Raw genomic sequence first — 72,089 nt, 5'->3', positions numbered from 1 at the left:
TACTCAACCAGTTCCACCAAAAACCCACACCTTCTCTGGACATTGCTTACATGGTGCAGAAGGGGAACTTTTAAATCACGTGTATTGTATACAGAATATAATTTAATGCAGAATATACTTTAATTACTTCCTGAAGTCTGTGATTTGGTAAAACATATCTCCAGTGGCATGCAAATCTGGATTTTATTATTATAACCTGAGGTGTGATTGAAACTGATTTGTAAATGAATTCATTTCTAAAAATATGAAGTCATACAAAATTGCCTACTATTAGTTCAAGTTTTTATCTGGCACAATAAATAAATCCCAGTTCTCAGTGAGGAATAAGGAGAAAAGTACTAAACTGTGGAAAACACCTTTTGAGCAAAAAATGTTCAGTAATTGTTCCTACCTGTACCTTCTTTGCTTTTAATTAACTTATAGAGAAAAGAACAAACAAAACTCTAACTAAAATATTCCTGAATTTATGTATTGCACATTTTTTAAAATATTCTTTTCTATATGGTGTTGTGAAAAAAAAAAAAAAAAAAAAGATAAAAAGATAAAATACTTTATACTTCCATACCCTCAGTTTGCATTCTATATTATTAGAAAAATGCTACAAACACAACTTTGCTTGTATTGCTCTGTATCTAGGGCTCAGAAAGAAGGTTGCTTCTGTCAGTGTTATTATTTCCCAGTGCTCTTTACAGGCCATATTTCTCTTCTATTTTCTGCTCATTCAAAGCTAAAAATGACAACCACTGACTTTCATTTTTCAGTGTCTTTCAGCCAAAATATTTTTCAGTCTCTTTTGTTATCAAATACCCATCAAACCTGTAAGCCCTTGGAGCAAGATTTGGAGACTGTCACATTCATGATTTCAAGGACTAAAGGCAATACCAAATTCACAACGATTCCAAATCGAGGCTTCTTGGCAAGGATCAAACTGCCAAACCCCACTCTGTTCCAAGGCAGAGCAGCTGACAGGGACCTGCAGGGACCCGTTCTGCTGGTGGGGACATCGGTCCAGGTGCTGGAGCCAGGCAGGAGGTGCGGAGGTGGCTGCAGCCACACAGCTGGACCAAGCAGTAGCTGCAGCGTGCTCTGTGCACCTCTGCGCACGGGCATGGAAAATTTTCCATGCATTGAAAACCTTTGTGATGTGCAGTAACTGGCAGTTCTTTGAAGGCCATGGCAGCTTCTTCTGGGGTCTCCCCACATATTCCTTACCTGGTGCCCAGTGCTGGGTATGCTCCTGGCTGGGCTGATGTGACAGGCCCTGGTTGTGAGGTCCTGTACTGGCAATAACCACCTGAGTCCTGGAAAGTTAATTAAATTTGAAATTGTGCCTCATAATTAGCTGAATGCTAAAAATTAGAATAGTATCAATTAAAATAGTGCAACTATTTCCACAATGCAAACTATTAGCAGTAACTGTACTTTTACTGCATAATGGTGCTCTACATCCAGAAACCTCATTAGTGGAGTATGGCCTACAAAATGTGTCGTGGGGGACAGCAGTGAGGATAGGAGATGTCGGTACAGTTCAAATAACATTGAATAACTACAAGAAACTTCTATATATATTTTAATAGGTAATATAAATAAATAAGTCCAGCTTAAGAAACAAAGAAATGACTGACTGCTCTGTTGTAATAAAATTATATATACAAAGCAGTTTCTTTATGGTTTTATTTTCTTTTTCCATTAGATCCGAGAGAATCACAGAGATTTCACTTCCATCATTATGCAATGGTTATGCAGTTTGTTGCCATCTTTGAGTGCAGTCACTGAAAAGACAGAGCTAAAATTAGGGAAAAAACAAGCTCTGTATAACCATCAGTTGTTGTCTATTCTCTGTCTCCTGTTAAATCTGCCCTGCAGGTGGTTAACACTCTTGCAAACTTATTTTCTTTTCTACTCATATTTCTAAAGACCAGAAGTATAATGCAGCATAATGCCATTTGATTTTTTTTTCTGAGATTTGTAACTATTTGGTTTGCATGTATTCTCCAAAAGGTCTTTATTGGTATGAAGTTTTCAGGAGACGCAGAACTCAGTTTTTCCCTTGGTAGCTCAATATTTTTCTAGGATAGCTTAAACTTTTGTCTCATCACTCTGCTGTTTTGGTCTAGTGCTAACTTGTATCCAAGACCTTGTTCTGCCTTTCTCTGTAAGGACAGAGTCCTTTCCTACTCATTATTTTCACCAAGTGAAATATCTTACACATTGATTAAATAGTTGCACAAACTTTCTTTTTTTTTCCTGATAAGCTACACAGATCAAGTTTTTTTTACATTTTCAGGTTTCTAATCATGCTAATGGCTCTATACAGTTTCTAAGTATTCCAGTACAGGGATGTAATGTCCCAGTATTACAAACAGTATGTTGAGAGGGGAAATCGTCTCCCTATATTGACTTTGTATACATTAACTTCTTTTTTCATAGTATCACACTGAAAGCTAACCTTCAGCTGTGTGTCCACTATGAATCCTAAATCCTCACGTGGTTTCAAGCAGCAGACAAACTAATGCTGTATTGTTTTACAATACGATGGCATATAGCACCCTGAAAGATAAATAAGAATTTAAGTATTACAATGAAGATAAGGCACCAGAAAATGTGAGTCTATCCCAGCACATGTATAAAATATCATCACACCGCTATCACCATAATTCCTGAGTACTTGCCAGCAGCACATTAAGCAATGGGATTGCTATCTGTTTTGGGTGTTTCATTCACTCCTTCACCTGCTTCCTGAGGGTGGAGAGCTGACTGTGCACTACTGGGTTTTCCTTTTGCTGGGTTTCTCATTCAGATGTATTTTTCATAAATGCTTCATCTGCTGTACATCTACTCAGGGAGAACAAAGCTGGGCGACAAGCCTCCTGCATATGGTGTGGAAAGCACTGAAGCTCGGGATGCTCATTATTCCCGTAGGAGTCAGATCCACCGTCTCCAACTGGCTGCCCAGAAACCTCTGGCTATACTACAAGGCCAAAGTTTGTCTGTAGAGCTGTCTGAAGACTACTGCTAGCTGGCTGTTTGCTGGATGCTAGCATCTGTTTAAGAATATTGAGCAACATTGTGCAACAGTTGGGGTGAAAATGTCAAGTTACATTAATAGACACTTCAAGACGAGTGCAAAATGTTAAGTACTCTAATTGCAATGTGGGAAAAAGACTAATATTCTTCTGATTCACATGAAAAACACCTTTCATAACCACCTGAGGTTCAGTGTTTTAGTTCCATATCATGTCTAAAACAGGATCCCTCTTTTAGCAAAGTGGACACAATGCTGAATCACAAGAACTCCAATTGCTGAATCAAAACTACCGCTCAAAAACTTGTTTGCTCCAAATATCATGTAACTGAATGTAGAACCTGGGAAAATGATTACAGATGAGAAATAAATAAATAAAATAAAAAATAAATAAATAAAATAAAAAATAAAAATAAATAAAATAAAAAATAAATAAATAAATAAATAAAACACAGATGAACTAAAGTTGCTTCTCATTGCTCGCTGGTTTCCAGGGAAAATTCAAGTATTACCTACTGCAAGAGACATCGCTACTCCCATAAATACACAGGTAGAGCTTTTTTAGCTGATGGCTATAAATGGCACCCCCATTCTCTGTCTGTCTTTCTCCAGCAGTCTCCCTTTCTGTTCACTATTCCAGTCTGTGGAAGTCCCAATGGACTAATATAAAGTAGACAATTTTTAAAAGCCCCAAGTCCCCTTTAAATAAAACACTTTCCCTAGCTGAAGAGTAACACCAGAAACTTTTATTTTACCCCAGGTCTCACTCCATATGACACCTATAAACAATAAAACAAAGCACCAGCATCAGCCTTTTAACCTCCACCACTACTCATTTCTGGCTAATTAAAAAGGCTTTTTTAACTTTCTTGGATAAATATGAAATGGCCGAATATGATGGGCTGGTATAGGCTGCATTTGGTATCATTGTAAAATGAAGTTCATAAGGTTAATCAAGTCACCAGCATTTTAGAAGTTGGGAAACTTTCTGTCCCAGATGGCTTAACAGGTGACTCCTATAAATTACACAGTACATTACAGCGGCATCCGCTAGCCTTGTTAGGATAAGGAGTCAGTCAGCATTTCCATTATAAACCCCTATTTTCAAAGTTTATTAGATAGCCATAAAAAACATTCTCCAACCTGAATCTTGGCACAGTGGGTTTTCACCTTATGAACAAACCTTCTGTGTTACAGAAAGCAAGATAATCATCTTCAAGTCACATTTCAAATTAGATAAAAATTTTCAAAGTTAATTAAAAACAAAACCCCTGAAATTTTTAGAACCCTTCTTACCATTTCTGTGTTGTTACTGAGGATATTAAGTTTAACAAGGTTTTGTTCCTTTATGGCCTATAATTTCTTGCTAACTGATCCTGAAGGCAGGTTATTGAACTTGCAACATGATAATTCTTTTCACAGCAACACACCAGAACATCATAAAGGGAATCTTATACTAACTTCTAACAGAATGACATCTTGGGCTTTGGTGGAAAAAAAAAAAAAACAATGTAAATGAAAAAATAATCTGTGAAAAACTCTTTAAGTTTGTTTGATTCCCTGTGGCTAGGTGCAATAAGCGCTTCTAGCAAATATCCTGTGAACAGATGGATGAGTTTCACCCAAGGCTGGGTAAATTCCTAGAAAAAGATCACACAGTAAGACGGTGGCAAAATTTAGGCAATGGTTTGATGCTCAGAAAATGTGTGGAATTCAATATTAACCAAAAACAAAGGGGAGACAACTTCAAATACACCAAAAACATTATTTAGCATACTTAAGATGCCATAAGTAGAGATGAACTAGTTATAAGTAAAAGAGATGAGAGATGTGCCTCTCACTGTGCATGCTAGGAAAAACCATGGCCACATCTTCCTATAGTGCATCGTGTCCTGTTCTACATGACTAACACCCTGAGGTTCCCGTTTCAGCTCAGTCCTTCAAACACAGACTTTCTCTGAACAAATAAAAGGTCTCCCTGATTTCTAAAAGACAGTCCACATGCAGACAGGCTGGCTCAGGTACAAGTGTTGGCAAGGTCAGGGTTCTTTCCACGCTGTCAGTCAGGCTGCACATATCCTATTTCTTCCTCTCACCCAACTGCACAGTCAGCTGAAGCCTCTCTGGCCTTTGGGGGCCCTTTGCTTTATGCCTTTGGTTCACCTCACTCTTATGCAAGGAGGTGTGGGGATTCACGACTTTGCGTCCACTTCTAGCTGCTATAATTGCTTACAGGAGTACAAAGCAGTTTTAGCTGGTCACACATTAACACCACAAATTATTCCAGTCAATATGATGCATTTATTTATTATAAGATGAATAACAAAATAATAAATTTGAAGTTTGAATGAGAATTGTCTTGTTCATAGCCTCCCTGGCAGGCTTCCACATACAAGACAAGAGAAACTCATTTAACTCACTCACTGCTTCTTCAGCTCCCCCCCTGCCCATGCTCAGCCACTCTTTTTACTGGGCTTTTGCTTCCAAATTGCAACTTTATTAACACTAATTTACTGTGTTTAAGTGTCCTTGGAAGAATGTAAGTCAAACTAGTTTCTGTTTACATTTTGGCTTCTTCTCTGAGAAATCCTACCTCAGTGGTGTCTTCTCGTCTTCATTATGGCCTTCCTCGTGCCTTTGCTTTGTGTTGCCTGACACCTACTAGCGTGCAGCATCTCACACACAGATTGAATTTATATCTCTCCACAGTAACAACAGAGGGATAAGAAAGAAAAAGAGAATGTGGTACACGACCATCCAAGTTCCTGTATAACAACGAAATTGCTATCTTCTTACAAGTGGCCTGGGAGCGACATAGTCCAGGTCTAGTTTAACCAAGGAAATGTTTTAAGTTCTTGCTGGCCCAGAAAGCTTTCCTCTGTCAAAAAGATCCACAGACAAAAGAAACTCTTTCACATGTAACTTCCAAGCTTTTGTTTGCCTTTTTTTTCTTCACATAAGTACAGAAACAGGAGATTGTACTCAAACTTTACAGTGAGAAGAGCTTTGACAGTCTCAGCAGACAGAAGGAAGCTTGTTCAATATCTGCCACATTTAGAGAGAGCTATTTTCCTCTTGAGATTATACCTTTGCTTTGGTTTTATCTCAGAGATGTGAGAAGGGTAATTAAAAGGACATACTTGTCTGCAGCAACTCCCTAAACCCTAGCTACTACATCTATACTTGTCTCTCTTGATCCACGCTATTTTTCACTGTTACTTTTGTTGACACTATCTAGGCGATTTTAAGTCCTCTAGCTTTACTGATTTCCTGCAGAAGACAACATACTGGTTTAAACAGCCTGATGCAGTTTGGATTTCCTGTTCTGCAGCCTTTTTCATAGCTATTGTAGGGATACATACTTTGGTTGTTGCATTAACTGCACCCCATTCTTTCCAGCTACCAAATCCTTCTGATTCCTAAGTTTTCCCATCTCAGTTTCCAGAAGAGGTAGAACAACATTATAATTGGCTTTTTTTTTTTCATATTAAATGATTTGTTTCCATCTTTTCGCAATAGACTTGGGAAAAAAAAAAAAAAACGAAAAAGAAAAAAAAAAAACTAGTTCCAATTATGCACTTGTAAGCACAGTGTGTATGGGACTCGGTCCATTCAGTGCTCACCCCATTGTCCCTGCAATAGGTCAACGTTCCCCAAGGGCCGCAGAAAAGAAACGGTACATTTATTACAGACATGATGTGGTTTTGCACCCTAAGATATGTGGGTTAGTTTTGAAGGGAAATTTTGCCCTTGGTTATTTTGGAGCAGCAAGCCACTCATCCTCAGATCATTTCAGCTGTCTTTTGGGAAGAAGAGGGGAGCATAAAGATTCCTGAACTTGATCAGGTTTCCTCGTTTTGCAGAATTTCATCAGTGGAGTGTTCTCTGTTTAAGAGGAATGTAACCCTGATCTTAAAATGCAACCCAGGTCTGTGATTCTGTGAAAAACTTCATGAACTAAAAATAAAATGGCAAAGAGAAGGACCTTTAAAGAACCGTAATTACCAACAGTCAAATGGCTGTTACACTGCTCACCTAGAATAAAATCTAAGTCCAATTTTTTTTTCCTTGTTTCTGAGATGTTTTCCACACAAGTAACACCTCAGCAATTAATAAAGCTTAAAACAGACTCATTAAAAGAAGGAATTTGCCAGGTTGTGGACATCAGACAGGAATGTGATTCAGTAGACAGTAATAAAACTCCAACCTAACTGCATCCTACTCTGATTTTAAGAGGTCCCAAAAAATAGTTGTGGTGGAGGGATATTCAGATTAATTTTTTTGCCATCATGAATTTTTTGGCTTCTTAAAAAGAAGCCTTAAACCTGTAAGAGCTTAGCATTATTTTCTTGATGGCAGTACCTTATTGCACGTTTGTTTATTCACAGTTTCCATCCAGAATTGAAGAAATTCCTGTTTATCAATTAGAAAATTAGAAATCTTCTTTTTTTTTTTTTTTTTTTGTGAGGTGAAATGAGACGAAGTGAAGAGAGGAACCAAACAGATGCCTCTTTTTTTTCCTAAATATAAGTGGTAATTTCTGGGGTCTCTTGTGGTGTAGGGTCTTATTTAAAACACTGGTTGACCCCAAAAGTTATGAACCATAACAGTCTGGAGCCACTGGGAAGCAACATGGATGGTTCTGTTACTGAGGTCTTGAATCCATAAAGAGGTCTCCTTATCTACCTGGTCCTTCATGCAGTGATTGTTTAGCAAACTGCAGTCCTCCCAATAGACTTTAAAAAAATAATGATTGCATATGTATTTATTTTTTACATAAGCGAGTAACACAGAACATGAGGTGCCTCCAAGCTTTGGCAGAAGCTCACAAGTACAGAGCAGGTAATGATCGAGGCAGGACATCTCGAGCCTCTGAGCTATGAGTTGTCTCTATCAGAAGATCAAGCTCTTGATAAATGCAAATGGCTTGGCTTCACTCCATGAAAGAAGCCACCTGCATGCCCTTTTATCTTCTGCTTGTCCCACAGTACGTGAAAACAGTGGCACCTTTGGATACCTTTGTGTATCTGAGCACATATGTATAAATACATACAGATATGCATGGGGTAAGTGGATGTAACTTGTTTGTACAAGCAAAATACTTAAAATACCAAATAAATAGAGGATATCTAACTCCTGTTGCAAAGACAAAGTTGCATAAAGTCAGTTAAAGGATAACACAGAAACAAAATAATTCAACGTCTTGCAAATATTTCCCTCATTATTCACTTGTTTATCGTGATTCTTATCCTAATTTTCCACAACTGTGCTTACCCTGTCTGTCCTATCCATCAGCTTATCCTAATTGTATTTGGCAGACAGTAGACAACTTAGAGGATATTCACACATATTTGCTGAAAATCAGAAATGTCTGATGGAAACTGCAAAGCGGACTCAGCTGTTGTTCAATCTGTTTGGCAGCAGCTGGCCAGTCCACAGGCGTGTGCTCTCTAGAAAATGCATACATATGTATCTCTGCGCTAGATATTGTGCACGGTGCCCAACAGCACAAACCTGCAGGAGCTTAGAGCACTGTGGAAGGGGAATAGGACCAGAGGGAGAACAGATTGTGCTGTCGTAGGGGAGGCTGGCAGCGTGGGTAGTGTTCAGGAATAGAGGTTACTGCATTGCGCTAAGGAATGTAAGACACGGGACAACAAACCTAGAGGAAATCACTAGCTCTGCTGCTCAGGGAACTTCTATTTCAGCAGAAAACACTAAATCCCTTCCCCCAGACCAGGCTTCCTCCAGTGCTCAAACCCCTCATCCTCTCACCATGGAAGGCCACAGCTTCCACACCTGCTTCCCCAGGAAAAATATTTTGTTTGAGAGCTGCCAGAAGTCTAGGATGCTGCTTGCACCAGGAGAGAGAGCACTTGGCAGGCTCTCGCTCGGCTCAGATATCTCAGACTGAGATATGTCTGGGTTACACCAGCTCCTGGGACTAAATCCGCGAAGTCACTCCCACACTTGAGCTCCTTCCACGGCAGTGGAGTGCATCGCCTCCAAGCCACTTGCCCGGCCCCTCCAAAATATCCCTTCGTTTAATTGGGCTTGGCTAAGGAAGGAGTGCAAATAAATCCATTGATATTGCAACTTAATGCACAGCATCTTCCTTAACGCACTGAATCGTAATATGACCAAGCTTAAATGCTCAGGGATACAATGTAAAGCTAGTCAGCATACATAAATCCAGTGCTTGTAATGAAAACAATGTAGTAGAGAAAGACTTTTAACCACATACAGGATAGCTGAAATTAATTCATGCTGTCTGTCCAACTACCTGCCAGAGAGGTTGTAATTCAGCTGACAGTGTTCTCAACAGATGTTGTCTGACTGTCAAAAAAATAAAATGTCTGGGTTCACTTCCAATATAGAAATGGAATGGAAATAAATATGAAATATTTTGCCATCTGTTACATTGCTGAGTCACTGGAGAATATCATCCCCAAATGTGCATACTTGTAGATTAATTGGTCTATAGCTGTCTGGCAGCTAGAATAAAAAAAAAAAAATCCTCCAAGGCACTGATCTGACCACATTACAGAAGATGTATGGAGACTGTTGTAAGGAGGAACATTAAACCCGAGCACTAGGAGAAGGTTACAAGAAAGCCTTTTAGACATTGAACAATCTCATCACATGTTAATTAATAACCAGATCCTTCTAATGATCCTCCCAAGAGCCTGTGGGTATTGTGCCTTCCAGCAAGTCACTTATAGCCATGCTTGGAGGGTGCTCCACATGATGCACGGGGGGGTGGGCTCAGGAGTGGAGAAAGAAGGAGGGATTTCTCCCCAAGGAGACAGGGATTTCCTGGGGGTGATTTTCCTTTGCATTTATGTGTTGTTTGAATGCAAACCTATCGTGGAAACAGCATGAGGCTTCAAGCGGTGTGATGTGCCCAGCAGCAATAGGTTGTGCCAAGATAATACATCTAATTTAAGTGGCTGTGAGGGTACCAAGAAGAGCACTGAGCCTCCTTACCTTTGTGTCTTTTTGTTCCAGGATGTTAGCACACCTTGTCTCACCTGGACATAGGTCCCCGGCCTCTAAACAGAGTTGACTGGTAGAACCCATGGCCAGAGGCCAAGCAGGATTACTGCAGACCATGGCAAGTGGCAGGAGGTGCCTATGTTTAGGCAACTGAACCCTTCCTACAACACCTCTCAGTTCACCAGAGCATCATCTCATGGTTCAAAAATGGCTTTATTTACCAGCAGCACCAGGTTATGTAAAGTCAATTCTATTCATTTTTCTGTCTTTGAGGTTGAACCATGGGCTTGAGCACAAAGCTGAATTCATAGATATGACAGCTATCTGGTGCCATAGAGAGGTCCCTTCTGGGGACCAATCCAGGCTCACTGGGTGGATTTCAGTCCCACCCATTCCTGTCCCCCAGCACCATGAGAGTTAACGTGAAATCCCTCTGCACGGAGTATGCTTATGAGTGGTACCATGGGACTGTTTTCAGGGTACAACTGGGAGGATTGTAAAAGGGAAAAGGGATTCTCCCTTTTCACTTGCTCTAAAGTCAGATCCAAAAAAATATTAAAAATGACAACTCACTGGAAGAATCCCCCCCAGCAGAGTCCAAGGAAATACCAGGACCAGCACCTCAGCATAAGCCAAGTCAATGCTGACATTCAAAAGCAGAAAGAGGATATGCAGCAAGATTTAAGGATGCTACCAGGTGGTGTGTTTAAACCTACCTCAGCTTCTCCCTCTACACTGAATAGGTGATGAAAGAGAAGAAGGCAGAAAAGCTGAAGAACAAAGTCTCCTAGTTCAGCAGAAAACACTAGAAATTGTCTTCACATTCTACATGGAGGGGAAGAGACACAGGTCACCTCAGCAGAAAAGGGTGATCTTAGCAGGAATTTGGTTTTATTTTTCACCAAATATCAGGGTGGCTTACAAATTATTTCTTTCACAGCATCCTACCCACCTCAGGGAGAAAAGGTCCTGACGAACAATGTGTTTTATAGAACATCTTGCCAAGACTGGCTTTTCTGCCTCCATCCCTGAGCCACCTCCCAGTGAGCTCACCCCCAGCAAGGCTCCCTGCCATCCCCTACAGATCTTCACCAATGTGAGCAAGATGGGCTGGTGAAGCAGTGCTGGTAGCACAAAATGCAGCAAGCATGGCAGCCTGTAGGCAGCACCTGACCACAGCAGTTCAGCCCATCAAGTTTTCTCCATGATGAGGAGCTTGCTAACAGCGACACCACTGGCAGCACGAGTGGAGGGTTCTAAATTCCTCAGCTTTCCCTTACTCCTGACTCAGTATGTTTTTGGTACAGAAAAGCCCACTGGAGGAATTTGGTGATGGCAATGCCACTTTTGCATGAGCTGTGCTACCAGCCCTGCGGAGCAGTGGCTCTGGCAGCCCAGGATGGCCAGCCAGGCTCTGCCATGTGCCCTCCCATCCTGGTGCAAGGCTGGAGGCAGCCCCACTACCTCCTCATTTGCTGATGATTCCCTCTCACTGGGGAAGGATTTGCCTTCCAGTCATTTGCGGCCAGAGTATCTAGCTTCTGGAGTACTTGGGTGACACTTAGGATTCAGCTGCTCAAGGGTTAATTCACCTTCTCAGAGCATGGCAAAGCTCTCTTAATTGTTTCAGGAGAGATAATGGATGCTTTTAGACACTGGCTTAACATGAAAGAAACCGCAGCACCAAGAGATCGGTTCCTTTGCAACTCACGTGAGACCGGTCATGAAGTACTTGGCCATACTCTACTCCAGTACATGGGGGCACTTCTTTCAAATCTGTGGCTTTAGGCCAAGGTTACAGCTGTGCTGCTGAGATTGAAATCAATTCCTTCAGTCAAGTAGATCTCAGAGCATGTCCACTATTTACCTACGCATGCTTTACCCCATTCAAACAAAGAAGTGTGTAGGACAGAAAAGCAACCTGGGTGCAGAAGAACAGACCCTCTAGAAACCCTGTCTCCTGCTTCATAATATTTTTATAGGATTATTTTTTGATTGCTGTCTAATTGTTAAGTATGGTACCCATCATCTACCAAAGGAGAAGCCAGAGAGACCAAGTGAGCTGGGACTACAAACTCACACCTGGACAGCATCAGGGGTGAGAGAAAATAAACCCAAGTGGGAAAGGGACACATTCCCAACCAAACCCACCAAAGAAATAATGCATTCCTATCCCTGGAAGAGCAATTAATTATCTGCCAGGATGAACCAGAAATGTAATGCAAGAAGTCACTCCTCCCAGACTTTGAGCAACTTTGGTGCACTTTGAAATCAAAGGGAAATGTGATGGCCAAATGAGCCTCTCATCTGAGCTCATACCTGTATTTTAGATAACGTCTGTAAAGACTCTATGCTTATGGAGTCAATAAGTTAAAAACTTTTCTGAATTCTGTAGGATGGTTGAGGACTTAAAATAATTCCAACCCATCTTACACAATTTGTGAAGCAATGTTAGATTTAAAGTCATAAAACCCAAAATTGAGAAACGGCCATTTCAGAGTGATGCTATTTCATTAGTTGTATTTGGATTAGGTGAACTCACTAAAAGAAACAATAATTGTTTTGTAGACTGAGATTGTTCAGTTCTAATTGACATTGGAGAATAATTAAAAATGCCCTTACAGTTTGCTTTGTAAATGAGGCAGATATAGGCACCCGCTCAGTTACCAGAATCCTGAATTATTGAGGATGGTGAGAGAGTCCTGAGACCAGGCAATGGAAGAAGCAAAGACAGGCAGAACTTGGTCTATTCTGTTTGCTTGAAGCACATAATCCCACTGAATTCAACAGAAAGAGCAGAAAAAAGCCAGAAGACAAGAAAGATATGGCCAAAAACAAGCCATGCAGATTGCAGCAGGAATTTAAACCATTAAACAGCAGAAAAGGATCACATTAGGCCAAGGGAGAAGAGGTGAGACAGGGAAGAACAACAAATCTTCAGGAACAAACTCAGGAAATCAGACCAACTCCCCGGAAAGTAATGAGAGCTCACAAAAATTTTCTAAGGTATCTGTAGACAAATCCAAAAACAAATAAGAAATCAAAGGCTGTAGACACAAGAGCATGGAATAAAGGGGGAGGGGGGGGAGGAAGAAGAAAAGAAAAAGAAAAAGAAAAAGAAAAAAAGAAAAAGAAAAAGAAAAAGAAAAAGAAAAAGAAAAAGAAAAAGAAAAAGAAAAAGAAAAAGAAAAAGAAAAAGAAAAAGAAAAAGAAAAAGAAAAAGAAAAAGAAAAAGAAAAAGAAAAAGAAAAAGAAAAAGAAAAAGAAAAAGAAAAAGAAAAAGAAAAAGAAAAAGAAAAAGAAAAAGAAAAAGAAAAAGAAAAAGAAAAAGAAAAAGAAAAAGAAAAAGAAAAAGAAAAAGAAAAAGAAAAAGAAAAAGAAAAAGAAAAAGGGGAAGGGGAAGCTACAACAGAAAAGCAAAGAGCTCTGTAAAGACTAAATAGGAAGGATGGTGTTAGAGAACAGCCTGAATTCACTGGGGATTTGCAAGAGAACTCAGTTTAAGTCAGGTATCCCATGTGAGTCTTATTTTCCTGATTTGTGATTTGTATGTTTGATACCTCTTGGAACCGAAGTGAACCTTTATTTCCCCAGGTCATGAGTATAATATTCAGCAGCACGAACTCCACTCATCACATCTGTCTGATCTAGCAGACCAGGTTTGCTTTTTGGCATAGACTTAAAATTGTAGCCTTCTCATGCCATCATTTCCTTGCATTTTAAGCCAAAATAGATCAAGATTATCAGTTTCATAAGGGTGAACATGATTGCCATTTCTGCTTAATATCTTCAAATAGAAGGTTTCATCATATTATCTCATCTTACTCTAAAGAGAACTTCTTCAAGGATCTAGTCGGAGTTCCTGCCTCCTCTCCCCCATGAAGGTCCTGAGCTCCATTTTTGTGTTCCATGTGGTCATCACATCGTCCAAGACATCTGATCTCTTTTGGACCCTCATGGCTGCTACCTCTTTCAGCACTTTCTGTCAAGACAAGGTTGCGTTTAGATGACCGTGTCCCCCCAAATTTTACCCACTTTATTATGAGGGAGATATCTAAGAGGGTAATTTTCATATTTTCCCCCTTAAGATGCAGATGTCCAAGGCAAGATCTATGTTCCTGAGTAGCAGACAGGTATTGTCTTTTCCTACAAACCAACTCTCCAGGACATACTAGGGATGCTCCCTGGCAAGGTGACCTATGGAAACCTTCACATCTCTGTGTCCACAGCTGAGAGGTCCAGAAGAAGCCACCCACACAGAGATTCTCATTGGGTAACTCATTGAATAGGTGAGAGCTCAGGAACTGTTTTTTTGTTTGGTTGGTTTTGCTTTGGCTTTGTTTTTAGACAATAAAATTCATGATTATGATAGCTCTCTTCTCCTTTCCTTTTTTTTTTTCTTATTTTCCAGACCTTTCCTTTATGAAACTTCATTTGTGGCACCCATACAATTTATTTGTCTTGAGAGTAGTCTGAAGTACTTCTGTTTGTGTTATTGGTAATGAGTGATTTTCCCCTATTTTGCAGAAAGGGAAGCATATGAATTCCTTTTCTAACCCCAGCAACTCTATGTATACCCTCTTCTTCTACTCTCCCCAAAACATTCACTGCAGCCATTGATGGATGCTGTCCCTGTGGTCAAATCCAGTGTGGTTTTTGTGTTCCTGCCTCCTCCTACCAAATGTTCTTCTAAGAGTGGATGCAGAAGCTTTCCAAATGTTTCCAGCCAGGTGCCCATGCGCTGTTTCTGCCAGTTAGAAAGGGTCAGCTTGACTCATATTGGCCTGAATACGTACAAACCAAAAATATTAAGCAGAATGAGACCTTAAAAAATTGCAGTGACATTTTATTCACCAAGAGGGAGACGCAGCACTGTAACAGATACCTAGCAATGGACTGTAATTAGAGGGTTTCTGATCAGGTCTACCCTGATCTAGGTGGTGACAGACCTCCTTTCGTCAGGCAGCTTCCACCGATGTCCAGCTCAGCGGTGCTCCCATGATTTCAAACAGGACGTTTAAAGAAGGACAGCCCTAATGTGGATGGGTCAGAACAGCTGCATAAACATGTAAACCAGGTAAAATGGTTAAAAGCAAAATAAGGCTGCAAGCTTCATCTCCTTTTTAAATGTGTTCCCCTAGGAAAGTCAGTATTCATTGTAATTCAGAATGATTGTTTAACATTGGATTATTTTTTTTCCAAGAATAGTGAATGTTTTTACTAGTGGAGCAAGCAAAAGTGCACTTGGTAACAGGCTAAGTGAGAACAAGACTTACCTACTTATGCCACAATGATGGTCTTCTGCTCTTAGAAAAGTGGATGATATCTCTATATGACTGATTTCCAGGCCTTCTTTTGCAAATACGTCCAGAAGGAAAGAGGGAGAGAAAAAAAAGGCAGTGAAAAAAAAAAAAAAAAAAAAGAGTAAATCTGTGCAGCTTGTTTTACTTCCCTGGTGAAATAACCATTTGCTTCCAAATAGACCCATAGCTCCCAATAGCCCTGACTGGCTATTACTCCACTGTTCTGGCAAGTTGCTAATGGCTTTGCATTTTCTCTTATTGTCAGCAAGAGCGGCTGGAATTCATTAAGAATTATATGAATAGCCTCAGTGCTTTCATACTAGATTTGGGAATACACTTAGAAGTGATCAGTGATTTCAGACTTCTGTTAATTCTATGGTAGCCCATCATAATTACTGAAGGATTGAATAAAAAAAATAATAAACTTGGTAAATGGAGAAAAGCTGTATGGATGTCTAATAAAGTGGTATGTAAGTGTAACAGAGAACATCAATTACTTTAGAGAAGTTGTTATTAAGTAACCATAGCATTGCATTTAAAAGTTCTAGCAAGAGTTAAAAATGAAAACAAAAATAACATTTGCAATGGCTATAAATTAAAAAAAAAAAAAGGTTCCCTGAAATTTAAATCAAATACTTGCACAAATTTACATACTTTTAACTGACCATAAAGAACTAATTGTGGCAACATTCACTTGCAACAGCTTATCAGGGAACAGCAGAGCCACCAGGCCCAATATTTTTTTTAAAGTACAAAGAATGCGTGCTGAAAACCCAGAGGACAATTCGGGGGGCTGCTTGGAGAGAGATTAGATGCAACATGAACACATTACACTGACTCACATATAGGGACAAAAGTAGAAAATATGGCCATTTATTTTTTATCTTCTATTATTTCTCAGTGTGAAATATGTTTTTAAAGAGACAGGAATGTGAGGAAACATTTATTTTAGACTCTCATGGAAATTAAAGTCTTCGCATGCAACAATCTTGATACCTTCCTTTCATTTTTCCTTATCTTTGAGTATTATTTACAACGAGACATTGAAGTAAATACTCCTACCCCACACACATGAAATGCTGACTGAAATGAGACTGTCTCAGTTAGGACTATTAAACTATGAAATAATCTCCCAAAGGAAATGATGCAGGGTAAAGTGCTTCAAAAACTGAAAACTAGACCAGACAAGATACTACGAAATATAACAAAGAAAAAAAAAAGAAAAAAAAAAACAGCAGAGAGAGCCTCTGGCCAGCCTGAGAGGGTCCTGTAATTGCTTTTGTGGCATTATGTACTTTGTAAACCTTAGTGATACACAGGAAAGCACCTGAAAATTTTAGACCTGCTCACCTGGTCAAACACACAGCATGGGCAGAGTTACTGACAGGTGCTGGTCTTCTATGGATGATGCAATTCACTTAATTGACTTTTCTGCCACCTGGCAGAGAACAGCATGTACATCACAGCAGTAAAGTGTTAGCCAACAAAAGTCAACACTGCAGAAAAAGAAAACAGGCATTGAACTCAGGGTGGTGCAATGCTTCTCCCGCTATCCCTTCATCCAGCTCCCCCTCGCCCTGCTTAACCAACCCCCCTCCTCACCATCACACCCCTTGGTGGTGCCACCACCTCCACTGCTGCTGCAGAGGATGGAGAGAGAAGACCACAGCCCACTGCTCCAGGAGAAATTTTCCCTGGAGTTTACTAGAGGAGAAAACAATGCTCTCAAAACACTGGGGATTTCTATTTGCAGTAGAAACTGGAGCCCAAGGGGACTGGGACCCAACAGACAAACCTTAGGGAAAACACTTGTTGAACTGAACACGACCAGACGACACCGGAGGCTTAACCTGTGGCTGGCTGACCTGAACACAGCCTGGGAGGCGAGGACATGGCCATTACTACAATAAGTCTACACGTTTTGATCTATACTATAAGGATGAGCATTATCAGCAGCGGTGATCAGGGCACACGCATTCCCCTGGAGATTAATCACTGTTTGGAAAGAGCTGATGGACAGAGGGCCTTAGGGCATTAACCCCAAATGGCCATTAATCCCCAAAAACACCATCTACTGAGGCATTTACCACTATTAAAAGATAAAAAACACAGAAAGGGAGGGGAACAGAAGGACTGCATGAAAACCAGCATTTTCTTCTTCTTTTCTGCGGTATGGTTCAGATCTGTATAATGATTCACATCAATCAACTGTTCTGAGTTACTCTTCTTGACTGGGACAGAAACAATTCTCCTTTTTCCTCCTTCTCTCTCGATTAAGAATAAAAATAAATACGGTGCCTAAAAGAAAATGAGGAGGGGAAAGGGAGGGAGGCAAGGAAGATACAGTGCTGCACTTTAAGCTGATGTGTTTTATTAGCTGAAAGGCCACGTCTAGCTGAATGCCGTGATCAGTTGTGGAAATTCAAAACAGAAAAAATGATCTTCGTACTAAGTGCAACTGACTCCCAAGATATCCGTATACACATAAAGTGAAATAATTAGACCTTGGATGAAAAATCTTGACAGTACAAAGAAAGACCATGATCTAATATCAGAACAAAGTTAACAGATGTCATTAAGTGAGACGATTAGCCGATGACGGAAGGTCGCACCCAGTTTACTTTTCACAGTTGACAGATCAAAGTTATTTGTTCAGTTTGAGCAAAGACTGAATACAGTTACCCTAGGAAAATCCTTTCACATAACATTAAGTCCCTCTGTGTCTTGTGTTTCTTAGACGTGAATTGTCAGGAAAAATACCGATGAAATAGTACAGAGCAAGGGCAACCAGCTCGTATAGTCCTGAATGGAAATTCCCTTAGTGGTAGGTAAAAATAAATGTGTAATTGTATCCAGTGGCCCTTACACTTGTGTGAATCACATGCCTGAGATGTTACGAACTAGACCCCACTGCGAGTGACACAGCTGTGAGCCAGGAGAAGCCACTACACCACGTCCCACACCAGGACACGATAGTGTCCAGCAGGCACTGGATCCAGCCCTGCCACCTCCCTTCAATGCCAACCCTCACAGGCCACTGCACATCTCCCATTGCCCACATCCCACTCCTGTGCCAGCCCCAGCAATGAATGAAAGGGGATTATGGAACTGGGGGTGTTGTGTGATGCCTGGGAGGAATGCCCAGGGTCCATCCCTGCCCCTGAGTCTCCATGGTGCCCTGGAGTTGGTCTGGATCAGCATCAGCAGAGCCATGCAGCATCACCATCGTGTCCCTCTTGTCCAGGTGGGCATCCAGCCCGGCAAGTGCATGTCACAAATAGCAAGCAGGGCCATTGCAATTCCTTTTTTACTATTGAATTTTTACATAGTGTCCACCCGGGTTTGGGATAGCTGTTGTTAGTGCTGGGTTTTGCTCTTGTTTTTTCTTGTTTGCTCTCCTGAGTTGGAATGAAGGAGAATATTTAAAACTCAGATTTTAATCCTTACTTCCTTCATACCTTTTCTACAACAAAAATGCTATTCATTTTATATTGGATTTTATTTAGAAGGACACTGGAAGTATTCATTTGTAATCTTGAAACCTACAGTGAAAAACATACAGGAGAAATTCTCAACTCCAGTAAGTTCACTTTACTCCAAACATGCATCCAACACTTGTCCATTTACTTAGTTACACCATCAAATAATATCTCTTAGAGAACTGCATTTCATTTATTCTCCAGAGACTGAATAAGGTTGATTTTAAAAACTCTGAGCCTTTACCTCAACGTTGCCCATTTTGTACCAAGAAAAAAATGAAGCTGCAGCCTCCAAATAATCCACAGAGCAAGTATTAAAAATATGTTTGTACCATAATAAAATAAAGGAAAAATAACACATTTATACTGTAATAAAAATATTCACAAATGCAGTGGAGTAGAGTTTCAACAGGCTGCAGTTCAAATATTCTACAAAACTCTGTGTCAGCTAAAGTTACCATTTGAATGCAGAGAGCCTAACATTAAAGAATGTTTTAAAATGCAGAAAGATTATGCTGGCCACTGCCCTTTGCAAGCTGGGGAATTTGTTCCCTGCCAAACCTGCTGCGGGATGAGAATCAAGACATTCAGACCCTGCCGGGGAAGAATGATTGCTTCATTGTGTGAAGGTATTTCTGTTACATGCAGCACAATAGCGGGGTTCTTCATCAGGGAAGCGCACAGTGGATTATAAAAACTCTTAACTCTGTGGTCATCAGGAATTTTAGCAGTATCAAAGTAAGAGGACCAAAGAAAGTGGCGACTAACAGAGAAAAGAAAGGGAGGGCTTAACCTTTGTCCTGAGGGTGATAAAATAGCATCACATGGCTGAAAATCAGTCTAACTTCAGCCATGTGATGCAGTTGACACAGTCACTTTTGTGAAAGTTACAGGATGGCATCAGTAGTCAAAAGGTCATATTTGAAAGGACTTTCTAATTATGCCATCACAATACTGGCTGCAAGACTGTGAGGTTTTATTCCATAGCTACAACTCTGGGTATGTGCTTTTCCTTGCATTAAAGGCCAGAGCAACAGGCAGACCACAGGACCTACGGCATGCAGTTGACGCGTTTATTTGTGGGTAGGGGTAACACACCAAATCTCACATCTCATTGCGCAGAGCCCATCTCCACTTGTCTCAGCTTTTTCACAGCAACAATTACAGTGGTATTTGGGAGGGATTATAAGTGGACTTAATTGGCAGAAGACAATTTCTGAAGGGATCATTGAAGACACGGACTGAATGCTCTGCCCTACTTGTTGATGTGGTTGAGAGTGCAAAAATGTGTTTCTGTGTTTCAATTTTCTTTTGAGAGAAGACAAATTCCTTAAAGCAGCAGGAGCTTATTGTTCTCCACTGCTGGTGAGCTTTCAAACAGACCTTCTTCGACTGCCTTTAACTGCAGACTCAAGAACAGTTCCTTATTTTCTCTTCCCAGGTCTGTTCTGCTCTCATTCACGAAGTTGATCAGAGGGATGAAGCACCTCCCCTATGAAGACAGGCTGAGGGAGTTGTGCATGGCCAGTGGGACCCCATTACTTAAACGGGGCTTGTAAAAAAGATGGAGAGCAACTTTTTGATTGGGCAGATAATGATAGGACATGGGGGAATGGTTTTAAACTAAAAGAGGGTAGGTTTAGATTAGGTGTTAGGAGGACATTCTTTACTCAGAGGGTGGTGAGGCCCTGGCACAGGCTGCCCAGAGAAGCTGTGGATGCCCCATCCCTTGAGGTGCTCAGGGCCAGGTTGGATGGGGCTTTGAGCAAACTTGATCTAGTGGGTGGCGTCCCTGCCCATGGCAGGGGGGTTGGAACTAGATGGGAACTTCCAACCCAAGCCATTCTACGATTTTATGATTCTAGGAAAATTGTCCACTGTGCAATGTCCTCCTTCTGCAAGTTTCATGAGCATTCCTTCTCAATCTCCTACCCAAATAATGAACCCAACCATGGCTTTCTTGGAAAACCCAGCTCCACACCACTTGCCTGTGTGTGATTACAAAGGTCCTCTGCTATGCCTTTTCTTGCAGTAACTTCACCCACTTGTAGGCAATATGGCCTTTTCTCTGTCCTGATAACTTTGTCTCTCCAGACTGCTTGTCTCCCACTACGTAATCCCCTGAACCCCTCTAGCTCTGACATTTCAGCCTGCTTAGCCTTCTGTTGTAATCAGTGTGACCAGAACTTAATTCGTGAACATTTTTTTTGAAATTTTCCTGCTCTACCACCCCCACTGGCAACACCGAGAGGTTCTTCGTGATATACCGCACACCTTTAGAGACACTGACTCTTCAGAAATAGATGATAAACCTGTCTTTCACCTCTTTCAAATAAACATTGAGTTTCATTTTAAAACTGACTTCTCATATTTATTGCAGTTACTTGGACAGATCTGAAATTTTCTCTATGGTTTTGTGATCATATTCCTCCACACTGAGTGATGTAACATCAGATGAGAGTTCAAGATCCTAGAGCATAAACTGCCATAAAAATCTGTAAACCAACACAACATAAATTTCTCACACATCTCTTAGATGATTTCCCCAAAGGCCCCTAAATGGGAACAGGCAGACATCCCAAGTTGAACAGCCTTAAGCACAGATCTTGCAAAAGAGCAGTTTGCCAGCCTGTGAAGAGTACTGATCTTCAGCATCATCCTTATCCCACTGTAACTTTCTGGAAGGCAGATGAGTGATTCCAGTAAATCTTTCCCCAATTTGCCTATAAAAGTAAGAAGAAAAGACTGAAAGACAGGTCCAAATCGGTTTATTCCAAAAAATAACTTGAAAAAGTACAGAAATATACAGAGGAAAGGAAGTCCCCTGTATTGTTTTGCAATTATCCTTTGGTTCCCCAGAAATCTCAGGTTTAATCAGTCACCTTATTAAGAACGAAAGAAGCCAAATTTGCCTGCTTAAACGTGAGGCACAACCTTCCCACGCCTGTGACCAGACCTGGGGAGAGGACCCCATCTGCAGCTAGCAGCACAGCCCTGCTGGCTGCTGCTCTGTGGTGGCTGTTCAGCAATTCCAGTGATGACAACCAGCTCCTGAGCTACAGATGCTTCTCCCAAATTGCTGCTTGCTGGGGAGCAACTGTCAGCTATTAAACTGCTGTGGCACAGGCCACCCAGGCCTTGCTGGGTGGCATTTACCTTCTGTCATCGCTCTTTTTCCTAGATGAGGCAGACAAAGTCAGAGGCTTTGCCCAGGTGATGCCTCCCAAGAGCACTCGCATCCCTGTCCAGGGCACTGGTGTCAGTGCCTGCCACAGCTCTCACCACCAGAGCATGTGTCCTCATTTTTCAGAAGATAGGCAAGGAAATTGCTAGATGTTTCAAGCACCTGGGCCATCCCATCCAACCTCTGAAGCCATCGTGTCTTACCAAGTCAATGTGCCTTCAGCCTATTTACAAAGCACGTGCACGTAACATCACTTAATGTTGTTTCCAGCAAGCAGCACAAGCCAGGTTGTCACCACTGCTGGCGGACTTTCTGACAAACCTGCTTCATCTGCCTTTACCTGCAGAGACAATAATGGGTCTTTATTTGCTCATCCCAAAACCAATCTGCTCATCACAAGATTTTATAATACAGTCAGCTAACCCCAAATTGTTTTCTCCAAAAAAAATCATCTCTCTCCAGTTTTAACATGAAGCCTGCGTTTTCCAGTTTTACTTTTTAAGAGGAAGAGCACGCAATGCATCACAGAACACATCACTGTGTTTGAAAGACAGAGAGGGAGTTATGAACCACAGCAGTGATTCAAAACTAATAAACACATCGTTGTGCCCAACATTTACAGAAAGACTTCCTGTTTGAGGGAAAATCAATGACCAGTTTAACACACAGTATTCTTTTTCTATTTTTCTTTTTTTTTCTTTTTAAGGAAAAATTATATTCTCTTGGGTATCAAAAATTGCTGTTTATAGCCAGGTTCTAAATTCCTGAAACCTAAGATGTATTATGGGAACTTTTAATATTAACTATATTTAGTGGGCATTTTATTGTCCATACAGGCAATGCTATAAAAAATATTTCTTTCATAACCTATATATATATGTGTATGTGCATTTGTGCTCTTGAAGAAATTCATATGGTCAGCAAAAAGGCTTTGGGTTTTATTTTTAAATGAATAGAAAGTCTCACTAGATCTTAAACTAAATGCAAAGGAAACCAGAAATGGACAAAGCATTTGTGAGTACAAGCAGCCAAAACAGTTTGCAATCTGAGTATCAGCAGAATCAGTCATATATGTTATAACAAAGTTATTGTTAGTTTTTGCCCACACACCAAGAAAATGTTTCAAAGGCCTGTGTCTCTTCAGACTTCCAGCTCAGGAAATAGTTAGTGTTTCTTTTTTCTTTTTTTTTTTTTTTTTTTTTCCATACAAAAGAGCAAGCAGATATATTCATATTTTAAATGAGGGGAACAAAAGTAGGGGAAAAGCAATGTTTCTGCGTGAACACGTGTTTCCCTCTGTGACAGTCTGCACCGAGCAAAATAACAGCCTGTGTCTGCGGGCACCAGGGGATTGGGAAATGTAAGAGTGCAGCACGCAGAAAGCAGAGATGACAGCTGCCCAGAAAAGCTGCACACAAGAAGGTGAATGAGGTGTCTCCAGCCGCCTCCTCCGGCAGACACTGAATCCGCAGCTGAAGTGCTAGGAGGTGCTGTGCCCTCCTTCTTCCCTCTGCTACCCATGACCTGGGAGGTTAGCCACACTAGAGCAGCTCTCCCATAGCCATCTCATGTTCAGCAACACGTGTTCAATGGCAGTGAGAAGGGAATGTTGGAGGAACAAGCCCACCTTATGCTACAACCCCTTCAGCCATCCTTGCTGCAGAAGTGGTCGCTGGCTGAGGGGAGGCCTCATGGCGGCCTGCAGCTCCCTCACGAGGGGAGCGGAGGGGCAGGCGCTGAGCTCTGCTCTCTGGGGACAGCGACAGGACCCGAGGGAACGGCATGGAGCTGGGACAGGGGAGGGTCAGGCTGGGGGTTAGGGAATGGTTCTGCACCCAGAGGGTGGTCGGGCACTGGGACAGGCTCCCCAGGGCAGTGGTCACTGCACTGAGCCTGCGGGGGTTCAAAAAGTGTTTGGACAATGCTATCGGACACATGGGCTGGTTTTTTGGTGGTGCTGTGTGGAGCCAGGAGTTGGACTCAATGATCCTTGTGGACCCCTTCCAGCTTGGGTATTCTGTGGTTCTATATGATATGCCGTGGGTTCATCCCACTTAGGCTATACTGAGCAAAGAAATGTTTGCCAGTAACTACTGCTTTTAACTGGTAGGCGTCCGAGTACAGAGAGATGTCTTGAGATTTAAGGACTGCAGAACTGGCGGTATGCTCAACCCCAAAAGAGAATCCAAATATTGAGTCTCGAAATGAAACTCTTGGTGCGATCGCATTGACCTGACTCCTTACAGGGGTTCCAGCAAAGCTCAGAACTGAAAGGACAGAAAACTGTGCCTGGTATTGCACCATGGTATAAGCCCACTTGGGTTGCTCTGGTGAGCGCTTCTCATCTGATCAGCCAGCCACACAACCCAGTGCCCAACACGTTGTACTGCTCAGGAGGAGAAGCTGCTGCTGAGCTCAGTGGCTTTGATGCAGTTTTTAGGGTCCATCAGAGGTGCAGCCCTTCCTACAGGCTTCGTGTTCTTTGACTCACCAGCTCAGCTTAGAAGTCCTCTCTCTTCTGCTAGGGACAAACAGACCAGCGCTGCTCAGCACTGGTTGCCGTTTTTCTGTAGAAAACTAAAGAAAATCTGTATTTTTTCTTCTCCTTGGTACAATACCCTTTCTCGCCTGTCCACGCACAGGTATACACCCTAAGACCAGGCTGCTGCAGCTCTTCTGCCATGGGCATTCAAACTGCTGAGTCCTGCAGTTGCCATAGTCCTGGGAGAGAACGCTGCCTTGCAGCTAACATGAATGGAAGGCTCAAGTTAAATCTGTCTTTCATAACAAGATTTAATCCAATTTATAGCTGGACTTAATGTGAAACTGAAGATGTGTTATGGCTTAGAAGGAATATCAGCAGCATCTCAGACAGAACAGGCCTTGACTATAAAGGTAAGTCTCCTGAGAGCGAGGTGTTTGATTCAGATGGACAAGCAGAGCCGGGTTTATTATCCAAACTTCTCGAGCTTGCAACACTGTGCTGGAAATCTCATGAAAACATGATTTATTGGAAGATTTCTAATACTTCCTGCTTCTGCCTGGGCTGGAAGTACCACAAGAACTACATTTCTGTGGTATTTTGGTATTTCCAGTTGCGGTCCCAGCTGGAACTGAAAAGGGAAAAGGCACACACACTTGGAAATGATCATTTTTTGGTCATCTGCATTTTTTTTTTAATCTTGGGAAAGATTTCTGCTAGGTCCACTTTAAGGCAACATGTTTTGGGGAGGCATTCTCATTCTAAATGCTACATAAAGTCATGACTTTTCAGTTACATAAAATTTGCACTTTAGTTTGGAATTTTATGAAAAATGCCTCTCTGGCTTACTGTTTTATATTAACTCTACATAGTTTTGTAACATAAGAATTTCACGATGTCAGTCATGCATAATAATAATATAACAATCTAAAATAATAATGTAATAAATCCACTCACTAGTCATCATGGGCCAAACTCTGGCAACCCTTTGTGAAAATGTGCTGCAAACACATGTACAAAAAGTCTCTTAGCTCAGTCCTGGATGGCTTCAAGCCAAGAAGTTATCTAACTGCAAATCAACAGACAAGTGTCACCAAAAATGTCTAATAGCTATGCAGTTCTGCTGTGAGCATAAGTTATTCCATTTTAGATGTGGAAAGGTTTAATTGGGTTCGATGCAATTAACAAACCTTAATTATGAGTAATTTGTTAGTCATGCTTACTTTTGGCTAAGCTTTGCTTTTTTCCTTCTCTCAACTTTCCCTCTTGAAACACCTGCAAGTAGATTTGCAGGGGGAGCTAGGCAAGAGGGTAGGGGGGGGATCTGGCTTGAATTCTGATAAAATGTCTCGTTGGTACAGTTTTTTATCGTTTTTTATGAAAACAGCTGCTCTCCTTAGAGAATGTGCCCATGGGCAAAGCCGTTTTCACTTCTAACAAGGGTCTGAGGAGCAGCACTGGCAAAAATCACCTGCTGGAAAGAGTGAATCAGTGTGTCTGCAATCCAACGCAGGGCTGCTCCCTGTCTCATTAACCTGGTCACCCTGTGTCTGTGCCAGGCAGGTCTTGGTCATTTCTGGTGCAGAAACAGCCCGGACTGGTCCCCGTTTGGACGTAATAAGAGCCGGGGGCAGCATCCAAGGGGGGCAGATGCCTTTGAATCACCTGATGGAGTCTGCCTCCATGCTGTGCTAAATACCTCGCTTCCGCTGGGAGTGTAACTTGTGCTCTCCCTCCAGCTCTCCTGTTACATGGTGCATATCTTGAACCATCATTTAGGTCCTCAAACTTGAACCGTATCAGCTTTCTAAATACAGGCTGGTCTCATATTACCGCTCAACTGAGGTCTTTGGAATCAACAAAGAGGATGAATTTTACCCATCTGTTTCAATCTTTATATGAAGATAATTAGAAAGAAACAAAGCAATTTTGACTATGAAGAAAGAAGCCTGAGATTGAAACACGGGTTTACTGGAGAAAAGGTCTTAAGGATGCTGATTGTGCTCCTGGTGGGACAAAGAAACAGCAGTTCCTCCCAGAACAAGCTCAAATTATTCATTCTCCACAGCCAACTGTCCTGGAGACTATGCACACTCGTGTTCCACTTCACTGCTGTTTTGCAAAGTGGTGTGCTTTCAATAGAGGGAAATTTTACTCTGTCTACCCCATTCAGCAGAGCATGGCTCAAAGACTCCCAAGCGAATGGGAAAAAATGTTAGTCCAGAGGTGGAAGCAGTATAGTATGACAAAAGGTAATCCTCTTTAGCGTTGGCGTGGAGGCAGGCTAACACAGCGATATTATTTTCAGGGCCACCCCAAGACGCCTGCACGTATCAGTGCTGATGGGCACTGACTCGGCTGTCTCCACTCTACCCTGCTCTGCTCAGCACTGCTGGACAGACGCTGTGCCACTGCAGTCCTCAGCCTCTTACCTTGCCTGAGGGATCTTGGTTAAGGCAAACACAAGGTCTAGTGGTACAGAAACATAACCATGGGAATGCCATATAGCTATCTAAAATGTAAAAATCTATGGTTTGTCTTCTTTGGGCTTGTCTGCGATTTTCAGCTATATATAACTCTTCCATCAGCTTTTGACTACATGTTCCTTATGGTGGTAGCATCTTCTTTAAGTCCCGTAGGTGCCTAGGACACCACTGAGAGCAGGTTCTCATCACCACAGTAATGATAAACAACAGGCTCCACCATAACCCAAAAGTTCACTTTTTGCAAACTCTCCAGGCTCAGACAAACGCCGTGGAAACCTGCAGCCCTTTTCCTCGAGGACATGAAAGAGAGGGGCAGATAGCCTAAAAAGCCAAAGTCTTATCAGGTTTTATATCAAAGCTAACTTAACCTTTAACGGCAAAACCTCTGATGATTTTGTGCTTGATAGACCAGATGCTTTCTAATCAAAAAGGAACTTTGTGGCAAAAATATACAGTTACCAAGGCCCCTCAGAAATATTTAAAGCTCTCATGAACATAACCAGAGAGTAATTAAGCTTTGGAAAAGAAATCTCTGTGGCAGCAGTGGTTATGTGCTATGTGTTCATTCACGAGGGTGGAAGCTAAAACCTAACAAGACAAGTTGCAGATTTAACATAAAATAACAGCAAGGGAATATAAATAAAATGTAATATAGCAAATGGGGAATAATTATTTTGTGGATTTATGACACCTGCTTCCCCATTCCATATTCAGAAGTGGTAAGGGAAAAGAAAAAGGTAAGCACTGAGGTGAAAAGTTCTCCTAATTTTTTGTTATTATTATTTTTCAATTAATTTCTAAGTACATAGTACAATATTGTGAAGAAAAAAGAGGTTAGCCCATAAATAGTATTTCCACTCATGGGAGTTTCTCTAAACTGCAGATTTTTTGCTGTTGTCAGAAATGGGAAAACCCAGAAAAGATGCAGGTTTTAGATTTGACCTTCACGTGACATTTTCAGGTTCTTGCTTTTATTAGAGCCTTTTGAAATACTGATAGTGGTCTTGAAAAAAAAAAAAAAAGTTTTCACATTTATTCTCTATTTGCAGTAGATTCAGGTGCATAAGGTTTCATACCAATTACTGTGCACTTGTTAAAGGGATTAGCAGCTTCTGCCTTACTGTCCCTTCCCTCAAAGTGTTTTCCAAAGTGTTTTCTCATATCGCAGCAAGCCAAATATTGTTATGACCACCCCACCTCCACAGCCAGGCGAGGCTACCAGCAGCAACGCCTCCAGCAGCACATTCAGCACCAGTTCAGCTGGTGATGGGTGAGCTCCCGGGCAGCAGCAATAAACCCCTGGGACCTTTCCCTGCCTCCCGAGGAATGCGGCGGGGTCACGGCTTGAGTGGCCTCAGATACTACAGTGACGGGCACCCTGGAAGGGCTTATCAATAAATAAAGCCGTGACTTTCGGTCCTTCATTAAACCTGAGGGGCAAAATCCTCCCACCGCTAACAAGCAGGGGAAAGGGATAAGCACTTCGTTTGTGAATGCGGGAAAAATACTGTATTGATAAAAGGGTCTGCAGGTCTGGCACAACGATTGTGACTTTTTCCATGTTTTTGAGATCCTGTACTATTTTTTATGCACCATGAAGTCTTTGCAGAAGTACAAAGATTTTCAGAATAGGTGCCAGGGTGTGGACAGACAGCAGGACTGAGGGCTGTAGCCTGTATTTGCTGCCCAAATACTTGCCCCTGAACTCCCAGCAGTCAAGAAACTTTGCGAATGACTTTAACCTTTGCTTCTCACAAAATGCACTTTACTTTGATCCTTGAACCATGATCAATAGAAGGTGCAGAATGGCAGGGAAGAATTTTTCTGCTCAGGGGGAAACAATGTAGTTCAAAATGCTCAAATAGCCTTAAAAATCTCCGACTAGAATGTGTCTGGAGATTGCAGACCAGTTATTTACTTCTTCCTGCTGGTTTCAAATAATATCATGAAGTCAACTCCCTGTCTTCATTCTGCAGGAGGAGAACAAGGCCTGTGTGTGACATGGACATTTTCCTGCAGCAACAAAATTGCTTGCTTGCACCGAGGCTGAATTTGATCCCCTGTCCTGCAGTTATAATAAAGTGGATGCAGGTGCCATAGAGCTACATTGCTTATTGCACTACGCCAGAAGTTCCTACACACGAGGAAAGGACGTTCAGCAAACAGCTACATCAGCTGAGCAGCGCTTCCAAGATGAGTTGGTCTGCCACAGGAAAAATGTACTTTTTTGCAGCAGAAATAGCAGCATTTCACAGTCACCCAGGGAGCTTGTTTCCAAGAATAAGAGCCACAGGCATGTGTACAAATTAACTGGCAATAAACATTCTAACTTTGGTTACAGAAACTGGTCCAAATTTTGTTTGACAGTATATCTGAACCATCTTCAGAGCGGTTTGCTGTAACAGGATGCTGTGATCCTGAAAATTACAGGCTAGACCCACAGGTGGTTTGAACAGATGCAGTTCATTCTAGTCTAATGTCAGAAGCATGCTGCTGTCATGGGTTAGAGAACGAGTTCCTCTATTTTTCTCCATGAAAACACCAGGGTAGCCACACTGCCACCAAACATTGGCTTGACCCCACTAAAAGGCCCTCAGGTTGCAGCCGCTGGAAGTCACTCTTCAGAAGAGCCACAGCTCCCGAGACATTCACTGCGCTTAAGGTTGAGCCCAGTGCTCGTCACCTCACTGCTGCCCGGTGGTCAGAGGATGTCGGAGATGCTGCTACAGTTCAGCAGGAGTGACAATACTGGGTGGTGTCCCCTACATGCACATTATCAAGTTTACAAGCTATCGGTTCTGCTGAGGGGCATGCCAAAAGTTAAGACCTTGCAGCAGGTGCTTGGACTTCTGCACCTTTCCTCCCTATCTAATACACCAGCCAGTTCTGGAGGAAATGAAGAGCTCTGGTATTTACCACAAATCAAGCAACAAAGACTTGAAAGGAATTGTTGTGCCTCCAGTTAGAGCCTTGTGATGAGCAGCAGAGTCCATCTGAAGGACTGTGACGGTGAATTGTGCCTGTGGCCCAGGTGAACATACTGGCTCACTTCTTCTGTAACCCATCAGTGGACAGTCCTCCCAAATATGAAAAACAGGAACTCAAACACACCTGTGGTGTTTATGTGTGCAAGTGCCAGATCCATGAGCGAGGCTCGTGCTGTGCCAGTTCTCACTGTTTTGGGATGGTGTGAGAATGACCCAACAGCACAGGGAGGAGGCAGTCAATGAAACCAAGAGTTAACTACTTCAGGGCAGGAGGGGTGGCACAGAGCTGCACTTCTGCTCTGCACAAATATCGAGGAAAAGGACAGCATTAAAACAATTAAGAAGCAGTCCTCACAGCCTGCTACTCACTGTTCAGCTTCTACAAGTGATAAATGTAAAGCAAAGCTTATCAGATGAGTATCTCATTGCAATTCCCAGCTTTATCAGCCCACGTCTTTCAAGGGTAAGAAATGCAGAAGAGTTTTATGTCACCATGCCTCTGCTGAGCTACAATAGCTGCTGAAGTTTAAGCTAACTTTTTTCTCTTCTGTTTGACCAGCCTGTAGGCATGCATGGGGACAGTACCCACAGCTCACCTAAGCTGTAATATGGGTGCTCCAGACCCAGGTGGTGTCCAAATCTTATGCCATGTTGAATGACAGCAGGACATATCTGGTGTTGAAAAGCAGGTATTTCAGAGATTTTGAATCGGAGTGTTCTATTTGCCTACTTTTACGTACAATCAGGGAATGATGAAGATGATAAAAAAAAATACAAGCAATGATTTTATGCAGAGTCCAAGAACTCATGAAACCTAAAAAAGGTTAAAGAATATCCCGCTGAGGATATGTCAGGATGCAGGTTTTCTTTTCACAGCCCAAAGGTGGAACAAAGCATTTCTCTTCCCTGTATTGCAATCAGACCTACGATTTTTTTGCATCATACACAATAATTATGCATCTCACAAGATTATTGTGAAATTATTACTCTGTCTTTGCATAACTGGACACCACCAGAATGTCATTTCAATTTCATTCTTTCAATGGACATTAGAAGATGGCTCTCTCTGATCTGATCTGGTGTTCATAATAGCCCAGCTCCAAGAGAAGGTTGGACTCAATGACTGCCAGTGGTCCCTTACAGAAAATATTTATGCAGTTCTGTGACTTGGGTGTTGCATTGAACCGTTCAGAAATGAAGAAGAGATATGTACCCAGATGAATTCCATTATGTTGCTGTTTAGTAGTGCTTACAAACATATGAAATATTTTTGATTCTATGATTTTCTTCAAGTCTTAAGACAGTGCAAACACATTGCCATTTTTGCAACTACAGTGGAGCCATTTTTCAGAGTTAAATTTTTGCTATCACAGATATTAAATGGTTGATATCAAATATAAATATTATAGATATTAAAAAATCATTGACTCACTAGATTATTCAGCAGAGTGGTACACCTGTTCTTCCCAAATGAAAATGCGTGGAAGGAGTTATTTTAATTTTATTTTGTCCCAAAGCTAAGATACAGCTGCAACTTGGGAAAAAAATGACTACTTGCACACTTCCACAAAGGATGTAGAATCAACAAATCCCTAAGCTAAACCAAGCAGGTGTTTTCAGACAAGAGCTTTCTAGTAACCGGTTTTATTAGACAGATTTAAACTAGATGTGGTTTTACGTTGTTATGTTTAAAGATTTCACACACTACTTGGTTTAAAAAGTAACACCTACTCTGCTGCTTCCTGCTTAGCTCTTTCTAATTGTCTTTACTCTTTGTATCTCTTATGCAAAAAATAAACAGATTCTCCCTTCTGTGTCCTGAAAACTGTAGCAAAAAAAAAAAAAAAAAAAAAGGAAAGAAAAAAAAAGGAGTGCTACATCCCAGCTGAGATTAGAGGCTCCGCTGCTAGCTGGCTTTTCTGGTAGAAGTCGACATGCCAGAAAGTTTGAAGGTAGAGCTAAATAGAAAAGGTCTGGTTTGGCTGGCATGACTAGAAAGCTCGCCAAGTCATTGAGGTGACTGTATACATATAGAAAAATAAATACAGAAAATGATATATAGGGTCACTTTGACCACGGGGAAGTCATGCCAAAATATTGTCACTGTCTTGGCTCTGCCATTTTAATGGGTTTTGTAGCCCAGCCAAAACCTGGCACTCCATTAGCAGCTGCGTTGCTTGCTCTTCTCTGCACAGGCAAAAGGAGTAATATTTATTGACTATTGTAGCTAGACTGTATGAGTGTACAATGTGCTTACTAATAAGGATGAGTCAAACATTTGTACTGTGGATAAAGGTAGCTAATACAAGGAAGTCACAGGAGGAATCAGTGACCACGCACATGAAAAAATAGTGGTAATTCATGATCTGAAACACTCTTCACAAAGTCTGCTTCCAGTTCTTAATCACTTTTGACATTTTTAGACATAATCAGTTATTTGTAGCTTTGAAAATTAAAATAGTTCTTCATTCTATTCAAGGGATCATTTTGGAAAACCATTTCATAGCTGAAAATAATTATGATTATCAAAAGGCCAGTGAAACCACTAATTCCCTGCTGAGAACATTAAGACAAAATGAGAGAAATGCCAGGCTTCGCTCACAGGGCTCGCTTTCCACCAGCGAGGATGCTAATTTACTATCCCTATGCTTACACGAACCATGTGGATTTTTTAAGCACAGCAGTAATTGCTACAGTTTTCTGTGTCTTTATCTTGTATTTAGTGGGGCAACAAGAGGTGTGGTTTTGGTTTTACTAAACCTCACTGTGTGGGTTTGGATTTGAAATCCCTAACCAGCAGTGGTTTGCATCTAGGTCCCATTCATCTGAATCATAAGAGCCAGGGGGAAGGAAATAAAGCTGTCTGGTTTCATACAAAAATAACCAAAATTACAGTTGGTTTTGGTTTGAGCAAAGTAAAATCAGGGTAGTTCAGATCAGAGTTTTATCTTGTATTTACATCCTAAAACAGATGGTTAACAAAATCGCGTTTAAGATTTATCCACAGCCAGCAACAAAATGAGCAAAATCTTCTGGTCACTAACCAGACCTAACCCAGCTGCCAAATCTGCTGGGGCAGTGTCACTGCAAACCACATGCATGCCACACAACCACACTGATTCACGGCAAACCCCATCCCCGCACACCGCAGCACCCTCAGCAGAGCCCTGCCCCATCCCACAGCCACCGTGGGACTCGGAGGGGGACACCAAGCAGGGCAATGCCACCCCATTTAATATTGCACCTATTAAATGTGTAAGAATGTCTCTGCAAACTGTAGGAAGTGACTTCTGTAGCTGATTAAATACTTCCTGATGAACTCAGAATCCCATCATGAGCACAGAGCTGCCCACTGCTACATCTACAGTCAAAAGCCCTGTCCTCCTCAACAACCTTAACGAAGAGGGAAGGCTTTGGAGAGCGCCCGCAGGAAAGGCAGAATAGCTTTCTTCACTGTGTTTGCAGTGAGCAGGAGAGCAAAACACACTTCAAAATCAGTTTCCACCCCTTCTTACTCATCCCCACTAAGATGTGGTCTCCAGATATTTGCAAGGTGGCGCTTATTTATTCTCTTTTCCCAAATATTCCCTACTACCAGGATTATTCCCTATTCCTTGTGACATGACATGTCTCACGGGCCTAGGCACAATCTCTTCAGCAAGGCTACATCTTATGAGCTTTTGCTACGTCCATCAACAATAATAGCTCAGCCTTTACTACAATATTTATTATTTGTGTTACTATTACAGTACAGCAGCAGTAGCTTCATTGGCATAGCAGACGTGTTCGCGCATATGGCTGCATTTCTCTCTGAGAACACATACTTGGTACCCCATTGCCACAGTTTCTAAACACCTTATGCTCTTTCTAATTCCTCATTTTACTATTGCAAAGTAATGAATCTTTCTTCCTAACCTGCATCTTGAAGAAGCATATTTGAGTTGACACCTGAAGCTGTGGGCTAATGGTATAGTTTCTACATTTCCAGGTGAGTGATAGACCCTGTTAACAGCTCAGAAACAAAACTGAATCTAAGGATATGAATTTAAGAGTTCATAAACTCTTAAATTGTTTGTAGCAAAAATATAGGAAAGTTAAGAAAAAATAAATATCTTGTTGTTTGATTAACAGGGACAAAAACTAAACTAAACTAGACCATAGCTCTAATTAACATTTGAACATATCGACTGTGTAGTCCATAAGTATGTCTGTTACTGCAAGCAGATTTTCTTTCATGCTATAGAAAAAAAAAAATAAAAATCAAGAAATCTTTTCTTAAGAGATCAGCCAGAAAAAGTTGTCTACTGGGGATACCTACAAAGGGATCCGCTTTGACTAGAAACTCAACATCCAGTCTACAAGCAATGGAGAGTAATGGTTACCTTCTGAGGGCATCTTATCCTAATGTCTAAGACAGTTCTAACAAATCAGCCCGGAGGTACCCATTTGTCTCTGCTGAGGCCAAGCAACAAGATGAGATGCCTGACTTCAAGGTGTCAATAACCAGGTGGCATGAGTCCCTCCCCAGAGCCTACGAAGCCGCTACACTGAGTGAATATCATTATCAGGGCATTCACACAGAGTACATGAAGGACATGGAGAGCCCAAACTTCTTGCTGAGAGTTGCTGGAAAATCAATAGAGGGACCTGCAGCACACCCTACACAGTAACCCTCCAGGGCAAGATGCTGCTACTGCACTTCTACCCTCAGAGCTAGCTATAAGGCCTCCTCAAACCTGCTTCTATAAACTATTGGAAAAATAAAGGGAAAACCGGAAAAATAAAGGACTGGAAAAATAAAGGACTTTAAGAGAGAGCAAACCAGCCCTCCACTTTTCCTGAGAGCCAGGGAAAGGCTATGGAAATAATACCCAATGAACTCTGGAGCTGGGTTCAGCAATCCCTAAACCAACCTCAGGCCAACAAAGCCCTTCGAGGCTCTGCAGCAGGGTGGAGAGCTGACTACCCCTCAGCTCCCTTCACTTCCTCAGAGAATCGGAAAGCTCACTGTATTGAGCCTGCAGTCAGATGTATACAGACTTGGGATATTCGGACAATCAGCTTACTTTTGGCAGGCTATTCTTGTCTAATATCCCTTCAAGGATTGTGATGGAAACACGTATGAGCTGTGCAAGATCGGTGTGGGGCTTGGTAAGTGTCTTCATTCGTGGCTTGTGAACAGAAGGAAATGATTCTCATGAAGATCTGCTAAGTCTTGTTTGGCTGCCAGAATAGGGAACTATGCTGACAGTCCTGAAACACTTCATGACAGGGTGACGCTTCTCCATGGGGAAGAGGCTTCTCACATTGAAGACACATCACAGAAAGTCTAACAGCTGCAATGGCTGCTTGGAACAGGTTAACAGATCCCAGATCCCTTGATTCCTCACACTTAGGTTGGGAGGAGTAAGATGGATAGATGTGTAAAAGGAAAAAAAAAAAAAAAAAAGATACTGAGCTTTTATAAGGCAGACAGATGGGAAAGGAACAACAGCAGTCCTCCAGGGTCCTCAAAGAAAGGAGCTCAGAGCATGAAGACCGAGATTTGTTAGTCAGAAGGTTGTGCTGGAGACCTTTAGGAGACATATATCCTCAGGGCTCACGTACAGAGCAACCCAGAGGGACCAAGACCAGCAGAAATGGACTCTTAAGTTCAGCTAAACTCCAAAAGCCACTTCAATGGGAAAAATAAAAACAAATAAATAAATGAAAACAATAGCAACAACAACAAAAACACTTCATAATTCCTAATAAAGCCTTTTTGAGAAGAAATGATCATTAAGACAAAGTTCAGTAAATTTTACTCTCTTTTTTTTTTTTGCCTAAGACCTCTGGAGGTTTGATAAGAAAATCTAGACCCCTGAAGTGCAAAATGAAATCTTCCTCTGCACCAAGATGTTCTGCGCTGCATGACACAGGAGGCCCAACAGACTGCATGAAGCTGTTTTCTTCCCATCACGTGAGGGCTGACACAGGCTCTGCTGAAGGCAGTCTGTCCTGTTTACCTCACTGTCCACCTAAAACTTTCAATTTTCAAGTAATTACACAGCAGAAGCATTCTCTTGAGTAGTGGTTGGCCCCTGTGGGAGCTTCCTTCACCACCATGATGTGCAATTTATATAGGGAGATATCACAGCTTCCACTCTGTGGGAGAACAACGAGGTCTGAGAACCTTAACAGCATGTTCGACATTTTTAACTCATGACCTCTATCGCTTGTTTGTTTTTTTATTCCAAATTGAAAGTACTTGACAGTTATTCTGATCTCAGGCTACTGATAATGTGCCTGCGGCTGAAATGTCACCCATTTTAAGGGAAAGGGTAGGGGGTTAGATATCAAAAGCAAAACAGTCACTTCTCTCTTTGACTTGATCTCTGGGGCATCCGACCCAGATTTAGCATCATCTGAAGTACTCGGCGAGTGCTTCCACAGATGTGCAGCTCCTTTTGAAGAACTGTCTCAAGCATCGTTTTAAGCCTTGGGTATAAAATAAACTTCAAATCTGTTACAGCTTGAACAAAAAGCAAAGCTGGCAGCCATTCTTTCCTGTAAAGACCTCTGTTTACTGTAGAGAGTTTTAGCCATGTTTGAATTTCAGAATTCTTAAATATGTATTTTCTGAGAAATAAACATAGATGACTTAACTGTAAATTAAACCTGAGTCCCCTGGCTGATAGCCCAGGCATCTACCAAGGAGGCCAACCCTCTGGCAAGTTCATCTGCATCTCCCTGGCTGCCCTATAGCCAGGACAAGCTCTGTTTATGTTCCCCTTATAATGCATATACTCGCTGGTACAGGAATCAGCAAACCAGAGCTTACTCTGTTATACTTTCTGCTCCCAAGGAGTTGCATATGGCTGCTGGCCGGCGTGGTTATGCCCATGCAGGTACAGTATAGAAAAACACTTCCATCAGTATGGAAAAACACACACTTCAGCACTGACGCTCAATACTGCCACTGCTCTTTCAACAGAGGCTGGTAATTAGGTGCTGTGTAGTTGCTTATGTTCTGGAGAGGCAAAAGAAGAGCACAAAGTGAAATTAGCTGGTAAAGCTGCAGCAGTGGCTGGAGAGGGAGTGAGATGGGCAAAACTGGAAGCTGGTCATGGACAGCAGAGGGAGCAGCCCAAACACTGCGAGTAAGGTAGGAGGTGAAAGAGGAAACAGGAACCAGCTCTCAGAAGCATCCTGGCTGGCTGCAGGTATGGCCATGCATGGCACGGGCTGGTCACTCCTGGGGATACACTCCTAAGCTCCACACTGCTAGTTTCCAGTCACTGCACGGACTGTCAATGGTGCAGATATCTCTGGTGACTCAGGCATGGGTCAATACCTGAAGCTGGTCTCTGCATTGGATGGGGTATCGATATCTGGAAAATAAATCCGAGCTAAAAAAATCAAATTTATGTGTAGGTAGCCAAGCACAGGAATTAGGTTCTGCAGGCAACTCAGTAGCCATTGCAAATAAAATCATTGGGATACCATAGACACTGTAGACAACTGGCTTTATCTGTATTCTGTGTCTGTCTCCTGATATAAAACAATCAGCCACAATACCGCATACTGCACCACACAATGTGTTTGCTACTGCTTCTACACTTACTGTTTTACGCTCCCCTAGGCCCAAGACCTTGTGCAGAGAATAACTATTTAACCTAGTATGATACAAAGACAAAATATATACATATATATATATGTACATATATGCTTGCCACTGTGGTAAGAGAGACCTGTAGCAGAAGAGATTAAGAAAATGAGCTTGAAACAGTGGTGCTGAGATATTCAAAAGCTGTCTGTACATGGTCCTGGGCAACTCCAGGTGACCAAATAACCTCCAGAGGTCTACGATTCTGTGACCAGATGCAGTACTGAAATGGGTTTCACCAATAATCATAGGAAAAAACAAGGCTGAAAATATTGATCTCTGCATGACCTTAAGGAGGCCAGAGGAAGCCATGGTGACAGATATCCAGTAACCTCATCACTGCTGAACAGGTATTTGCTCTGATGGACAAAGATGTTTTATATTTCTGCTGTACAGAGCGTCTCACCAACTAAAGCTGCAGGCAGAGACCACATGGCATGTGTTACACACAACAATTTCCCATTTTAAATATTTGCCCTAAAGCATTCATATCAGCAGCCACATGGTTTTTCAGAAAATGTTGCTCATGACTTTCAGTAAGAAGCCTAGCTGTCCAATATGATCTGGATGATGCTCTATAAGACTTCTGAACCACGCTGAAAAGGCTTCTGCAATGCATCAACACAACAGGACTGAAAACGAACTTTAACAAATACCAATTTCTGTGCACAGAGTCAGCTTTTATCAGGCAAGTACCTCTGCCAATTGAAATGAAATTTGACCCAGTTTTTACAAAAGTCTCATCTCTGAAAAAAATGCAAACATTATGTTTGTTTTTTCAGAAATAAATGACGGTATGCAAAGCTTATCCCTATCTTTGCCTCAGCTGTAAAACTATTACAAATATTATTTTGAGGAACCCCAAATTTGCCCCAGATGGATGCTGCAGAAATGTCTGAAATGATGAGGAGGTCCCTGATCATGAACAGCCCAGGACTTACACTGGTTGATCCTGGATTATCTACAATTTACTGATGATGGACCGGAACTGGATGGGCTCAGTTTCATCAGGACAGCGTGGAGAAAGACAATGCATTCATTCAAGAATTCTCAGAGAAGAAAAGAGTGAGCAGTCTCTTGTAGAAAAAGAAGCTCGTCCTTAGGTCTCAGAAAGCCACGGAGCCGTGGATTCCTGCTGCACACAGACCACAGCCCTCTGACCACACTGTGAACAATGAACAGGTCCATTGCGTGCAGATATGAATTGGCCTACAGTCAATGATGAATATGTTTATATATGACACCGATCCAGAAGAGATGTAAAAGCTGGCTGCTTGTCTCGCCTGCTCATGTTCTTTGACACCTACTCTGATGGATGATGACAGTGCACTTATTGCACAAACATACAGACTGACTGCAGCTGCAGGAAAGCAATATAAGGAGCTTTGCTTAGCATGTCTGATTCAATAAAAACAATGTGGTTTTCTGACACCAAAATGGCTTAACAGTTCCAAGCCCTGAGCCAGCTCCACTGTCGCACTTCTGTAAATTCCAGAGTAAATTGTCCCTACAGGACAAATGTGTGATAGAAGCTATTTATCAACTTCTTATTTAGGGGAGCATATTGGAGAGCATGCCTACATGGCTCATGATGATTTCAAGGGGCCATCAGTACAAAAAAAAATGTTTATCCAATCTGTGCTGCTGCTCAGGACTAGATTCTCAACTAAAAGCTCCTATGAAAGCTTGTGTTACTTGCCAGCCCCACGACAGGGCAGTAGCTGTTCATGTATCTTTTCAATCACTGGAAGAGGCTCCCCAGGGCAGTGGTCACGGCACCGAGCCTGCTGGAGTTCAAGAAGCATTTGGACAACGCTGTCAGACACATGGTCTGCTTTTTGGGTGGTCCTGTGTGGCGCCAGGAGATGAACACGATGATCCTTGTGGGTGTCTTCCAGTTCAGGATATTCTACGATACTGTGATTCAATCTTCTGTTCATCTAGAGGTATCTGTATGGGGAAAAAAAAAAAAAAAAAAAGAAAAAAACACTATTAACTGCATGATTCTGTTAGATCATGCATCACTTAATTGTCACAGTGATGTCCGTATCATTTCGTTCAATAGATGGAAGCATTTCTATACATATTTACGAACATATATGTAGGTGTATATATATACATATGTATGTATATGTATAGTGTTAATATGTTTCTTTAAAAACAAAAAACAGAGAGAGGAGGTCATGTCAGACAACAGGCTAAATTTCTCCTCTTTAGAATTTGATTTTTTTTGAGGGAGAAAAATACCATGTACAAAGATCATCCAAATACTACCTTTAAGCCAATGGAAAAAAGCAAACATTACAGCAGGGCTTTGAAAAGATATTTACAGATTCTCCTCGGAAGAGGGGGCTTGAAGAGTTTTGGTTACAGGTGCTCTACAAGCATACTAAGCCACATACTCTTTAACAACTTACTTTCTGAATTACATCAAGGTAAGGCAGGTGCATTATATGCTACATGTTGCTGATACCAGAACCGTAAATCTGATGCAAAATGACATTCAGATAACATTCAAATAGGACCAGCAAAAATCAAAACATACCCACTGATGTATTAAGGAGTTACAATTTGAATAGAGTTCACTTGCAACAATCCATTGAAAAGTAGAAAAAAATATCTTCCTATTTCATCTTATTTCGCTTCTCTTGTTTCTCACTTTGTACCTTGCCAGAGACAGCATCAAGATACCTGGTCTTCCTACCAATATAGATACCTTCCGATTTTACACCAGCTTCTCCAATACAAATGCACACAGGAGTGTGAGCCAGCTCAGCACCCTATGACATGCCAGCCATCACCTGCATGAATGGGAAACTAAGAAAGTTCTGGAATTAGATTAAGTTTCAATTATTTTAGCCCAAATCTCAGTTTGTCTTTTTGTTCCTAGGTTATTGGCAGCCTCGTAAGTGATGGCCCGATCCCTGACCACTGCAATAACAGAAACACCTTGCAGAATGAACCAGGTCTTCTTCCAGGAAAAGAGGGGAGCACTGTTGCCTGACCAATGTCAGCAGCAGAAAGTGCCAATCTGATGCTCCCAAAGAGAAGTGCTGGGACCCTCTGCTGTGATGAGCGTCCTCTCCTCATGCATCCCTTGCAATCCTCAGGCTGATGAGGGCACAGCTGAGCGCACACAGTGTGCATTGCTCCTGCTGGAAGTGTGTTAAAAGACACTTCTGTTTCTGTTCCACCACAGGAGAGCAGAGCTAAAAGAAAAGGGAAAAAACAAAAAGTCTGAAATAGTTAAAAAATGAAGCACATGAAGAACTGAAGTCACTGCTGGGAAAGCGTTCCCTCATTTGTCTGTGACTAAATATTTTGGGTGGAAAAAAGAAGACATCACGCCATAATATTGCTGAAGCAGGGGATGCGTGGAGCACCCTGGATCTTGCCATGCTCCTTCTACCACTGGGACAAGAGCAATGAAATGTTCAGCCTCAGTGGCAAACACGTTTGTGATGGGGGAAAGCTTGTTCTGCTGGAAACCAGCTGGACTGTCTCGGTCTCTGGATCCTGCTCATGACAGTCAGTTGATTTCTCACTAGAGATCCCTCTCAGAGCTGTTTGTGCTGCAGGATGCGGAGAAGTCCTGAAAGTGATCTCAGATCAAACACAGACGATATTGGCTGTGATGGAGAGGCATTTTCTTCTTCCTTATGTGGCTGAATCCTAAAAACCTCATTCCATTAAAAAAAAAAAAAAGAGAGAGAGAGGGAAAGCTATCAAGATATCAAGATATCCTACACAAAGTACTGAACATTTACATAGCAGACTGATAAGAAAGGCAATATACACAGAACTCCAAGAGGTCTCTGAAGATCCAAACTCTCAGTGGTGATGAGAAGGAGCCAAGAAGAGGTTATGATGTCTCCAAGCTTTATATCCCTGGCTGGGAGCATCAGGACATCCTGGTACTGTGCCTGAGCAGGTGGAGCAGCCAAGGGGTGACTGGAGTATGTGTGTGTTTGTCATTAATCAGGTGAAAAAGAAATCCCTGCCAGAAGAAAAAATATATTTTTCTTTTTAGCAACAGCAGTTTTCGAAACTCTTACCTTCAGTGCAGTCACCTAGAGAAGGGCCTGGCGTTCAGTCGGGTTGCGCACCTTGTTCCTGGCAGCAGGACACAGCAGGTGCCTCAGACCCGTGGGTAGCTGCAGCCTGCGGTGATGGGACTGGTGATACCTTCAAGGTGTAGGTGAGAGAAACTGAGGCTGGGGGATCCCAGAGACATGTTCATCTCTCTGCATTGATATTTAACATGGTTTGGTCTCTGTCTTGCGTGTTGCAACCTCTTTACCTATTCTCCCACCTTGCCTGTTTAGACTGTGGCAGGAATTGCTGTTGCAATTCCCAAGCCTAGTGCCATTCCACTGTTCCCTAGGGCCTCTGATAACAGAAAATAATAACAACCATAATCTTAGAAACCAGAGTTTGAAAAAAAAAATTGATTTCTAGAGCTGCTCTGGTCAGCTTTTTACTTTCTCTGCATATGCAGCTCTCTCAGTGCTGGCACCAATTTTACATTTGCCCTGGCTGGTAGGAGACAGAACTCTGTGTACAATAAAGGACTTTTTAAGGACTTTTTTTTTTATCACTCTCTTTTTTTGTGTGTGTGGTGTGTCTTAGTGAAGTTTTAAAAACTTTTAAAACCATCAGAGAGAAAAAAAGAAGAACTTATTCACCAGGATATGAAAAACTGCTTTTTGTAGACATCCTGGTTGACTTCCAAGCTGCATCTGACAGCTAGAGAAGTGCCGTCCATCATGGCTCTTTTTCCATTTCCAATCCTTTCCCTGAAGCCCTTCATTTCTGTAAAAAGTTCCCTCTCGGTGTCCCCCACACTTCATCCCAGTCACAACTGCCTTAAGTGATGCATCTGAAAGATCTGAGCTGTGTGAAACAAGTCTGACACCAGGGATGGATGGAAGGAATCAAACAACCTTTTTTTCCTGCAGGTGTGGTAATTTGGGAAACTCACAGATGCTGAATCTGTCACACCAGCTCCATTAGTCTCTGCAAAAAGTACTGAGTGTACTTGTATGCACACACATTCATATAGAAATGTATGCACACGCAGGAGAAAAATCATGAAAAATTATAGTTTTCCTTTCCATGAACTTGATCTTTCAACTGTACCTTACTAACCTGAGAGCTGTGAACACCCTAGAGCTTATAGAAAGCACCAGTTTGAGGGTGGGGGAGTATTTTCCTCTTTGAAACCAACGTATTCATCTTTGATTAATTCATCCTGTTCAAGCTTTAGCAATAGCCTGTACCATGTCAGGCTTTAGTGAAGATCTCCCATTGGTACAAGAATTGCTCTCCACCAACAAGCCACAATCCTCCTAGTCTAATATCTCTTTTGAGACTTTCCAATGTGTTTCAAAAGAAATTCTTGAATATCCCAGTGATACTCAAGTAATGGAATAATGTTTGTAAGAGGCTTCTTTCTTTTTAGTGGTTTGCTTATACCTTTCTTATTTCTTCTCTCTACTGTCAGTAATTATGTAAGTAAACAAGGTCAGGCCCTCACTAGTTGACTGAAGAGAACATTGCTCCACCAATTCCAGTTCAGATTCGTCATTTCATACATAATGAAGATACGGTTCCTTCTCCTTATTGTGCCCATCATTACTATAATATAAAAGCGTCCTCTTTTGAAACAGTCAGATTTTTCATATGGTTGGCGTGGGACACTGGGAATTTAGTCAAGGACATCATAGACCTGTCTTCTGGGATCTGATTTATGAACTATCAAAGGTCATTTTAAATGTAGCGTAAGTGGTCCATGTGCTGTGTGCAGAGGAACTCTGCTCACGTCCAAGACCTCCCCTCACTGATCACCTCTTTCTGCAGCATCATAAGCAATAATACTCTACAGACAACACCTACGTCTCTTCCAGCCTGTCTAAAATCAGCCATTTTTCTTACGGCACTTTTCTTCTTGCTCCGTGACTGCTGAGTTTCTTCAATATCCTCTTTTGGGGGATTTTGTCAGAGACTTTTTGAAAGCTTTGGTGATTTTCTCATGAACAGAAGGCATGATGCCACTTCAGAGTCCAACCCTTCCCTTCTCCCTGTCCCTGGAAAATCTGCTGAGGTGAGAAGGGAGGAGGGGACTGAACAGCCATTGTGTGCATGCTGGCTGGCACAGCCTCCTCCACCCGATGGTGCTTTCCATGGAAATTGTGGCTGCATGCACTTTGGCTGAGTTTTGAAGGCTATTTTTGGAAAGTTTAAAAACCTCCATGGAGTGACTTTTATTCTTGTAAAGGGTCTTGACTGACATTTATTAAAGAAATAAGAGCATGCCCCCTCTGCTTAGCTTTAGCTGGCTTTCCTAGGGTATAAAAAAATGGGGATGGCTGGGGTGGCAGCCAGGTGGGTATAGGATGGTTTCTGTGAGCCAGGAAGGAACCAAACAGCCTGAGAGAGAGTAAGGGGAGGAAGAGGAGCCAATGCTACCTGTACCCAAAGGATTGTCAGCTGATGATGACAGCTTGGAACAGTGAATTCAAGTCCTTGGGATGTTCTGCAAGACTTCCCTCCAGGTGAGGAAAGAGGCCAGGAGAAAGGAAGAAGGAAAAGGAAGAAGGAAAAGGAAGAAGGTTGGGGTAGAGGTGGACTGAGAAAGGAAGAAGGTTGGGGTAGAGGTGGACTGAGGACAAAGAGGGCAGTTGTGGGGTATTTCCATGCACACCAATGATCGAGCTGTAAGCATAGTCCATACACTGAAGGCACATCTCAGAGACTTTTAGACAGTGGGGTGACTATAATTTGCCTATACTCTGCAGTACAGAACATGCATACACTTTTCTGCTGCATGACATGTAGAGATCCAGGAATTTCACCTACTGCCCTAATTTCTTGCAGCAGAGGCCTTTGGTCACAGATGGTGCCTTATCTTTTTCAGCAAACACAAGTGTTGGAATGTAGGAGATGATACTGCCTTAGGGGGCTAGGAAACTTTTGAGGAATGAAAATTAAACACCCTTTGACCATAGGTGAGAAGTCTCTGTTTAAATAATTGTCTAGCTAGATGAATATGATTGCTTGGGTGCATATCTGAGTATAATGTATTAACGAGGCAGTCAAAAAATGCTAATGCCACTGTTTTTCCAGTTAAGAGATGTGGCTGGAGGTGAAAACCTCGGGGAAAAAAACAGCATCAATGGGACTGAGGGATTTAACTGCCATTTACCACTTTAGATGTCCTTTCTATACTAAAACTAAGACACATTGGCCATGAGTTCATTTTTCACCTACTCTTCAAACAGCGGATTTCTATCTCCAGCACTGTCAATCTGGCACTTTTCATGAATCATTAAGTCTTTTATTTTAAACTATACAAGAAAAAGAAATGGTCATTCCAGGAACAACTAATCCGGCATCGTCTCATGAAATGGATAAGCATCTCCTATAATAAACCTTAAATGAGAACTTGTTACCAAAACAGATGGGGCAAGTCATACTTGATCCAGAAAAATGCTTTCTCCTCTCTATCTTAATAGCCTCGTTTAGTGTTGTGGTATTTCCTGACTACACCATTTGGCTCATTGCAAGAGCAAACGATTCAGTGTAGCTGCAAGAACTCCAGCAGGCTCTCACTTCTATCAACAGACAGGCGATTTGAGGGGCTTGGCAGATGGAGAAGCTGCAGACCATGCTTTTGCCTCAGGATATCAGCACCCCTTCCAGCCCAGGTAACAGTAAACTCCAGGATTAAGCTAGGAAATAAATAGTAATGTAAATAGATAGGAGCTTTGAACCAAATAAATTATATATTTGTTGAATGCAACATTTTATTTCCTCTTGATCATTGATAATGTGCAGCCCTCTGCGCTAATTTGTTACCTTTTCAGATTCCCCATTTTCCTCCTTTTCTTCCCTTCTCCATCCAGCAAGCACTGTTATCCCCTACATTTTCAACACCACCATTATGCCGTATTGCCCTCCCCTACACCACTGATCATCTTGAGCTGCCCCTTCGATGTGTCTTTAAGAGCTGCCTACTTCAGCTCAGTGCTGCTCAACAGGGAGCACTCCCCGGTAGGCAAATGGACAAACAGGCAGAACAAGGGTGGCAGAGCTGGAAATACCCCTCGACAGGTTTGCCTTCACCATTAGGGCTGGAGTAATAGAAGCAAGTTCTGGATTTTATACCAGAGGAGTGAGCTGTGGAGCCCTGACCAAATGGCGCCATACCAGATCCATAAAGCAGTCATCATCAGGGAAGGTGCAGACCTCACCTCTACCAATGGCAGAGGTGCAGACCTCACCTCTACCTCACCTATACCAATTGCGTACAAAACCCAATGGCAGGTAGAGCATACCTAAGATATGCTGGTATCATTAAGGCAGGCAGGTATCACGAGATTATAGCTATACCAGTAATTTAAGCATCCCTAGTCTTAAATACCTAGCCCAGTGAAGCAACTGGAACATCACTCCCTAGTTCTTCAAGGGGGTAGTCTTATGATGGGTACAAGTACCTGAAGGGAGGGTGCAGGGAGGACGGAGCCAGGCTGTGCTCAGTGGTGCCCAGTGCCAGGACAGGAGGCCCTGGGCACAAACTGGCCCCCAGGAGGCTCCCCCTGAGCACCAGGAGCCCTTCTGTGCTGTGCGGGTGACGGAGCCCTGGCACAGGCTGCCCAGAGGCTGTGGGGTCTCCTCCTTGGAGCCCTTCAGAAGCCGCCTGGACGTGGTGCTGGGCACCCTGCTCTGGGTGTCCCTGCCTGGGCACGGGTGGCACCGGGTGGCTCCAGAGGGCCCTGCCGGCCTCAGCCACTCTGGGAGTCTGACATCCCTGACCAAGTCCAGGAGCTGTCTGGTAGAATGTTGTCAAAAGAACGCCTGAAACTATTCACAGTACAGATGATTATAGTTTTTGTCCAGAAACGTCCCCACCATTTAATTTTCTAGTACAGACTTAGCCTGGATGTCCTTTGTACTGGCTAGCAAATACCAAACTCCATTGAATCGGTGGTGTGCCTGTTGGGGTGGTCAGTACTAAAGATATTGGCATTGTCTGCTCTAATAAGAGATATAGAAGATAATTGTGTCACATTTTCATCCCCCAGGATCTCAGAGACTGAGGATTTTTCCAGTAAAATACCTTCAGGTGTTTGTGGTGTTTGACCAGTGTTTTGTGGTGGTTTTGGGAACTCCAGACGAACACTTCTGCAGAGCAGTGCCATTTACTCGGATGCAGGCCACAGCCAGAACACACCAAAGCAAAGCAGAGCTGCAAGCCAATGGGAAGGAAAAATGGGGAAAATCTGATAAAAGATATAAAAATATTACTTTGTTTTTAGAGACAGTAAAGACCTTGGAGCAAACAAGGTGATTAAGAGATAGCATTAATACAAGAATGAGCTGGTACAAAATTAGCCCTGAACACACTAATGAAGATAATTGAAAGGCTTTAGCTATCAGATGGCAGTGAGGTTCTGGCACACACTTCTGAAGAATGCAAACTGCTTTAAAATAGAGCTGATTCAGATTGAGAAAGTGATTGCCTGGCGTGACTGTGGGAGCAGCAGAGCTGCTGCATTGCCTCCAGGCTGCAGGCCCAGGAACGGCACATTTTTAATGCCAGGACACCCGATCTGCTGTAGCAGGCAGAACAGACAGGTTCTCAGGGAAGGTGCAGGGAGTGAACAACAGAAGAAAATGTTTTCTGCACAGTTTGCAAATGCTGAAAAGACCTTTGCATTCTGCAGGGTTAATGAAAACACATCAGGGCCTTTCATGTGGAATACAAGACCGGCCCAGTCAACATTGGCCAAGATGAGTGCCCAGGGTAAACAGATGTCACCTGTATAGACACCTGGAAAAGCAATGTAAGAAGATACGATTTCCTGTATATGGCCATATCCCTTGACCTGTTGTCTTGATGCATTCAGGCACATGGACTGCAAGTACTTTCCTTTAGAGGTAATGGACCTGGACTCATGTTGGCATCTCAGCCTTTTAGTTGGGTTTAGTTGGGTGATACGTTAATCAAGTTTGTTCATGACCTACTTACATTTTCTATAAAAGATCATGTATCTCTGATTATAGGTACAAAGCAAGACTATCAAGTCTGCGTGCTTCCAGGGATTGACCATTTGATGCCAGGAAGCAAAACATGGAGCAGCAAAATTGTTGTTGATTTGGAGCTACGTTAGAGATGTCACTGCAATTTGTCTGTCTTGCAATTTCTTCCATGAAGCAACCACATTGCTGAGAGTAATAAACCAGTAGGCAATAATATCCTCAAGCAAGACCACCTGAAGTCGCTTGCCAGAGAAGCGAACAGCCAGCTGCATTGCAGAGCCATCTTCTTCTTACAGAACAGTTTCTTCTGGCTCAGGAGATGTCCAAACATCACTCATCCTACTCACTTTCTAATGAACTTTAATAATTATACAATAGTCCACACATGTAGACAGAAGATCAATAAATCCTTCCTTAAGTCTGAATTAAAAAAAATAAAAATCTGATAAACTAACTTATGAAAGCACCACTGTTATATTATTTGATCAGTTCTTAATCTAAAGACAACTGACTGGAATGCTCTATTGGCATGCGGATGCTATTCCCATGTGTACAACCATGACCAGCTTGGGTCCAGCCAGCTTCACTAAGCCACTCCTTAGTAACACTAATCCTGGTGTTATACATTCCCTCTGGGACCAGCAAGCAGAACCTGTCCTTTCCCCAGAAGGCCAGTATTTTCTCCCAACTGTTTTCATTTCTGTGTTTTAAAGCCCACGTGGGGAAAGATGAGATTAATGTGGCCTAATCCTGTGGCACTCCACCACAAGTAGACTTTGCTAAAGCTAATGGGAATCGCCTGTAGCTGGAAATGCAACCTTTTGTCTCTAAGGGAGCAGTCAGTTCTCCCGTCACAATCCCACATTAATGCAACAGAGCAGGAACAAACCCAAACGTGAAAGAAAGGTGGAAAGTCTGTTCATGAGATCCCACCCCAGCATCCTTCGTGCAGCTCCCTGCCTGCTAAGGACAGCTCGCTGTGGCCTCAGGTGGCCACTGCACCAGTGTGGTCAGAGAGACATCCACCTGCAGACAAACACACGGAGGTAAAAATGCTTGAGCACCCCCAGCTCCTGCTGTGGTAGAAGTCAGGGTTCAGGGAGAAAGAGGGAAAAATGAGGCAGAGCGGTCAGAGACTGACCCCAGTGGTGAGGGAACTGTGCCCCAGTGGGCAGCAGGGCTTTTGCCCACTGTGAGCTGGCCTCACCAATGCCCCAGGCCGGTCCAAAACTCACCCCTTTGTTAATCCTGCCCTCTTCCCACATCCCCCATCCAGCTGCAGGAGGACACGAGCAGGACGTGATTCAGCACAGCAACAACCTCCCAGCCGACCAACAAAGGCTGCAGAGAGGAGTGGAGAACCGCAGTGTCCTGCAGCACGCATTTTTCCTCCAAAACACCGTAAAATGGATACAAGTCCACATGACACACATGTCTCGGTATGTGTTTGTTTTCTTAACTACATGCTCCGAATAGCTGTAGCGCTCTGTGCAGACATGGGGTAGGGTCGTAGTGGTAAATGGGGTCCTTGGGATTGAACACTTCACTCTCCCCAGGGTGATGCTATACTGTACTCCTTCTCTCTGAGCTGGTTTCAACTGGCTTTCAGTTCTTTGGCACAACATGCCACTACTAAGGCAAGAGTGAGCATATTTGGCATTTTAAATCTTTTTCTGAGTGGAAGCTATACTATGGCTTGTGACAACATAGTGAAGTTTATCTTCTTAAATAAATTTACCTCTCGGCAGAGATTCCTGGGAAGGAGGCTTCCTACAGGTGGCTTACTTGCTGCAAAGACCACGCGATGTTTCATTTCCTCTGAATTTCCCACAGTGTTTTTTGTTTCTGTAATAAAATTCTCAATAGCAGATGAGTGAGGGTCTCTTTCTCTCTGCTTTTAGCCAGCAATCTCATTCTGGTTGAATCTAGTTTGAGCAGCCTGGCAGAAATCCGGATTTCAGCAGATTGGTATTTGCGTACAAAACCCAAGCTTGTTGTCCAACCTACTCTGCATCGTACCCACTGAGGATCTGGCCTGCTTTTTGCTCAGGAAATGTTAGTTGGTCATCCTCTAACTGTTAAAGGCAGGCCTACAATCTGTTTCTGACTGTGGTTTCTGATAAATCCCTTGATAAAACATCAGAATTTTTGCAGAGAAATATACTTTATTTGCAACAGATTTCAATGACACTCCTCATGTCAAGAGTGGAGGCAACTGGAGCAAAATTTTTTCAGAAAGTTCTGATTCACCAGGATTAAAACTCTGTGCAGGAAAAGCTGCATTCAAACAGATTTCTTAACATGTTCAAGTTTTGAATTACTCAAATAAAAAGCCTCGGGAGTTTGAACATTCAAAGTTCTGGTTCTCCAGCTCAGCACTACTTTGTTTCCAAATATAAACAAACTGAATTAAAAAATCTAGACTAATTAAAGGCTTTATTCAGGGAGGAGAAAATGCTGCCACATCGGATAACAAAATTTTCATGAGCATCAATTACACCACAAGGCAAAGAAAAGTCAGTGCCTGTAAGCAAAATTCATCACTTCTCTGTGTCTCGGGCAGTCAGTTAAAATGGTGCAAAGTGGGCCTAAGTCTCTAGCATTATTTGTTTACTAGTATCATTGTTTGGCAGAGAGCCATTATTTAAATAGAAATACGTTTTAAGGAACAGTTGTAGAGAGCTGCTTTTCTGCCATCTGGAAAAAATAAAGGAGTCTGATTCTAAGACATGTTTGTGACATTTGTAATGTAGATGTGATGCTGTACGCATGCAGAAAACGTGCAGGTAATGATTTTTCCTTGTGAGCGTATGAGGTATTTTCTGGTGATTTATTGAATTGCTTTTCTGCAAAGGTAAGGAAAAAATATTTATGAGGGTCTAAGTAGGGGAGTAAATCTCCCAAAGGTGCTCTCCTCCTCCCCGTGCAGCCCAGCCCCGATGTCCCACCAAGGCGGCTGCTGGCCCCAGAGCACGGCTGGATGCCACGAAACCCCTACTCGCGGTGGTGCTGCCCCGCTCCATGCCCAACAGGACGGGGCTGAGGCTGCAGGAGGGGTTGCAAAGAAACCAAAGCCCTGTTTTCTGACCATGCTCCTATCAGCCCGAGCGGGTGATGGTTGAGAACCAGAAATAAGCACACTGAGGTGTATGTAGAGACACAGCGAGTGACTCTCACTCAGGCAAGATCTGGGCAAGTCTGGGAAGCAGGCATTTTTTCCCTGAGTAAGCCCAAAATCTTCACTCTCCCTTGGTTTTCCTCTGGCTACAGTCAGGCATTTATGTCCAAAAGAACACCAAAGCCATGAGGAAGAGGGGCTCTCTCCTCTTGCCTCCCCCATCCCCGCTCAGAAGCGGAGCAGAGGAGAGGGAACGCCACACACTGCACACATCAGGACCAGCGTGCAACCAACAACAAGGCAGGAGTGGTGGGAGTGGGTCTTGCCATGACTTTCACCATTGCTTCTGCCCACCCACCTCTCCTTTAGGAAGGCTGTAGGAGCTCACAGTCTTCCTAAAACACCACACTGGCATTTCGGTACCTGGCCACGGGGATAAGTGTCTGTAATTGTAGGTGCCAAATGTGCCGCCTGACATATTCGGCACGTTTAGCATAAAAATACCTTTCTGTCCCTAATCAGCGGCAAATTTTGTCAGCAGCATGCTCAAGGTTGGGGGCCTGTCCCGCTGCTCTAAGCAATGAGTGTAGGCTTCACCATGCCTATACGTCTCTGAGTATATTTTCAACTGCTTACACACTTACTTGCAATACAGCATCATAAAATGAAAAGAAAACACCCACGCGTTCTGTGAGAGTAGACAGAGACAGGCATTATCAAATAATCTGGCTGCAGTTATAAATATATAATAATATTTAAATTTACAGATCTGACCACTTATATCTAAAAGCCATTATTTACTTTTTGCATAAAAGCGCTTTACGTCATGCACACATAATAAAGAAATGGAAAGTCTGAATTGCTTTACAAACGTGGGACCTCATCACCTTCTAAGATTTAAGGAAGAAAAAGTTCACATGGAAAATGTAAACTTGGGCTACCAGGGTGGATTAGAAAGATCTAGTGATATGTATCAGAAATCTGAACTCTTTTTTATTAACAGTACTCTCTGTATATTGTGTTTTAATTCACCCGAATTAAATGATACTTGTCACTGTATTCTTTCGAGTGCAATTCCCAGATATCTTGCAATAGTTAATCTCAGTGTGAAAAAAAATCCTCTCATTTACTGCAAGATTCATGTTTCAGAGATATAATATATAAATGATGAAAGTCAAAATGTGATGCACATAATCAATTTCTACACCTACTGATCAATACCTTTGACCTTCAAGAATCATCATTTACTTCCGAAATAAAATATTTATAATTCTTAGTATTTGCCTTAATGCTTATCTCATCTCTGAGGTTTAATTTATTAAAATAAATTTTGCAAACAGGCAGCTATTAGCAGGAAAGTATCAGCATACACTCACGTAAGAGCCAACTTACTGATGCCATGAGGGACAGAAACGGCAGAGAAAGAAGCATTTCTGTAGAAACTGGATCAACTGAAGCTTTGCTATCATGTGGATTTCTCTCTCTCATCCATCTCCGCTTAAAAAACATACAAGGACTTCCTGTGCTTGAACCCTTCACGTTTGCCAGGTTTGGTTGCTCTACATTCACAAGGGCAGGAATTATAGTAATTATACATTCACAAGTAAAGGATTATATTCCCCTCAGTGCCTAAACAATGGTATGGATGGGGGAAAAAATAATCCTACTTTATAGTTCACCATTATTTTCGTAAACCACCTCTCCTGTGTTTAATAATGACCTCTGCTTCTCTTCAGGGAGAAGGTTGGTCTTTTACTTAAAGTACATGACTGGCAAACCAGGGCACTCAGGTTCTGGTCTGAGCTTTCACACATCTGTTCTTTGGCTTTGGGAAAATTACATCATTCCCAGTTACCATCATTTTCACAATGACACTCCATCCTCCTTGTATGCAGACTGGGAGCAGAAGCCCATCTTCAGAGCTGCTAGTTGCCTTCACTCTCTCTCCCCAGTGACCACAGAGAAAATGTAGACCCTTAAGTAGGCAGCTAGCTTTAGATGCCCACGGAGGAAAACGTGCCCAGCCTCCAACACACACAGGCAGAGAAATGCCTGTATGTGCACATTTTCACATGTAATTGGGAAGAGATTTAGGCCTTGAAATTAATCACAGACACACGTTTTGACATTTTCAGATAAATATGATAATGCAAAGTACGCTTAATATTCTAACAATCAATTGTAATCACTCTCAAAATAACCATCTTCCCCTCGTTGCTAAATCAGTTTTACATGTTTATGGGCCTTAGTGAAAAGATGTGAATAGCTGATGTGCATATTGAAACAGTTATGTAAGACAAGGTTTTGATTTCTATACTGCATATTTTTACATATACCGCTGTCCACTAGTTTAAAAATTGGATGCGATTTTGTACTGGGGTGTACACATTACAGTCCCTTCACATAACCTTCACTCAACAGTGAAGGCCTTGGATTTTCTGCTTCTAAAAGTTGACCTTAAACCAACATACATGCTTAAGTTTCCCATCACAATCAACTGTCACTGATTTAAGTGGCAATGATCATGGTAGTAAAAGTACACCTATTATTTAAGCAAGATAACATATTACATCTAATGATCCTTAAGAAGATGGAGCTAAATGAGAATTTAATTAATCCCTTGCTTAGAAAGCCCTGCATGTTTCAGAAGCACACAGACTTTTAGTATCTCAAATGTGAAGTGAAAGATCCACTGTATGGCACACTCAGCCTTCTGGACACAAAACGGAATAACGATCTTATTACTTCCCCTTTGGTTGCTGGTGGTTCGACCAACAAAGCGGACATGCAATTCTGAAATACATGAAAAGTTAAGACATGAAAAATTGTGGGAACAAGTGAGATAGCATAGATTTCAACTTGTAATTGCTTTGTTTAACCTTTTGCGGTCCTGTAACTTGGCCCCCATATTAAAAAACATGATGTATTTCCTCCTATTTATTATTTGCACTGGGCTACTGAAGAAAAAAAAAAAAAAAAAGGTGAAGTATGCCTCTGAGTCGAAATGGTCTCTGCCAGGAATAACACTGAAGCTCTTGCACCAGTGCCTCATTAGTTTATGGAAAACAGTTCCCTAAGGAAATGGTGGGGTGTAAATAAATTTAAAACAGTTCAGCCTTGCAAGTAAAGGGGATGCCAGATTTTTAAAACATTGGTGGTTCAATGATGCCTTAGTACTGTGTTGCATATACCATAAATTTCAGCTGGGCTCTGCAGGATGTTTATAAGCACCCTAGAGTGATGATATTACAGACACACTTTTTTAACCTGCAAAGTGCACGTGTGCTCTTTGTCATCTCTAAGTAGTATTTTTTACCTGTGGCAAAAATCCCTGTTAGAAGATCTGTCTACATCTTGACACACTCCTCCCCCGCTCTGCTCTGCCAAACAAACTGCCTTGCTTCGTGTTCCTGCAGCATCCACCTGGCTGAGCACAAACACCACAGGGTCACAGAATCATAGAATCATCTAGGTTGGAAAAAACCCTCAAGATCATCAAGTCCAACCATCAACCTGACCTACTGAGTCCCATCACTAAACCATGGCCACTAGTGCCATGTCCACACATCCAAACATCTCTTAAATACCCCAGGGATGGGGACTCCACCACATCCCTGGGCAGCCCATTCCAATGCTTGGCCATCCTCTCCTTGAAAAAATACTTCCCAGTATCCAATCTAATCCTCCCCTGGGGCAACTTGAGGCCATTCTGTCTCATACTATCACTTGTCACCCGATAAAAGAGACCGGCACCCTCCTCGCTGCAACCTCCTCTCAGGTAGTTGTAGAGAGCAATAAGGTCTCCCCTGAGACTCCTCATCTCCAGACTACACAACCCCAGTTCCCCTCAGTTGCTCCTCATAAGTCTTGTGCAGTCAGCACAGAGTACACTTGATAAATATCTCTCTGGATGACCAATGAAGTTCAAACTTCTGGACAAAATCTTGCTGCTCACATGTAGGTAGTTCATCCAGGTATCTGAAGATCCTATACCTGGAAACAGCCTAGGAACAATATTTACCAACTTTGTGGATTCCAACTGCAGATCTAGATCATGATGGGTTTTCACATCTGAAAAGCTCCCAGACTTGGACCTGCCACTTGGAAAGTCTATCAAGACATCCAGCAGAGTCTTCAGAAAAACAGGTGTAAATCCCAGCCTAGGCAGTGAGGATTATTCGTATATACGCAAGGGTCCTTACACATTTTGAGCATATCGTCATCTCTCAAACTACAGATATCTGAAGGCAGACGCAAAGAATGAATTATTCATCCAAGTTCCCTTACTGCTTGCCAAAGACACATTGATTCATTATTGATCTTTAGCCCACATAAAATGTTGTCTAAAATCAGTTCAAGGTCACGTGAAGTGTTTATATTTGTTTAGGAAAGTAATTTAACAAAAGATAAGCAAAATTTGTGCCCAGAGGATTAGATGAGGAAATGTCCAATGCTATAAAAGACTAAATATACTTCCAGTACTAGGTCCTTCGCTGCTTTTGCATCTAGTGGCAAATAAGTGTCCCCTGTTACAAACCCCAGCCAGGTCAGCAAAAACACAGGAGAATACACCTTTCTTACGTTTCATATCACTGGGAAAATGCATCACGCAGCATCACTTAAATGAGCTACCTTAGGCAGAAACAAGTCTGTGGTATGCAACCTCACGGGCCGCGGCTGCAGTAACCACCCTCCTGTACTCTGGTGAAGCAATAAACCTGGCTTATGTTACACTATATATGCAGGAGGTAGTGCTTTATTCAAAGGTGATACTCAGGCACGTTTTAAATTCTTCGTCTCAGAAGATAATAAATGGCAAGTGTATTTTTGCGGCCATTAATAAGATATGCCTTATTGCTCAAGGCTTCAGTCTAGTGGTCTGACAGCAACAGGCCCTGTTTCTACTTAACACATAGGAGCAAGATTACATCCATCCTTAGCTGCCAAAAATTTATGAAGCAAAAATTCTCCAAGGAAAGCCATAGCTTTACATAACATTACTGGGTATTTACAGTGGGACGTGGGGCTTCTCCCTTAGCAGATACGTGTGAGAAAATATATGAATCCAGCCATCCTCCTCATGCCTGTACATCTGGGAAAGCTACTGCATATCAGTTATTTCATCTGAAGGCTGCAATAACTGTTTTTGTTGGCTCTGGCCTTCATCAAAGCCAATATCAGCACTGAAGGTTTGATTTTACGATATATTTCCCTCTTTTGGAGATGGGAAGGGGTTAATCCCTACCACCTCCACCAGGAATAAACTCATTAATAGGTATGTGAATATCTGGAGAAAACAGCCGTTCAGATGACCATGCAGACCTCCCATGTTTCATTTTTGACCCTCAAAATGAAAAAAATCCTCAAAAGAGTACGTGGGGCTGTGAAAATTTGGCACCTTTGCGCAGGCCACATTTTTTTAGGTGCCACTTTGAGCAAGACAATTTGATACCAAAGTATTTTCTTGTGACCATGGGCAAATTTCTCCCTGCCTTTGCTTGACAGGGCATGCAAGCTTCCTCCAGGACAGGGTGTCTGGCCATGTCCCAGCAGGAGCTATGCAGGTTGTCCAACATCACCTGCAGGGTGAGGAGGACACCTGGGGAAGCTCTGCTGGACCTGGCACGGTGGGACCACATCAGATCAGAGAGCCTGGGAGCAGGGAGGAGCAGGGTGCTCTGGTGGCTACCAGAGGAGAGGATGCAGAGGGTGAGCCCAAGCTACCTGTGGCATTCAAGGTATGGTTGAATGCTCTTTTTCTCTCCTCAGGGGAGTGAGACTACTTATTGAACAGTCAGGGATAGCTACAGGCTTACAAATGAGTGGAAACACCACTGCAGGGAAGATCTTTCTGCAGGTGTAGGCATAGGTGACACTAGTGCTTCTGCAAAACTTAAGAGGAAAGCACCACCAAAAAAAAAGAAAAAACAGAGTCCTGAAATTTGTCCAGAGACAGTTCTTCAGCGTAAATGCTTTTCTTTTACTGTTCTCACTAGGCACTGCCACACCACAACAAAGGTAGCACTAGGTAAAGGTTGGCCATCAGTTTTTCCTTAAACTTTTTTCTCTAGCTTGAGTCTGTGACAATCAGCAGGAAGATTACTGTGCCTTCCTTTCAGAAAATCAGTGAGCAGATCCCACTGCAAATGACTTGCCTGCTAACAAAGTAGCAGAAAGCAGCTAGAGGGCTAAGTAAGGCTTCACCAATGCAGAGGAGGTCATTTAGTGAGGGAAATGATACACGGCATGTTTCCCAAATGTGGTTTGTTTCCTCCACAATAAAGAGAGATTTATTTCTGATTCTGCTGAAAGACAACAGTCCAGCCTGATTCTAAATCCCAGGCCCAAGAGCCTGAGATCACAAGTGATCCTTAAAATTGTAATTCAAACTTAATTCAACTGCACTTCATGTCTAAACAATAGCTCGAACCTTCATTTAATAGGACTGGGATAGCCTAGCGTATTCCAAGCCTCAGTGGGCTTCCAGTGTCTAAACTGTAAAATAAAATTGAATGAAACGTGTTAAAGAGGTAGAACTCATGCAGTATTTATTCCCCTACTTTTGCTTTTGTGTATAACTTGGATTTGGCTGTAACAACACTACATAAAGAACTGGGGTATGTTCAGCAATGCCTTTGGAACAAAAAGGGATGATGATAGGAGATCTTGCTACAGCTTCTGCTATTAAGTTCTTGGGAGAGCTGGGAAGAGATTGCTCATTAAGTAAGTGTTATAAAGCATTCAGCACTGAGAGAATAGTTCAGAAGCAGAAAGTGAAAGGTCAACCGTTCCCGCTAGAAAAGTATCCATCCCAGCCAAGCAGTTATTATTGCCTGTTGTCACAGGGCCCTTCCCCAAAACGTGGAGGAGGTCTTGGAGAAGTGAAGGAGACTAAAATGACAGTGATTAAACAGGACAGCGGTACATCTGGGAGTCAAGATGACAAGGCAATCCTGACAGCAGTCCCGTGCCACAGAGAGGGAAATATCTGGAAAGTGCTTGCAGTTACTGTATGCGTGTGTCATTCACTAGTGAGCAAACAGATGTGGGCTGAGGACGAAAGCAGTCTCTGGGTCTGTGTCAGCTGATGAAACAGCCCATTAAAAATCAGTATAATTTTTAATTGCTTCTTGAAGGTAACCAAGAAAGCAAATTTCCCACATTTTCATCTTTAAAGTATCTACTGTGGTCTACATCAGAGCACACTGTAAATATTACTGAAAACCAGAATCTAACTCATAAATTACTGGCATTCTGTGCCAGACAAGCTTGTACTAATGTTTAGAGAAGCAGATCACCTGGGAGAAATATGCTCTACAGGTTGCAGGAGAAACTAAAGAGACAATTAATGGGCATTGGCTGTGCTGCACATATTGTTCCCATGTTGTTAGGGCCAAAGTTGACTGCCTGCCAATAGATATAGAAGTAATTGTCAACAAGATTTACAGTTACTTTTTCATTTGCACAGTTAAAGTAGAAAGGTTGAAAGAGTTATGTGATTTGTTGAAGGTCTGTGCTAACAACTGATAGACCATAGCATCCTGCACCAGTGGTCGGTAAAGAACACAGAACACAGACTTCACATTTTTCTCGATTCTGGAAGCTATTCTTCATGGCAGAAGGCTGAAGTGCCTTGCTATCATCGGCAACTGCTTTTTATTTCAAACATCCGTCCGAAAAGCCATCCTTCCTGCTGCCAAACAAGACACCAAGCAAGTTCTAATCCTACAAGTTGAGGGGGGGAAAAAAAGAAAAAGTATTTTTTTAACAAGTTGCACTGTAACGTAATGAAATGACGGATGTTGTGTTTCAGCTTGTAGCCAAACTGCTACCAGCTCTTGATTTGGCCATTCTTACATGTGGGCATGGACAGCATTACTTAATTAGCTGTGTTAGACTGAAGCCTGATGATTTGCATCTCCACTCTGCAAAAATATAAAATGGGAAAATAAAAGCCCTATGAATGACCAGGAAATTGGTAAAAATAATCAGGTAGTAGCAGGTTAGAAAGATCTCTGCAGATTTTAGGGCGCCCTGTTACCCACAACGTTACATGGGTACAACTACGTTGTGTCTGTCACTCAAACATAGAAAATACAAGAGAGAAGTTACTTTGAAGGAACAACCTGCTCCAGAAAGCCTATTTGGGATCAATCTGGAGATCGCGGCTGTCGGTTTGTGGATGTAGCCAGGAGGTGCCGGACTGAAGAGGGATTCATAAGGCCATCGCTTTGGTGGATATCTGGCATATCTCTAGTGCCTTGAGGGATTCCAGAGTAAATTTCCTTCTGCACTAGAAATATGGAAGCCAATGAAATGCGATCGTCCCCTCAAGGTCAAATGCTGTTCCTTGCTAGGCTGTCTTTCGAAGAAATGGTGAGCTAGGCTCACCTCTGGCCAGCCCCACAGGCCTCTCCCCTCAGCAAATCCTCCCCCTGGGGCCCGCGGGCAGGGCAGAGGCAGCGTCCATGCTTTACTTATCCCAGCTAACGCGGCTTCCAGCAGGCTTTGGCTGGCTTGTAGCTGCACCCTGCTAGCTAGTGTTTGTCTTCGGCTCTGGCAGTGCAAACTATGACACAAGTGGCTCTTTCAGCCTTTTCTGAGCCGGCTCTCCAGTCCCTGAAGGAGAACGCAGTTTGTAAGTGTGGCCCTGACACCGTTTGGTGCTATCCGCACAGGTTTGAGAAAACATTTCATAAGCTATCTCAGCTGGAAGTAGGCTTAACTCCGTCCTCTGGCAGAGGTGAAGTCCTTTGTCATGGCCAGTGTAAACAGGGCCTAAGCTCAGCAGAAATTAATTGGGCTAATTAAGAGGTAAACCTAGATTTGTAGGATGAATCTATAAGGATTTGTATTCCCATCAGCTTTTAAGACTGTGGCAAACATTCCTTGTTACAGTAGTGCTGTGAGATTGTCACAGAAATGCTGCTGGCCAGAATCCATAGGCTGCAGCCACTCGGCGATGCCAGACTCAGAAAGGATGGAAAATGTTATGTATCAATTTAGGGGTGATAAGTGATGATGATGCTGAATAAGCACAGTAACGGCTTGGGGGGATTTGGAGATACTTTTCAGTCTTCCACCACAGTGGAAAGGAAATGTGAAATTGCTAATATAACCTCCCACATTATTTTGACTAGCCATGGGGCTAGGGATCCCTTGCTTTGTAACAAAATAAATCCTGGGCTTCAGGAGGCTTTTCATCATCCTTGCATTTTTCTTGGTGTATTTCATTAAAATGAGAAATGGAGGAAAGAGAGATTCAAGCTTCAGGTACAAAAAAATAGTAGAACACAGAACAATTCCTGCATGTCAAGCTAGAGCTGAGTCAAGTTAATTCTCAAATCTTGGGTCAAGCCTCAACAGTTCTTCCTCCAGAAATACCACTGGCATGTGGTTAGAAGGAGAAAAAGTCAGGGAGAGTAAATGCAATTTATTTTTAATCCACCGCAGACAAAGCTTTCCCCCCAGCAATGCAAACGTCAATTCTCAGTCCAGATCATCAGATCTGACACCCCATGACTCCATTGCATCCACCCTCCAGGGTCTCCCAAGAAGGGTATCATCTAACTTCCCTCTTTAAGGAGGCATTTCTAGAGATGGGCTTCTTGGAAACCATGATATCTATAGACTTCTCAATCAATCAGTCATCTGTATGCTAAATCTATACAATTTAGCACATATTACCCCTACCCCTAATGCTTCCTCACCCTTCTGATCTCATTTTCCACACCACGCAGTGGTCACAGAGCTTGACAACTGATAACATGAGGCCTTCAGGATAGCATTAACTCAAAGGTGGATAATGCTCTCTCTCTGGGAAGAGAGAAACCATCTCACAGCAGGGACCCCCGATGGCCAAATGCTGGGGAAATAATTTTCCCAGCACAACTGTCTTTGCTTTTACACAGGAAAAAAAAAATGTTAAGAGGTTTAGAAAACATGACCTATGAGGGAAAAGCTGAAGGAACTAGGTTTGTTTAGTCTAGAAAAGAGAAGACTGAAGGGGCACACAATAACAGTCTTCCAATATGAAAAAGGCAGTTGGAGACAGCGATGATGAACTATGCTCTGTGGCCATGGAGAGAAGGATGAAAAACTAATTTGCAGTAAAGAAGGTTTCAGCTGGGTACAAGGAAAGAGGAAAAGAATTATCAGTCTGTGAGGTGGTCAGAGTGAGCAATAGACCAGAGCTGCAAGCTATCGGGGAAGAAAGCGCAGATTTTTAAGAGCAGACCAGACATAGGTGCCTATCACTGAATCCTGCTGTGGTATCAAGGGCAGGACACCTTGTGATCCCTCCCAGACCTACAGCTTTGTGGCTGAACAAGACCTTCTTTCAGCGTAACTCTGGCAAGTTCAGAAGAATTTAGAAGTCCTTCTTGCACCAAAAGCATGCTACTTCTAGAAGCTGTCACAGATAAACAAACCCAAGCAAGAAGAGCCCAGATGTCACCAGCCCAGCTGGGACAAGTTGCCCACACACTCAAATGCTACTTATTCTGAAATACCAAAACTCTTAGGGAGGCAGAAGCTGCAGCTTATTTCAGGCCCTATGTCAGATAAGACTATTTTCAGCCATGAGATCACAAAGACTTGTATGACCTAGAAATTTAGAAAAGTTACTAGAAAATTCAGAATTATCTCAAAGATAAAGAATTGCGTTGATTTTTTTGACAATTTTTTACTCCTTTTTTGAAGTTAAAAAGAATGTGATCCAACCTTGTGGGTGCGACCAGTGTAAATTGAACATGTAACCTTACAAGCATTGAAAGAGTAGGATTTTCACCTGTACTTAGGGCTCATTTTATTGTATTCCCACTGAAGTTATGGGAGTTATCGCATCCATTTCAAATGGAGGTAATGGTAGTCACAATAAGTCTTTTGGAGAATAACATAGATTCGACTGTTTGGAAAGAAATTTCACTTATCTGCTTAATAGGGATTCAATACCTGCCATTCTTTTCCTTAAGAAATTAGCCAGCTAATTTCTTTTCAGATTCATTACATTCAGACCCAATTAGTTTGCAAGGCGCATGGTTTTTGCAAAGAGACAGAATTCTGTATAGCTGTTATAAAAATAATTTATTCACAATGGGTTGAGGTAGCATACGGACCAGCATGTGAAGTTTCAGACTCTTCTAGGAAACACATCGAGTAAAAACATGCAATCTCCAAGTTCATAGATTCTACGATCATTCCCAGATGGTGTCAGACGTCTGTGCAGTACTACTAAACAAGGAGTTGATCTCTTTTCCATGTACTGAAGAAAGAAGTACTGCGTGTTCAGAAGTAATATCAAAAGAATCTCAAACTTCCCCGTGTGTTTGGGTAGTCAGATCCATTGTGTATACATGGAAGTATATGCTGGAAAAAGATAAGCAGGAGGGATTTTCTTCCAATTATGAAACTTGTGATAAAAGAAATCACCACATACAGCCCAATTTTATACAACGCAACACACTCAACCCTGTGAGTATGTTAACAAACAAGTAGGTATGTTTCAGGTAAATTAAAATTTGAACATACTTTCAATGTGGTCTACTCTGGAAGGACCAAGAGGAGAAAAATGCGTTACAATTACTTTAAATAAATCAAGTGGTTTTGCCAGGAAAACATCCTTGTATTCCTTAGCCTTGCTGAAGTGAAGGCATCAAATAGCAAACCTGTTGCAACTCACACAATTTTTAGACAAACAATAAATGTATCAAACAACTGAACATAAACCTATAAATGACTTTTAGTCACCTTTGGAAAAATTGTTTTGGCTGGGATAAAGAATGGGGGTATTCTTTTTTGTGTTGAAACTTTTCATTTAGGAAAAGAAATGTTTGTTTTGAGGAAAGTGAACGTGTTGGTTTTTAACATTTCCAAGTGGAAACTCAACAGCTCTTGCTTTTAAACTGGTGTTGCTCTCTTTAAAAATTAACTTGTAAGCTTGTGTGAGCGAGAAAAAGGAGCAGAGGTAAAGACCACTTGACTCACATCCACCAGGAAAAAAATCATGATGTGTAGATATGACCAGGGAGCTGTAAGTTGAGAACTGCCCAGTAAAGGAGAAAATGTGGTCATTTTGGCCAAAGAGTTTTACAAAGCCCTTCTTTCGGTATCCACACGCATCCCATGATCCAGCCCAGATTCCAAAGGCTCCTTAATTTTTGAATAGTCTCAAACGTGTGCTAAAAGCTTAACAAAGATGACAAATGTTGCACTGAAGGTTTTACAGGCCTTAGTCACACAAACTGTTGCACAGAAATGGCCCTTCCTATGCTCTCCAGCAATAATACACATTCATATAGTAATAAGTACAAAAGTAGCCTTAATAATTTCATACCTATTGGTGAACGTGGGTGAAATTCTTTATCTCTAGGAATGCAGGAATTCATATTAATTTATCATAATTGTTTTTTTGATGTCTGAATCTCTGATATTTTCCCAGCTACCTCATTTCTGAGTTACAGTTCTTTTCACCATATTGCTCTTCGTACACTTTTTTGCCATGCATAAAAACCAGGTAAGAGAGATCCCAGAGAACGCCATAAAGACACTCAAAAGGATGTTATATGGTTAGGTCCCGATCCTACAGTGTCCTTGTAGCCCCAGGAGAGCTCCCTGGATTTCAGCGGCATTTCTTGTCTGCCAATGTCCTCCTAAGTTCCTCAAACTACAGGACCAGGACCTTGGTCAAAGGAGAGGTTCATGGGCTTTTAAGGGATCTGCACCAAAATTTTTGTCATACTTTTTATGTCTCCAATGCAAGCGTGGTTAAATAACTCATGGCCTACAGCCACTGAACATTTCACTTAACTATCCAGGGGTGAATATTACCATTTATTTGGGGACTTGTCAAAGTATTATTTTCATTACACTAATAAATACTGTAAAAGTCAAAATAAAAAATGTTATAAGTTCTGGAACATGTCTTATCTAAATCTATATGATCTGGAAATATTTAGCAAGGGAGTTCAGTAATACAAAACAGAAACAGAAAGGGTCCTCAGTAAGCCTTAGGGAAATGCCAAACTATTAATTACACATTAAGTGGATGGTTTTTATTTTTCTGTTGAAACAGCAAGTCGATGCTACAGTGCAACAACAATTATTCTCTGGTATAACTTAGTATAGAAGTTGAAGTTATTTTGATCCCTACAGTCAAAGTGCTTAAAAAGATGAAATAAAATTGTGTTGGAATTTTTTTTAAATTAGGAAATAGGAGAGACAAATTCTGACCCATTAGCACAGAACTTGGCAAACACTGATGATAAATCAAAGCTACGCTCTGCAAATATTCTTGCAGATTTAACTTGCAGATTTTACTTGCAAATTCTTTTCCTCACCTAAATGATTTTCCCAACTTGAATATCAGTAAATGTCTCTAATACTGCAAACAGTTCTGATAAAGTCAAAACTAGTGCTCACATGTGTAACACTTCCCATATATGAGAACATTCATCCAACCAAGCTCAACAGAGGTTACGTCTTGTTGCTTGCAGTGCTGGCCATTCCTTTATATTAATTACAAATAATGAGGAATATCTAAAAAAAAGTCCGAAAATACTTCACAAGACATGGCCATAAGCCTGCTGACATTTTGTACAAGCACAGGAATCTTCCATTTGTGTTCAAAGCCCCTTGCAATACCCAGGTCTTTCTTTGTGCACTTACGTGTATATTTACACAAAGACTCAAGTGGCACACGCTGCATAGGTGAAACGCAGACACTTCCAGGATGAAGAAGAGCCCCTAATCAAAGTATGGTATTCTCTTTTGCTCCCAGAAGAAGGTTACATTTTCATCAGGACACGGGGGTAAATCTTTCCCCAGTATGTAAAGCACCACGGGATCTTTAATGTCTAGGCAGAGCAGACATGACCTCAGTTTTCTAAGGTTTCCTTAATTCCTCAACTCCCACCTGTGAATGGTCACAGAACAGTTGCAGTGCTTTTGAATTTGTGCTTTGCTCTGGAATTTTGGGAGGACTGTTTCAGGTTGTGGGTTTTTTCTTTTTCAGTTTACCAACCTGTTTCTTCCCCGGACTTGTTTGGTCCTCAGAACCATGAAGTCAGTTCTCATCGGTGCCTTGGATGCAGGGTAGAGGAGAAGACGCAATCTGGGACACATCATTCCTTTAATCCATGCTCACCCGTGTCCTTGTCAGCCTCTAATGGGAGCAGCCTGGAAGATGCAAAGATACCATAATATAACCGTGGGTCACTTGGAGACTATGGGGGGAACTGAAGAAACCAATGCTCAAGTTACCCACAAAATCAAGGGAAAAAGAAAAAAAACTCCATTAGAGCAAAAAGATTTCCCACACTAACACTAGTCCTTCATGTATCCCACTGTGAATGAAGCCCTGTGTGTTGTTAAACTCCCCATCCATCACTGGAGGGAACTCAGAAACTCCTGAATGACCAAGAAAGTAGAAGAAAACTGGGGACAAAATCATAAAAGAAATCCTCAGAGATCCCTGTTCCATGGAGTCCCTTCTCCTTCTGAGGATTCTCACCCCAGAAAACGGGATGGGATCTCTATGTTCATGGTGATTTCTGCCAGCTGTTACTAGTGAGCGACTGCCTTTCACGAGGTACTATTAGTAACCTGCCTAAGCACCTGGGACCCTTAGCACTGTTCAGGGACTGCTCCACAGATGTGTCAACAGATTGGGAAAGATGTATGAAATTTAAATGACTACAAATCAATAAAGCTCCAATTTCAAAGGACTGCAATTTTCAGGATGAGCCTATGATCCCTCCCCGGTTATGTCCTGCAACCCACAGGACTGCTGCGTGTGAAAGAACTGCAAAGCATAAAGTCCTGCTCAGCAGAGGATGCCTTGTAATTCATTGATGTGGACTTGCATGCAAAGCTAACGTGACTCTAACATCCTGCGAGTCTTCCTGTACCCATCAGAAAGTAACACGCTGGTGATGAATACTCCTTCCAAATGCACATTCTTGCTTTTGTGTGTGTGTGAGAGCATTCTTCTTTGTGGTCTCCCAAGGAACCTGAGAGAGGATTTTAATTATCCACCCTCACAAAGTCCTCCCTCCCCACCAGGATATTATCCACTTGATTCATAAGCTAAGGTCAACATAACCTTGAGGAAGTTATCACAGCTAAAGCCACATGCATTTGCCTACAGCAGGGGGAACAGACCAGCACTCTGCAGAAGCAGGGGGTTGCTCTGAGGAATCTCACAGGCCTGAATCAGGCGATGTCTCCTGAAGTGCCAGGGCCAGCTTATATTTATGGATATGCATTCGCTGACACAGAGGGCTAGCAATGTAAAATGGGGTGGAAGTCATTGCATAATGGTGGAAGGGAGGGACTGTCCACAGCAGCTCTCCCTTCCAGTTTAAAAAGTCAAAATAAGCTCGCCAAAAGATGGTTTATCTTTTTTGCAGTCTAATTTTATGTTGACTTTCCTTTGCTTGCCTCCTCCCCCGAGTTCGGCTGGTTATATCCTCTTCTTGTTACACTAGTCATAAAAAACGTAAAAATACCTTCATTTCACCTATTGACCACTCTTAGATATCAAAGTCCACAGCTCCTTTAATGAAGTCCACAGGCAGCATTTCCTTGTATCCTTATCTGAGTTTGGCAATAAAACATATCTTAAGCCAACCTTCTTTTACAACATACGAACAAGAGCTGGGCAAGCTTTTCATAGCAAATGTTTTATTTAGTGGATTAAGCCTTTTGTTCTCTTTGTGAGTTATTATGGACAAACTTTGACTTTAATTCATCTGGTTGTTATTCACAATTGTTCCAATAACTGTGTCAGTGAACATATTTCAGCTGTTTAGATTGTTCTCAAGTGATTCACTTCAGTTCTTTCTTTTGCTATTTGTTATACATTATTTACTATTCAAGGGTTGTATTTGGTTTTACCCACCCCACCTGGTGACAGTATTACCTGATCCTTACATCAGTGGAAGGTCACCTATGTAGAGGAGCAAAATCAAAGAGATTTCATAATACTCACTCTTCCTACTGTCCTCTGTTCACAACACACATTTCTTATAAAATCTTATAAGCTTCTCTGATGAGGTCAATTTTCTGTGAATGGGCTTTCAGTACAGATAATTAGGTAACCACATGTTAACAGAAACCATTAAAAGGTCTGAGAATACCACCTAACTGGACTGATAGCTTCAGTCAAGTATCTTGAGATTCCACCTAGAAGTAACAAGGCAATGGGATACCAGACTCCAATAGTTCTACAATTCACTGAGATCCTTCTTTTCATGAAACAAACATTTCTAAATATTTTTGTACCATACCCACTTGGCTTTAATATAAACTAAATAATCTTCAGATTTCCAGCAGTGCCCAGAAGCATAAACCGGCAGCACTCCAGTATAACCACCGGAAATACACAGTATGTTCCTAAAAGTATAATTCCAGAGACAGAATCCATCCAACTAAATCTAGTTGAAATTATTTTGATTTTCATAACTTCATATAATAATCTATTTTTTTTTTCATTTAAAGAGATTCCCAGAAAGTACAACGCTTTTATTTAAACCTAGATTTGACTTGCAGTAAAATTAGTGTATCAGTTCAGGCTTTTAGTTTTGGTCCATACCATCTCTGTTATATGCCTTGGGGCTCTGAAAATAGTTTCTAAGACAGTTTTCTCCAAGAGACAAGAAAATAGACTAAAAGAACTACAGTGGGCCAAACTCTATCCTGAACTCAACATTGGGGCTTACTTTTTTGTAGGCAGAGTTCAGTCTCTCAGTTCTCACATTTGAACAGAATAACTCGTAAACTTTTTCTACAATTCAAAGCTGTTGTTTAGAATACTAATGAACTGTGATTCAGTGAACCCAGTAGAAATGCTTTGCCAAAACCTCTTCAAGTTACTGTAGACATTTGAACCTGCATCACTCATCTATCAGTTCTTACTTATTGACTGTTATGTATCACGTGTTTTCCCTTCAATCTGTTAAAGTTATCAGCCATGAGAATAAGTTCTTCAGATTTCTTCTGAAAAATTATGTTAGTTTTAACATTTACTACATTTTTGCAATTTATCACTCTTTCTACCCTAGTATAACATGAGCTCTTCGATTTGCTTAAGTAAATATTGGCAACAAATCAAAGAAAGTACTGTAAGTCCATGGAACACAATTTTAAACTAACTACAGAAAGCATGCCAGGGATAGCCACGATGTTAAATGTGTTAGGCTCACTAATTTTCCTATGTGGTATGTTCTTCCTTGACTATATGCACACAAAGGGGAAAACACAACTTTGAAATGTTATATTGTCTAGTTCCTACACTGTCTTCAGCAATACTCTATTCATTTTTCTTCAAGTGTCGCTATGGCACTATCTAGACAGAGCTGGCAACCTGACTAATGACATTTGTTAACCTTAGAATCACATTTCTGTAATATTTTCATTAGTTAGTTTTTTCTCTTATGTCTGTATTTTCTAGAGTAGTACTAAAGCTCTCTGTATTATGCTTCTTTGGTTACCAAGAACTCCAGTAGAGCACTAGAAAGCAGCAGTATAAAAGACAATTGGTATCCTGCTTGTGAACTTGCCTGGACTTGTATACATCCACCAGAAGATATTAACATCAATGGGTGGCTTGGAACACACTAGGCACGAGCTGTGTTTAATTCAGCAGCATTGTGGTCAGGACCCTTATTGAGAAACCCTGCGTAGTTACTCTGGATTTATACCAGCATGGTTGTGATTAAGACTTAACCCAGACTGTGAGATCTAGCTGCAAAAATTTCTCTCCCTCCAGTTTTCAGTGGCTGTAGAGTCCAGTCTTCTCAAACACTTATCTTCTTTCCATAAATTGCATGTAAACTACATGCAGGTATCCCAGAGCATATGAACTCAAGAATCCAATGTTGTCCTAAAGGAATTGTTAGAAATAATGGAAAACCCAAAACTTATAATGAAAAAAATGTAATAATCCATGAATCATGTTTTCCATCAGAGCTATACAGAAAATACTGCCTTGCTGCAGGAACAGTTTTACAGATATTGTCATTTCTTGCCTGGAAAACAATCACAATTCATCATGATTATAAAATGCGTGACTATGTAAAACTCAATTTTATCTTCATCAGGCAAGTTCACTTTTGCAGCTCAGCTTTCATTTGCTAGTCTTGGTTTTCCCATGCTAGATATAGCAAAGCCATTGGTAAGAACAAATCACAGAAGCCAATTTAAAACTAGTAAAACTGATAACCTGCCTTTGGAATCATACAGAAGCCTGGTGCTCGGGTGATAGTCACATACAACTGCTCACACTGTGGTCTCCAACAGACATCAAATCCTCCCACTTTTTCTCACGGAGGAAACTTTTTCTTTTTTTTTGGGGGGGGGGGGGGTGAGGGCAGTTCTTTTGGGGTTTCTTCTTTCTCCCAGAAGAACCCCAAGGTACTGCCAGGTCTCAAGGTTGGGAGGTGACACACTAAGGATACAGGAATGTGAGGTGGGCATCAGAAGATGCCCTACGTGTGTGCCAGGGTGGGTGAAGATAACGGCAGGATGAATGACAGGTGTGCACGAGAAGGGAACAGGCACTCAGAAGTGCCACAGACCTGTGACCAAGGAGGTACAGAGCCTTAGGGCTCAAGGCAGGCTCGGGGTAGCGAGTAGGTACGTGTGCCTCAATAGGCCCTGAATTCAGGCCACTGTTTGGCTGGTGGGGTGGCAGAGGACACAAAAAGAAGGAACATTTCAGTACTGACAGCCAGGAATGTAATTGGGAAAAGGAAGAAAATGAGAGAAGGAAGAAATCAATGGGGAAGAAAATAGACAAGGAAGTTAAAATCAAGACCACAGGTAGAGAGATATCCTAGGAGCATTTTAGCTGCCTGGAAACCACTTACAAAGGACACAGTTTTTGAACCTGGTTGGTCTGCCCTACCCAGAATGCTTTACCTTTGTAAAATTAGTATCTCTTGAGGCAAGTTATTTTCTTTCCTGAACAGTTGTTCAACTCACTACTTTTTGCCTCAGGGGCTCTGCAGAGCACGTGCCAAAACACTGAAGAAAAGATCATTGCTCATCATTAAGATCCTTGATTGACACAGAGAAGCTGTGGCTGAAAGTACAACTGTAGCTAAAAATAATGAATCCATGAAAATCTTTTCCTCAGTCTTGGACTATGTCGCATTTATTTATCCCTTTGGCCAATTCTGTTCTAGATTCCTACTGTGCTCCGTGCCAGGGCCACCCTGGAGAGGACTCACAGAAGCCTGGGTGAAGAAAATGGATGCCTCTTGCAGGGTTGGCTGTAGCAGTACCAACAGAGTGAGTAGATGGATATGCCTTGCAGGCAACCAACAGTTACTGCTTGGATTGTCTGCAAATAAAAATACTATGGAGCTGGACCTTCTCTCAGACGCATTCTCCTGTTAAATGGTTTAAAGAAAAGTGCTTCATGAATCCTAACCCATTGAGATAAACAACAACAGCTGCATATCTGAACTCTAGTCTCCACACAGCTGAAGCTCCTTAATTTGTGCTGCAGAGCACACCATCAGCCTTGAGATCAAGAGCCCCAGAGCTCCTTCTGAAGCTCTGTCTTTCAGCAACTAGCTGCAGATCATTCTGGTCAGAGATCCTACCACCAGCGTTTTATACAGTAGCCTACTGGATAGAGCATGTCAGCAGTTCTTTCCTCTGCCTGAATAGCTCACAATTCGTACCCTAACCACAAAACACCCCCCCGGCCTCTCAGGCCAAAGCCACACAAGCATGGCTGCATGTCCTGGGACACCCACTGAGGATAAGTAGAACTCAAGTTCCAGTCTGTGGTCCAAGGCCTACAGAAATGCTTTCCTCTCCATTAATTATTCAATGGGAAATGCAAAATCACTCAAAACACTCTTGAAGAAGTGCATCCCTAAAACACCCCAAAGCTAACAACTAACAAACATTAAATGGTAGCTATTGAGTCTTGATTTCTATTTTGCACCGCAAGAGGAACAGAGAGGTTCCTCTCCAAACACGAGAGGTTAAAGCCTTTTCCTGAAATGGGTGAGGAAGATAGTTCTGGATTTTTGGTTTCAAGCAGGGAATCAAACTGGACCTGGATTTTCCACATCCTGGGTAAGGGTTTTCTCTAGGCTTTTTGGGGAGGAGGGATGGTATGAAGGAAGATGTAGCTATAACCTGTCTTTGAAAGAACATAAAATCTGTTGCATCCTTTTCAGGACTTATTGATGTTGTTCTTGCCACCTGAGCTCTGAGAAGTTGTTGAAGATTTGCCCCAAAGACCTTGGACTAGATCCCTACCTGGCTTGGATGCCAAGCAGATCTATGTGGCTATGAGCCTGCCAAGCAGCAGAACTGCAGACAACTGAGGAAACATTAAATTAAATTAGGTACTACTCGCAAAATTCCCAATACTGCTCTGACGGTGCTGCCTCCCTGAGATGCTTAAAACCCATTTAAGTTTTAGGTACCTAAATCTAACTGGAATGTGTCCTTCAGCTGCATACGTCCCAATTTGTTTGTGTTATTGAGAAACAGAAACATTTAGTTGAGTGAAGGTGATGGGCTCTGTCATGTTCACCGTAAGATAATTCATGTCAGTGCTCACATGCAGCCCTTATGTAAAGGCTGGGTGGGTGACTTTACCCAACAACAGGAAAATACATACTACCTCATCCTAGCTACCAGCAAGTGTTTGGGAGAACTGTCCAGTTTCCATGTTTCGTAGAACTATCATTGGGATTGCTACTTCAAAGATGTGTATCATGTCTGCAATTCCCCTTACACAGAAGAGAGAAACGGAGATTAGTTCTGTAAGGATTATTACTGTTTATTTCTCTGCATGTGGCTTTTTCAGGTCATGATTTAAATGAAATTACGGTGTATTTGTGCTTTTTTTGTCCTGTAGACTTTTTCAGACTGCTGACAAACCCACAGAAGTCAAGAAGAAAAAAGAAAACCCTTAAAAATATATACTCTAGAGAAAACAAAACTGTCATCAAACAAGAAAAAGACATGAATTCATTTGGAATCAGAATATTCATTTAGTTTTAAAACAACAGCTTGCTCTTGTCTGGACACAAGCAAGTACCAAAAATGTAAAACAGGTTTGGAAGGCGTCATTCACTTCAGGTGGCATTAAACAAGGGAGAACAAGGAGCAATGGAGTAGAATCAAAACTGACATAGATCAGGAGCACTTAGAACTTGCTATCTATAGAAACGTGTGCTTTATTTCCACTACAGATTAATGAAACACCTTGCAAGTGCTGTGCATTTGTGGAGCGCATGCAGGTCTGTAGGCAGCGTGCATATTACATAGTGTGCACCACTCCTGTGCATTGCTTTCGAGCATCATCACCAGAGGC

General features: G+C 42.0%; 1 long non-coding RNA gene across 1 annotated transcript; it reads right to left on the bottom strand.

Moving 5' to 3' along the window:
- Positions 1–62,119: 62,119 nt before the first annotated feature.
- On the bottom strand, positions 62,120–65,245 carry LOC308191089. Its single transcript, XR_013947691.1, has 3 exons — positions 65,068–65,245; positions 64,767–64,921; positions 62,120–64,658 (listed from the first exon to the last, which is right to left on the bottom strand). It is a non-coding gene; the product is annotated as an uncharacterized lncRNA (long non-coding RNA).
- Between the last annotated feature and the right edge of the window lie 6,844 nt (positions 65,246–72,089).

Source organism: Anser brachyrhynchus, assembly GCF_964034855.1.
Source record: "Anser brachyrhynchus genome assembly, chromosome: 2".
Classification (NCBI taxonomy): Eukaryota; Metazoa; Chordata; class Aves; order Anseriformes; family Anatidae; genus Anser; species Anser brachyrhynchus.
This window is presented reverse-complemented; position numbering and strand designations above follow the sequence as displayed.